The sequence below is a fragment of the Elaeis guineensis genome, chromosome 1 (assembly GCF_000442705.2).
Source record: "Elaeis guineensis isolate ETL-2024a chromosome 1, EG11, whole genome shotgun sequence".
NCBI lineage: Eukaryota > Viridiplantae > Streptophyta > Magnoliopsida > Arecales > Arecaceae > Elaeis > Elaeis guineensis.
In genome coordinates this window covers 32309453-32381541 of record NC_025993.2, presented here as the reverse complement: position 1 = coordinate 32381541, position 72089 = coordinate 32309453, and the positions used below count along the sequence as shown (strand labels likewise).

General features: G+C 37.0%; 2 protein-coding genes across 14 annotated transcripts; one reads left to right on the top strand and one right to left on the bottom strand.

Moving 5' to 3' along the window:
- Nucleotides 1-21087: 21087 nt before the first annotated feature.
- Nucleotides 21088-31238, top strand: LOC105038097 (uncharacterized). 9 transcript variants are annotated; one of them, XR_012138963.1, is made up of 5 exons: nt 21088-21259; nt 24186-25175; nt 29013-30369; nt 30790-30857; nt 30932-31236. XR_012138963.1 is itself a non-coding variant. In XM_073252435.1 (3 exons), exons 1-2 carry the CDS (start codon nt 21251-21253, stop codon nt 25125-25127), a joined length of 951 nt encoding a protein of 316 aa, XP_073108536.1. In that variant the 5' UTR covers nt 21088-21250; the 3' UTR covers nt 25128-25139; nt 30790-31226. The 9 variants fall into 9 exon arrangements, 6 of the variants coding, with proteins under 6 accessions (XP_073108536.1, XP_073108530.1, XP_019703617.1 ...); XR_012138966.1 differs by having other exon boundaries at nt 24186-25139; nt 30790-31238; XR_012138957.1 differs by having other exon boundaries at nt 30790-31237.
- Nucleotides 31239-31425: 187 nt separating this feature from the next.
- On the bottom strand, nt 31426-46483 carry LOC105038096 (ABSCISIC ACID-INSENSITIVE 5-like protein 2). Of its 5 annotated transcripts, none has more exons than XR_012138951.1 (6): nt 46323-46483; nt 44740-45695; nt 44548-44619; nt 35064-35154; nt 31901-32051; nt 31426-31763 (listed from the first exon to the last, which is right to left on the bottom strand). XR_012138951.1 is itself a non-coding variant. In XM_010913781.3 (4 exons), the coding sequence occupies exons 2-4, from the start codon at nt 45550-45552 to the stop codon at nt 31683-31685; spliced, it is 966 nt and encodes a 321-aa protein (XP_010912083.1). In that variant the 5' UTR covers nt 45553-45695; nt 46323-46483; the 3' UTR covers nt 31426-31682. The 5 variants fall into 5 exon arrangements, 1 of the variants encoding a protein (XP_010912083.1); XR_012138950.1 differs by having other exon boundaries at nt 31901-32001; XR_012138953.1 differs by lacking the exon at nt 35064-35154.
- Between the last annotated feature and the right edge of the window lie 25606 nt (nt 46484-72089).

Below are 72089 nucleotides of genomic sequence, written 5' to 3'. Positions count from 1 at the left end.
TAAGCATGAAAAGTTTTTAAATATAAAAATTTAAAATAAATAAATAAAATTATTAGTAGACTTATTAGCTATGTTGACTTTGACAACAAGTCCAACTAGTCGTGCAAATACAGATTCCATAGAATCTCAATGACCGTATCGCAGCTGGCATCTCAGAAGCTTTGAGGTTACGGCTCTAAAGCCTCTGCATGACCTCTTCCATATGTACATCATCCCACATCTGGGTCGTCGAGCTCTGAGAGGAGTATCGAGCTACTAGAGGGTTGAAGTTGTGGCTGAATCCTATGATCTGGCTCCTACTCACCCCTCCAGTGGCCCTGAGCCATCCCTTGAGGTCAAGGAGCAACTGAGAGGATGGATCCTCACTGTGCTGTGATATGAGATACTCCATATAATCTGTCTATACAGTTAAAAATTTATTAGTCCATATATATTAGTATATATAAAAATTTAATAAATAATATTTTAAGATGTTATCATGATCTGTCAAGATCGAGGATCTAAGTAATCACCAGTCTTCCTAGACTGATATGTGGCCTCCCATATTTGCAGCTATCCTGATACACAATCTAGCTACCGTATCTATAATAAATAAATAATAAAATTAAATTAATTAATATATATAATTAATTAATTTAATATAAAATTAATTTAAGTATAGAATTTTTATCAATCTATCGACCATAATATGTGTGCCAACAAAGCTGCTAGTATGCTTGATCGGATGCTGTTAGGTGGATCAATTCTATCGTGCCCTCTGTCGCCTATCAGAGTATTCCTCAATATTCCATTGGTCACAGAGGGCATCCCATATATCCGCCCACATTTAGTGATCTGTGTAAGACTTTCAGTGTGATGGTGACTCAGAACTGAAGTACTCTATGGTAGACTGTTAAGGCTGTGCAGTCCATCTTAGAACCTCTATGTGGCCACCTCCTCAAAGGTCCGACGGCCAGCCTCCTCATCTTGAGAAGTCTCGAATCGATAGTACCTTTATAAGTAGAAGCAATCATATATTAATAAATAAAATACAAACCTACCATGAATTTAAAAATTAAATATTTTTTACTTACCAGGAATATTTTTCAGACTGTATCATAAGCCTCCGATGGCCAATCAGAGAACTTGTTCATCGGCCCCAGCATCAATCGTCAGATGATCCCGGTAACCACATAAGGCACCCCAGACTCTATAAATGTGCTACAAAATTGATTTTAAATAATAAATATTAGTATCTAAAATGGTTAAATTTTTAACATATTCATTAAAAATATAGTACTTATGAGTGGCTCTAAATATAGACAAGCACTCTATCCTTCGATCGAGTCAGAGATGCCGCGAGTTGGGTGGGTCCTGCTGACTCTGAGAGTCGGACGCTGCTCTATGTGAGTGTGGGGTCACTGGTGACCCACATCGTCCGAATTTGAGAGTATCAAGACATCATAAAAAATATTCTATTAGATAATAAAAGATAAAATAATATAAAAGAGAATATCTAAAGTATTAAAGTTTATCGCATGATATGTCTGCCGTAGAACCATGCGAGCTGGCTGTATGAGAGCTCTCTCCTCGACTGTGATTGCTCCGATCTTTGAAAGATATGATCTATAATCTCTAAAAATAAAAATAAATTGATTCACAGATTAATTATATAATTATAGGTGCCAATAACCCAATGATCTGTAACTAAGTTAATTGAAATTAAAAAATTATTGTAATTGATACACCTCAAGTCTAAACTGATGTCGAGGGATATATTTTAATATACTACTTCAATTCTTGAATGGATTATTCTTACATATTTTATTCGATGATATAGAGCTATAGATACCTTCGGACCATCCATCGGATGGTTAAATTTAATTTTTAACCCCTTTGTACCCATCTTTTCCGCCTTAAGTCTAAACCAGCACAGAGGAGTATATTTCGATTTGCTCCTCTAATTCTTAAATGAATTATTCTTACATGTCCCATTTGATGATATGGATGTATCTATACCTTCATCCCATCTATCAAATAAGAAGATTGACTTTTGCCCCCTAGATCTCCTTCCTCTGACTCAAACCTAACTATGTGAAGCTTCTAAATATAAAAACTTAAAACTAAATGAGTGACAATGAGCCCAGCTGCTTGACTTACCTGTTGTGATGGCTATGACAATGAGCTTAGCTAAATGAGCACAAGTAATTAAAATGTTGATCTTTACATACGAACGTCCTCAACATAGGGAGCGCAATATCTTGGAGGTTTGAATCTTTCTTGTTTCTTAACTTGATTCTACATTTCAAGTATGCATCTCAAGTCTAAATACTACAGGTTTCCTTATGATAAGTATGCAAAATAGTTTGAAATTATGGTTAGGAATTAGCTTGCTATAGTTGATGCCCGAATTTTACCACCTCCAAAGGTATGCTACACTTGTATTCATCATGTTTATCTAAAAATAGTTTATCTACAGTAATTTGAAATCACCTCTTTCAAATGCTTCAGCTATCATTACTCTGGAAGGCTCAAGCCTGGCCCGAACCCATTAAAAATTTTTTAAAAGATAAAATAAAAATTTAAAAAAGTACTTAAGTCAGAGACCAACAAAGTAACAAGAAAAAGAGAAAAAAAAGTAGGTTCAGATCCACCATTGAAAAATAAGACATTGCAAGTTTCTCTGCACCTTTGCACATAAGGCGGTTGCAAGCAGTTGTCTATGATATAATAGACCATCCAAGTTTGTCCTGCAACTCCAACAACAAAAATAGAAATGCATCACCTCCATCGATCTCTCTGTAGATTCTTTAGGCGCATCTTGCACAAACAGTCATTATAGCCTCCTCGAGCCCCCGACTGCCTCCTCGAGCCCCCCACCCCTACCCAAGCCTAGACCAAAAATTTTTTTCAAGCTTCGAGGTGGGCTTAGGCCCGATGATTTTAGAAAAAATCAGGCTCGAACCATGTCCTGGCCCAGGCTCACTGGAGAGCTTCCTAGAGTGTTCCATCTCTTGAGAATAATATTAATTTTAATAATATTATTAATATTAATAATATTATTATTAAAATTAATAATATTATTAATAACATTATTCATAATATTATTAATTTAAATTAATTAAATATTATTAATTTAAAACTAATTTAATTAAATATTATTAATTTAATTTAAATATTAAATCTAATTTAACTAAATCTTATAAATATTAATTTAAAAATATTAAAAAATTTAGAACAATAGCATTTGGCAATCACTATGTAGCCATCGTCAATACTCATCAAACCGATGAAGATGGCACTGTGGCATGGAGGCGGCGCTGTGTGGTAAAAGACGGCACTGTGCGGCAGGAGAAGAAGGGGAAAGAGGGAGGAAAGAGGAAAGTGGGGGGAAGAAGGGGGAGGCAGGCTGGGGGCTCAGGGAGGTGGTAAGGGGGAGGCGGGGTAGGGGCTTGGGGAGGCAGACCGAGGGCTCAGGGCTTGGTGAGGTGGTCGACGGCTTTGGAAAGCTAGATCTGGTGGTGGGGGAAAGAGGGGGATCGGAGGCAACTAGGAGGAGGCGGGCCGAGGGCTCAGGGAGGTGACCAGGTGCTTGGGGAGGTATGAGAAGATTGAGAGCTCATGATCGGGGGCTCGAGGTGGAAGGAGGCGGTCGGAGGCTCGAAGAAATGGGATCCAACAGTCGGGGGCTCGAAGAAGCGGGATCTGACGATTGGGGGTTCGAAAAGACAGGATCTGACGGTGGAGGAAAGAGGGAGACTGGAGGTGGGGTAAACAGAGGGGTGGCGGGGGGATCAGAGGTGGGAGAAAGAAGGGAGGGAAGAGCGAAAGTGAAAAGTTAGGAATTAGGTGAGGGATGAAATAGAGATAGTATTAGTGACGATAAAATTATCATCGTTAATATTATTAGTGATGATAAAACGTCATCTCTAATAAAATTTTTCGTCACTACTAAGGTTACAGTCAAATTAAAAAGAATTACTAGTTATTAGTGACAGCATGCACTCCGTTGCTAACACCATCGCTAATAGATTATTAGCAATGCTTTTTCATCACTAATAACCAATTAAGCCATCCTAATAATTTATCGACTTTTAGTGATGGAAAGATTTTTTATCATAATATTCTATTGGTGAATATCACTATTAGTGATGGCTTTTTTGCCATCGCTAATACATGAATTTCTTGTAGTGTGAGTTGACACTTAAAAACCTTAGCCAACCATCTCTAGTCCATTAATCCCACATTGCTTAGCCAAATAAACTTGAAGCCTCCTAGCCTCTAAGGCTTCAACCTAGGGAGATTCATCCAATAAATTCACTCCTCCATATCTTTTTCTCTATGCCCTCTAGATTCTTTTGCCATCTTGTTTCCACTTTCTTTCACCCTTCCAATATAAAAAAAAGAGAGTCAGTCAGGAGAAAGTGAGAGAATCAGAAGGATAGAGAAAGCTATGAGAGGAGATCTTTGTTTAGGTGTTTTTATTCTCATTTTATTTTTCTATTTTGAAATCAACTCTAAGCTTCATTAATGGCTTAGGAGTTGGGATTTTATTGTAGCAATGCAAGTTTATTTCAGAAATAAATTTTTATTATTTTATTTTTATTGATCTCTCTTATGCGGTAGTTTTTAAGATTAAAATTTTTGAAGTTTTAATTTTAGCATTAGGATAGTTTCTTTTCCTTGCAATATTTCTTATGAATTAAAATTTCATAATTACTTTTTAGCACTAGAATTAGTTTATTTTAATATTTTTAATATCTTCCTACACCTCTGTTTAAATCATATCGAACTAAGCAACCCTCTGGGGTTTGCCATGAAGCTAGGATCTTTTTTGGTTTTGATATCTATATGGATGATGTCTATTTCTTAAAGAGATCATCCTTCCCTCGAATCTCAACCTTCCTTCCTCTCTTGATCAATCTTGATGGGTTATCATTGGGTCAAAATTCCTTCATAGCCTATGCTTGAAGCAATGATCAAAGATAGATGGCTGAAGTAGAGATTCATCATCACTCTCCCATATGCAATAAGGGTTCGATAGATCATAGTTAGGTTAAGTTCTTTCATGATCTATGCTTATTCGAGAGCAAGGAAAGGTATGTAATTTAATTAGTGCATGGGACCAAACTAGGTAGGCTACTGTTTCCATTTTATTCACAGCCTATGCTTGGTTGTGTCATGTATTAAGAAGGAAGGTTGAGTACTAAAGAAAAACCAACCAAATAGATACCTAAATCAAAGATCTAGTGGATTTAAAAATCCTAAAATTTTTAAATACCATATTCCTGCATTTCTTTCCTGTTCTGCATCTTTAGTTCTTAATACAAACCATCACCACCTTGTTGTCAAAGCTCACTTGAGCGAAAGTTTAATACAAACACAAAAATATCCAATTCTTTATGGGATCAATCCGTACTAGTCGGAAGTGCTATATTGCACACCATGCACTTGTGGTTACAATTTAAGATACATCACCTGGCATCTTCTTAGATCTATCTTTATAAATCTTTATACTAAGTATATAGGATATTTTACTCAAGTCTTTTATAGAAAACTTCTGTGATAGTCAGTTTTGACAGATTGTAATATTGAGACATTATTCCCAATGAATAGTATATCATCTACATAAAAAATTAAGAAGACAATGGTACTCTTACTTATCTTCTTGTAAATGCATAGTTTATCCATATTTTTGATAAAGTCAAATAATTTGACTATCTTATCAAAATCGATGTTTCACTCCTCGATGACTGCTTTAATCTATAAATAGATTTTTTTAGCTTGCATACTTGATTTGCTCTCCTACTAGAGATAAATCTTTTTAGTTGAGTCATGTAGACTTCCTCCTCCAGATTTTTATTAAGAAAAATAATTTTTACATCCATCTGCCAGATCTCATAATCACGATATGCAACTGTAGTAAGCAGAATCCAAATAAACTTGAGCACGACTATCGGTGAAAAGATTTCTTCATAGTTAACATCTTATCTTTGTTTGAAATCTTTCATCACTAGCCTGACCTTGTAGGTCTCTATTTAGCTATCTGCTCCAATCTTTTTCTTGAAGATCCATTTGCAACCTATTGGAGCCACACCCATAGACGCATAAACCAAAATCTATACTGGGTTGGCATACATGAAGTTTATTTTAGATTTTATGACTTCAAGCCATTTATTAGAGTCACTACTCTTGACTGCTTCCAAATAGGTCATAGGATCATCATTCTCAATGATGTGTGGCTTATTATCATTCTCAATGATAAACTCATACCTTAGAGATGTATTTTGTATTTTTTCTGACCTTCGAAGAGGAAGTGTGTGTAATGGTTATACCACATCAGTAGATATGTTTGGTTGAGAATCAACTTATAGACTATCCATAGGTTGTTTTGAGATAAATTATAGATCTTGAACTTCTTCAAGTTTAACTATTCTCCCACTGCCTCCTTCTTGGATAAAATTTTTTTTCAAAAAAATAGTATACCTACTGACAAATAGTATTCTATACTCTTCTTAGGATAACCTACAAATCTATATTTTTTTGATCTAGTACTTAGCTTATATCCTTCAGTACTCTTGACATAAGTAGGGAGGCCCAAATCTTTAGATGTTTAAGGCTTGACCTCTTACCTTTTCATATCTAATATAAAGTGCTAGTAATAGATTTAGTTAGTACTTTGTTTAACACGTATGCAATGGTCTCGAGAGCATATCCCCAGAAAGAGATCGAAAGATATATGAAGCATATTATTGATAGCACCATATCTAATAAAGTATGATTATTCTTTTCTATAATGCCATTTAATTATGGTGTATAAGGAGGAGTCCATTCAAAAAGAATTCTATTATCTTTAAGATAATTAAAAAAATTTACTAGTTAAGTATTTACCTCCTCAATTAAATCGAAGAGTTTTAATATTCTTATCAGTTTATTTCTCAACTATTCTTTGATACTCCTTAAACTTATCAAAAATTTTAGATTTGTATTTCATTAAATATATATATCCAAACCTTAATAAATTATCAATACAAGTGATGAACTAAGAGCATCCACCTCTAATCTGAGTTGTCATTGGATTGCAAATATTCATATGTACTAGACTCAATAAGTCACTTATCCTTTCTCCATATCCAGTAAATGGAGTCTTGATTATCTTACCTATAAGACAAGATTCATAATTTTTATATGATTCAAAATTATATAGATCAAAAAACTTTTTTTGTATAACTTGTTAATCCTTAACTCATTAATATGATCAAGTCTACGATGCCAGATATATGTGATATTTACATCTTCTTTCTTTCTTTTCTTCATTTGATCAGTATGAAGAATATAATTATTAAATGACAAGTATAAAAGATCATTATCCACAAAAATATTACTATAAAATTCATTAAAATGATAAATAGAGCAACCTTTGTCCTTTCTTTTTTGTTTCAAAATCATATTCTAATAACAAAAATATAGAAATAATATTTTTAATAATTTTTAATATATAGTAATAGTCTTCTAATTTTGAACTTTACTCAAAGACAACTTCAACAAAAAAATTTCTATAGCTCCAGACTGGATGGACTCTCCACTAGCTCCAAATAGTATAAAGTCATCTTCATTCAATTTTTTTATTCCCTGTAGTCTTTGCAATGATTTATATAGATAAGAACTATATGCGGTATCTAATATCCAAGAATCTGAAGTTAAATTACTTAATGATAAATTTGTTCATATCATATACAGACTTTTAGCAATATTTGTTTCCTTTTGCTGCTTCACACTCGTAAGATAATGCTTGCACTTCTAATGCCCATTTTTTTCATAATGTAAATAAGTACCTTTGGTGGAGACACTCTTTGCCATCTTCTTCTTGGAGATGCTATTCTTAGGATTCACTTTTTCTTCTTCTTTGAACCCTTATAGTCTGTCTTCTTCTTGGAGATCTTATCAACAAGTAAAATAGGTGCCTTCTCTCCCTTGAAATGGATTTCAACTATCTTTAACATATTGAGCAGCTTTGGCAGACTTGTATTCAGTTTGTTCATATGATAATTAATGATAAACTGAGAGAAAGATTCAGGGAGTGATTGCAAGATAAAATCCTGACTTAGCTCACTATCTATAGCAAAGCCTAATTGATCTAATGAAGTAATCAGGTCAATCATCTTAAGCACATGGATTTGAATGGATGTACCTTCACTCATCTTAGCATGGAACAACTACTTAGATATCTCATACCTAGTAGTTCTACTTTGTTCACCATATAACCTTTTCAAATTGAGATATATGGAATGAAGATCCATGCTTTTATGTTGCCTTTGCAACTTATTACTTATAAAGACAAACATGATACACTTGATAGTCACACTGCCATCTTGCAACATCTTGTAAATAGCTCTATCCTCCTGAATAGTATCTTCTCTGATTGGATCGGGACTAGAAGTATCGAGAATGTAGAAAACTTTCTCTTGGCTGAGAACAATTCTCAAATTTCTCAACCAATCCATATAGTTCGGTTCAGTCAACTTGATGGCATCAAATAGCTATACAGTAAAAATGAAGATGCTATTATATAGTTTAATATATAAATACAAAAATAAAATTTAAGTGGACTACTCATGATGACATGCACAGCTAGATACGATCTTTTATCTAATTGTATTTCTCACTTATTTAGCAAATTTCATAGCTCTTAAGTATGAAAATAAAAAATTTTATTTTTTATTATGTTTGTTAGTGGGGTTGAGATCTCAATTCCTCATACAGATCTTGTGGATAATACAATAAGCATTAATGAGTTCAAGTGCTGATAGCTTTTACCAGTTGCATCTCATGCAAATTTCAACATTTCTTTTATCTCTAAAATACTTATAATCTTATGGATAGCATAATAAATTATAATGTTCTGGTTAAATTTGATTCTTCATTCCCATATAGTCATATTTGATCAATGCCATCCTTGTGGATCGCACAACAAGATAACACCATCTGAATATGTCATAAGTATTATTATATACATAGTCAACATCATATCAATTTCTATAGCAAGCTTTGTAGATAGCACAATAAACTTACTATAGATTTTGACATAATCTATTAACTTAGTATTAGAGAAGGCATAGATAGTATTCTTAACACTTTTGCCATTATGACTTAATATTATTTTTTATGAGGGATATTTGGTTTCATGCACATCCTAGCATGTATATATACATTACAAGCAATATGTATCTAACTATCATCAAGCAATAATACTTATATTATTCAAATTACAATATCATTCATATGTTGATGTCTAATTTCATAAACCCTAGGATTAGATAGGATGTATTTATGTTTTTGGTCCAACTCTTGAGCCAAATAACATAGGACTATGATTAGGACTCAACTCTTTATCCCATCATATTTGATTAAGTCAACATTAACTCGAATCCTAATCTAGTTGGGATTTTAATTCAAACCCTAATCCAATTAGGTTTGACCAATTTATAATTGAACTATGATCCAAAACATCCTAAATAATTGATTATAGCATCTATCTACCATGAATCATTTTATAGCATCCATAACAATTTCAGAAAATAAAAAATTCTAGCAAATATAAAATTTAGTAACTAAAATTTTAGCCAAGGTATGATCATGAACAAAATAATTTTATTTTTTAAGAATTGATGCATCTAATTAATTAAACACCATGGCATCATATGAATTAGATGTAATCTATATTACAACAATAATATGTTGTTTGATTGAATCTAGCAAGGATGGCTCTCATACCACTATAGGATTTCGGTTATGTAGTGGAATATGATTTTTAATTTTTTTTAACCTACTTTTAACTCTTAAAAATAAGTGAACCAAAACCCAATCCCAGGTAGACCTTATTGATTTCAATCAAATGCAATATAAATAATAACCATGTAAGAAGTATACCTCTAATCTGATAGCCTAATGCTGGTATGATCTCCACTAGACATCCAAGTGGATGTCCTTCAATGGTAGTTCACACAGAAACCGATCACAGACCTTTCCAATCCTTTGCTATGCTGAAAATCCTTCATAAGAATTTAGGGACCCCTCCTCAAGGATGAAGCACACCACAACCTAAGAGCTTTGTACCCTTTACAATGGTCACATTTAAATCTTCTGAAATCTTTTCTCAAAAGATTAACACACCCTCTCTTCTTTTAGATGTCTAACTTTTGGTACATCAATCTCTTAAGAAAGCAGATACTATTCTTTCTATCTATTTTCTTTCCTCTCTAATTTTTTCCTTTCTTGTTCTTACTACTCTAATTTTTTTTCCTTTCTTTTCACTTCAACGCCATTCTCTTTGGAGCACCTCCTATATATAATATATGAAAGGACACGTTAACAATCTTTGGCATATAACCTTCTCACACGGCCAAACTCTTTGGCTTCTGCATGAATTAAAAAGGGAACTGCATGGATGTGCCAACTCTTGGGGCATGGAAGAGGAGTAAGACAAAAAGACTCTTTCTTCTAGGTGCAACTCCCTAGGCATCATTTATTTTGGATGCATGAGATTTAAGAGGAGTAAACTAGAAAGACTCCTCCTTCTGGGTGCTAAGAGAAAAGGGTGGCATGGAGGTACTTCATCCCACATGAAACTCTTTCATGTGAAGAGATTGAGGCACCAAGGAGATGTAGGCATGAGTCCTTTTTGACTTGATCAAAGCCCTAGGTTTTAGATAAGATCAAAAATCTTTAGGCTAGGGCTGATTGAGAATTTGGGTTAATCCATGTGCTAGCGTGTCAATTAAACCTATAGGACTTCTAATAAATCCGATTACTTTAGTCCATGATCAATTTCTTAAGTGTGTAACTCATTAGATTTCACATCTAACTAGTAATAGACTCAGATTTGTGACCAAACTAACTCAATTAGAAATAGGTCAAGCCCAAATATATCAATTAATTAGAACTCCTTCCAATTGATTGCTGAATTAAACTCTTTAATTTATACAAATCTATAAGTCAAGATTGATATCTAGTAACATGTCATGACTATTCAGAAGATATAAAATTTTGATGAAAATATTAAAATATTCTTCAGTGTTAAGTTATCATGCAATTCAATCTTTTAATCATACAACATCCCAAATAAGCTATAGATATAGATTCATGTCAAGCGCAAATACTTATTCATACGAATCTCAATCTGATGATGATGATTTAGTTGATAATGTATTAGAAACTCTTTCTAATTTACATCCTCCTTTGATCAAAGACTTCATGAGTCATCATCCTATGAGATCACTTAAGATGTTCTCTTTCGTTATAAGTAGTAACCGATTTCATATTGACCATTCACAACCTTCATATATACTTCACCATATCCAGAATATCCCACATATGTCTCAGAGAGTCAAGCTAGGAAATAAATCAAAATATAAATTTATATAAATGACATACGATGGGGATCTTAGGTCTAAGGATCACTTGCACTATTTCTATAAGAAAACCATCTACCGACATATTTATAAGGCTCCATTAGATATTCTCTCTATAGGTCAGTTCAGAGAACTCATTCTCTAATAAGTATCCATATTTTTATATTAGTATCAGTACATAAGTGATTATGAGATCAATCATCTTCTTTATGGAGCATACATAATATGTGCCAATCTTACCAGTATTATTGACTCCGAATCAATAATTCTATGATTGAAAATATTTTAGATTAAGGCTATCAAAATTTTATGTCTCACTGGCCTGATCTCATTATGATCCTAAAAACTTTATCCTAGTCTATGGGGTTTATTATAATCTTAATCAAGTAATAATATGTAGCATATGATGAAACAAAATGTCTAATTCTATTAGTAAATAATTAATATCAATACATGAGTAGGAAGATAGAATACAAAAAGCCACATCGCATCACACATGTGATTGGCTTGTAGGGCATTATTCTTTCAGAATCAGATCGAATTATTTTTAATCCAGGCTTATCAGGGCTTCAAAGCTGGGTCAAGCCTGAGCTTAATCTAGATCTAGATCGATCCTTTTAAAATATGGGTTGGGCCGAGCCTGAACTCATTTTAATAAGTAATGTGACAAGCCCTATCCTGGACCCTTAAGGGCCAAGCCAAGCCAGGCCCGGATAAGAATCAGGGCTAGACTAGGTCGAGTCTGGCCAAGTTGATCTGTCTATTTTTATACCTCTAGTAATAAGTGGTTCAATTTGTAGAAAAAAAATTGGCTAGGTGTTAGCATAAAAAATTTTGACAGAAGTAACAACAAATGAAATTGGCCAAAATCACATGGATGACGAAATTCTATTAGTTTTCAATTGCACAAGATTTAATTCAAATAGGAAACACATAGCTATATCTTTTTTCCATATTTCAATAGTAGTTTTGGTAAGTAAATATAAACATAAAAATAGGATATAATTAAGATCGTAGAGAAATATCCTTGTGATAACCCGACCTGTTGGGCCTAAAGCCCATTAAGCCCACCCAAAAAAAAAACAAGGGAAGAAGACTCCCGATCAGAGTCTTTTCCTTCTCCGATTTCGATTGAAAATTAGAGTCCTAGAGCTATTGAAGGATCCTAAGATGAGCCCTATAAGAACCCCCCTCCTCTCCTCTGTGAGAGGACATAGCAATCATCGATGATCGTCGGTGTTTCCTCTCTGATTTCTCCAATTGAAGTCGTGGCCCCTCGATTCGTGCTCACCATACTTTCTTGCTGGTGGGGTCATCAGAGGCTGAGGTAAGCCCTTCTTCCTCTTCCTCTCTCCTCTCTCCTTTTTTTCGTGCCTCTATGCACAACTGCTAGTGGCGACGGGTGTCGCTGGATTTCGTCAGAGAAGGAACCCCTGTTTGGTCTCTTCTTCTCTTTGATTTTTTGATGCTAGCAAACACTACCGACCGCCGACCTTGGCCTCTCCGAACTCGAGAGGGTTGCCCCCCGACCGTCGGTCTTCATCATGCCGGCTGCGGCCCGAACGGTCGGTCAAAGGGAAGGGACCTGTCGGTCCCCTGTTTGGGCCAAAGAAGGCCACGAGAAGAAAATAAAAGAAAAAGGAAGGAAAAAGAAAAAGAAAAGAAAAAGAAAAAGAAAAGAAAAAAAAATAAAGAAAGAAAAATAAAAAAAAGAGAGAATTTTCTCTCTCTCTCCTCTCTCCTCTCTTTACCTTCTCTCTCCAATTTCTCTCTCTAAATTCTCTCTTTATTTTCTCTCTCTAGACCTTTTATCTCTTTTTATGGATTTTATCTCTTTAGGATCATTCTCTCTCTCTGATTACTTTTTAGACCCTAGGATAAATTTGAGATGAAAATATGATGACCTGAGATTGCTTCGAAATTCATGCAGTAGATTGGATCCCGATCCAATCTTTATTCAAAATTGATAACATCGATCATGATTAATCCATATTAAGTCACTCTGATATGACCTCTGATGATCTCAATCATGATTGCTACTTTTGAAGAATACGAAGATTCTCTCTTCATTTTCTCTCTCTACTTTCTCAATCATGATCAATTTTCTCTCTCTAAAAAGGTCTATAAATCCTATACCGAGTCATGTCTTCATCTTTTAGGAATGTATATTGACTCTAATAAGATGATCCGAAGTCGCTTTGATATCCGTACTGTATGTCAACCTCATTTGGCCATATCAAGTATTTTTCAAACCCATTATTAAAGAATTCTATTGATAGATCTTGACCTTAATTTGATCTGTGCTTTATGATTTCTTGATCAAGTCATTTAAATCTGACCCCCAGCTTGGAGACTCTGAATTGTTCTGGTGTCTGGATGGTCTGACACATCCGATCAACAGTCCTCTTTTCTTATGATTTAATTTTATTATATTTATGGAATAGAAATTGATGATGATTTGATATTTTAAATAGGATTAGCTGATTCTTTCAATGAAATCGAAAGATCTAAGATGAATGAGGTAAGTAGATCTTACGCTCTTTATTTATTTTTAAATCTTCATGATTTTCATGCATATGATCTCTTATTGATGAAGTCATATTTTTCGTAAAATAGGGATCAGCATATATGATATGAAAAAGCATATTTTATTATGAGCATTGATTGCATGAATGTATTTTATAAAAAATTGCATGATTATGAAGCATGAGATTTTATTATTCTCCATCTATGTATATGTATGTTTGAAGAAAAAGATATAATGATTTTAAAAAGACTCTCAGATGGCTATGAATGAATTCCTTCGGAAAGATCGACATCCGGAGCTAGCATCCACACGAAATATGGCCCTGCCAGCGGGTATAAAGTTGGCACATGAATTAAGAACTCTGTCGATTAAGAAACATGGCCCTATCACGGATATAATAGTGATATTAACATGAATATCTGAGAGCAATATTTTAAAACATGATACGAATACATGACAAGAATGATTTATGATTCATGATTGTGAAATATACATGATTGATTTATGACTTATTTTATTATATGCTCTATAAAATATTTTATTTTATATTATCTATTATTTTTTAAATATTATATTATCATAAAAAATTTATGCTAGATCCGATAAGAAAGTGCAAGTTCTACTTACTGGACTAGTGTAGTTTATATTCTTTTTATTTTTATTTTTTTTACAGAAAAAAAGTTAGGACTGGTGAAGAAAATTCAGGCTTGAAGATCTGCATAGCAAGCTTGAAAATTTGATAGCAAAAGTTTAGTTTATTTTATGATCACGGATTTGTAGTTATTTATGAATGTTGAGATTCGGGTTGGTACTTGCTTTTGGATTTAGATGCTCTGAACCAATATTGGTTTTATTATTTAATAAATAATGGAATTAAATTATTTTATTTGATAGATTTTAGATGATTATAATGGATTGGCTTCGTGTTATCGTGGGCTCCATCCCTCGATAGCATGGCTGTGTTATGTCCCGAATTTGGGGCCTGACATTTTATAGTATCAGAGCTTAGGTTTAAGATCACTGAGATTATGAAGTGATATCAAAATTTTATGTATGATCAATAGGATGTGACAAAATAGAGTATAATGGATAATATCAGAGCTTAAGATAATGATCATTAAGGATGTGATAGAATGATATAAAGTTTAGGTTATGATCACTAGAGAATATGACTTAAGTGGTATTTGAGCTTAAGGTTATCATTATTCGAGATTGTGACTTTAGTGATATTTGAACTTGAAACTAAGATCATGAGAAACATGATAAATATAAAAGAAAGGATTCAATATTTTGATTTCGAATCAATAGGTATTATGATGAAATTTATGTATAAGTGACATATGATGTCTATAATAGAATTGATAAGTTATATCTTGGATTTTAATTAGCAGGGTTGACCTGAGTACGAGAAGTGTTGACCCTGGAATGAAGTGAGAGGTATTGATATGTTATGTTAGGTATATTCGATGACATTGGAATGCTAAACCTATAGGGATAAAGGACATAATAACTTTGCTGATTTTGATGTTAATTTTTTTTATAAAAAAAAATTTGTTTGAAAGTTGTCTAAATGATTGTAAGGTAAATCGAAGGTTAACTCAAATTAATTCTAGACATATTGGATTCTTGAGGAGTGGTGAAGCTTATGTAATAAGTTCAAACATAGAAGATGGATGAAGATTTAATTTTGATGTGCTATGCCTAAGAGATAGTCATGACAAGGAAACTTTAAATTTTATCCTAAATTTTATATGAAATCTGAAAGTTGGATCTATCTTTGATTGATTTAACATACAAAAATATTTTTATTTTTGATAGACTTAGATAATTTGGTAAGTTGAGATCAGAGTGCGCAGCAAAAGCGTGGTGGTCTGAATTGATTAGAAATATTAATTCTTTAAATCAAAAGATATTATGAAATACGTTAGTTGTAAATAAAGAAGAATTCTTTTGATAATAAAAGGATATTAGAGAGAAAATCTATCTGATCAAGGAAAGACTTAAGACAGCACAGGATAGACAGAAGAGTTGGGCAGATAGAAAAAGAAGAGAATTAAAATTTCAGATCGATGATCATATTTTTTTAAAAGTATTACCTACAAAAAGTGTCATGAGGTTTGAAAAATATGGCAAGCTGAGTCTGCGATATATTGGACTTTTTGAAATTTTAAGCCGAGTAGAAGATGTTGCTTACGAACTCCCCTTACCATCAGAATTATCTAAAGTGCACAATGTCTTTCATGTTTCACCACTGAGAAAATTTATACCTGATCCAAATAATATGGTAAAGTACGAGCCATTGTAAGTTCATGAAGACTTGACTTATGAAGAGTTTTCCCTCTGAATTGTTGATCAAAAAGAGCAAGTGCTAAGATGACGCATCATTCCATATGTGAAGATTCATTGAAGTAATCATGAGGAGAGAGAGGCCACTTGAGAGCTTGAAGATGATATGAAGATGAGATATCCACACTTATTTGAAAATGAAGGTATATTAAATTTTAAGAATAAATTTTTTTTTAAAAGGGGTAGAATGTGATAACCCGGTCTGTTAGGCCTAAAACCCATTAAGCCCATCCAGAAAAAAAAAAATAGGAGAAGAAGACTCCCAATCAGAGTCTTCTCCTTCCCCGGTTCTGATTGAAAATCAAAGTCCTAGGGCTATTGAAGGACCCTAGGATGAGCCCTATAAGAACCCCCCTCCTCTCCTCTGTGAGAGGACATAGCAATCACCGATGATCGTCGGTGTTTCCTCTCCGATTTTCTCGATTGAAGCCGCGGCCCCTCGATTCGTGCTCACCGTAATTTCTCATCGACGGGGTCATCGGAGGCCGAGGTAAGCCCTTCTTCCTCTTCCTCTCTCCTCTCTCCTTTTTTTCATGCTTCTGTGCACAATTGCCGGTGACGGGTGTCATCGAATTTCGTCGGAGAAGGGACCCCCTATTTGGTCTCTTCTTCTCTTTGATTTTCCGACACCGACGATCACTACCGACTACCGACCTCGACCTCTCTGAAGTTGAGAGGGTTGCCCCCTGCCACCAGCCTTCACCATACCAGCTGCGGCCCGGACGATCGGTCAAAGGGAAGGGACCTGTCGGTCCCCTGTTTCGGCCAAAGAAGGCCATGGGAAAAAAATAAAAGAAAAAGGAAGGAAAAAGAAAAAGAAAAGGAAAAGAAAAAGAAAAGAAAAAAAAAAGAAAGAAAGAAAAATAGAAGAAAAAAAAGAGAGAATTTTTTCTCTCTCCTCTCTTTACCTTCTCTCTCTAAATTCTCTCTCTATTTCTTCTCTCTAGACCTTTGATCTCTTTTTATGGATTTTGTCTCTCTAGGATCATTCTCTCTCTCTGATTGCTTTTTAGACCCTAGGATAAACTTGAGATAAAAATATGATGACCTGAGATTGCTTCGAAATTCGTATAGTAGATTGGATCCCGATCTGATCCTTATTTGAAATTGATAACATCAATTATGGTTAATCCATATTAAGTCATCCTGATATGATCTCTAATGATCTCAATCATGATTGCTACTTTTGAAGGATATGAAGATTCTCTTTCCACTTTCTCTCTCTACTTTTTCTCTCATGACTGACTTTCTCTCTCTAAAAAGGTCTATAAATCCTATACCGAGTCTTGCCTTCATCTTTTAGGGGCTTATATTGATTCTAATAAGATGACCCGAAGCCACTTTGATATCCGTGCTATATGTCAACCTCATTTGGCATATCAAGTATTTTTCAAACCCATTATTAAAGAATTCTATTAATAGATCTTGACCTTAATTTGATCTGTGCTTCACGATTTCTTGATCAAGTCATTTAAATCTGACCCCCAGCTTGGAGACTCTGAATTGTTCTGGTGTCTGGATGGTCTGACACATCCGATCAACAGTCCTCTTTTCTTATGATTTAATTTTATTATATTTATGGAATAGAAATTGATGATGATTTGATATTTTAAATAGGATTAGCTGATTCTTTCAATGAAGTCGGAAGATCTAAGATGAATGAGGTAAGTAGATCTTACGCTCTTTATTTATTTTTAAATCTTCATGATTTTCATGCATATGATCTCTTATTGATGAAGTCATATTTTTCGTAAAATAGGGATCAGCATATATGATATGAAAAAGCATATTTTATTATGAGCATTGATTGCATGAATGTATTTTATAAAAAGTTGCATGATTATGAAGCATGAGATTTTATTATTCTCCATCTATGTATATGTATGTTTGAAGAAAAAGATATAATAATTTTAAAAAGACTCTCAGATGGCTATGAATGAATTTCTTCGGAAAGATCGACATCCGAAGCTAGCATCCACACGAAACATGATCCTATCAGCGGGTATAAAGTTGGCACATGAATTAAGAAATCTATCGATTAAAAAATATGGCCCTGTCATGGGTATAATAGTGACCTTAGCATGAATATCTGAGAGCAATATTTTGAAACATGATACGAATACATGACAAGAATGATTTATGATTCATGATTATGAAATATACATGATTTTATGCATACATAATTGGTTTATGACTTGTTTTATTATATGCTCTATGAAATACTTTATTTTATATTATCTATTATTTTTTAAATATTGTATTATCATAAAAAATTTATGATGGATCCGATAAGAAAGTGCAAGTTCTACTTACTGGGCTAGTGTAGCTCATATTCTTTTTATTTTTTTTTTATAGAGAAAAAAGTTAGGACCGGTGAAGAAAATTCAGGCTTGAAGATCTGCATATGAAGCTTGAAAATTTGGTAGCGAAAATTTAGTTTATTTTATGATCACAGATTTGTAGTTATTTATAAATGTTGAGATTTGAGTTGGTACTTGTTGGGTATAAATTACCCGCAGCCAAAATCGACAGCAGAACGGCTCCGCCCGGACTCCTACGGGAGCCGGGCTCCTCCTTCGACAGCAGAACGGCTCCGCCCGGACTCCTACGGGAGCCGGGCTCCTCCTTCGACAGCAGAACGGCTCCGCCCGGACTCCTACGGGAGCCGGGCTCCTCCTTCGACAGCAGAACGGCTCCGCCCGGACTCCTACGGGAGCCGGGCTCCTCCATCGACAGCAGGGTGGCTCCGCCCGGATCCCTTTGGGAGCCAAGCTCCGTCCTCAGTCTCCGACTTCAGTATCAGCTGCTGGAGCCGGACTCCACCCACGACCTCGACCGAAAGGGGGACTCCTCCCGGACTCCTACAAAGGCCGAACTCCGACCACTGCCGAGCCTTGATCAACAGATCTGTGTCCCTTGGCAGATAACAATAACTGCCATGATCCTGTTCCACTTCCTGTAGCGGGTTCCACGCGGCTCCACCTCCCCCTGCGACAGGTGCTGCACGATCCCACTACTCACTGACAGGCTGTGTCAACAGCTATGATGCTGCTCCGCTCCCTGTGGCAGGTGCTGCACGATCCCACTACTCGCTGACAATTAGCAGTAACGGACGCCGCTCCACTACCTGCAACAGGCCCTATGTGGCGGGCTGTGATGATGGCCACGTGTCTGCTCCATTATCTTTCGCAATCAATTCCCCTGACCATGGGCGGCCCACTACCAGGCGGTTACAAACGTCGCCATCAGTCCGTTGCCTCCCCCGCCTATAAAAGGGAGACTCAGATACGTTATTCTTTAAGCTCTTTTTCCTTATCTCAAAACTCCGCTAAACTCTCTGTTCGAGCACTCCATTCTTGTTGAGGCAGAGAACTGACTTGAGCGTCGGAGGGTCTTGCCGGAGCAACCCCACCTCCGGTTTAGACTTCCCTTGCAGGTCCCGGCGGCGACCGCGGCTTCCTCAACTCCAGCTTCTCCGGCGCAGATGGATTTTTGCACCAACAGTACTTGTTTTTGAATTTAGATACTCTGAACCAATATTGGTTCAATTATTTGATGAATAATAGAATTGAATTATTTCATTTAATAGATTTTAGATGATTATGATGGATTGGCTTCGTGTTATGTTCTGAATTTGGGGCCTGATATTTTATGGTATCATTTTATGGGGCGTAACATTTCTTTCTTTTTTTTTTCTTTTCTATTTATTTTCCTTTTCTTTTTTTTTCCCTTCCTTTTTCTTTTATTTTCTTTCCATGGCCTTCTTTGACCGAAACAGGGGACCGACAGGTCCCTTCCCTTTGACCGACCATTCGGGCTGCAGCCGGCATGGTGAAGGCTGGCGGCAGGGGGCAACCCTCTCGAGTTCGGAGAGGCCTAGGTCGGCGGTCGGCAGTGATCGCCGACGTCGGAAAATCAAAGAGAAGAAGAGATCAAACAGGAGGTCCCTTCTCCGACAAAATCCGGCGACACCCATCACTGGCAGTTGTGCACAGAGGCACGAAAAAAAGGAGAGAGGAGAGAGAAAGAGGAAGAAGGGTTTACCTCAGCCTCCGGTGACCCCACCGGTGAGAAATTACGGTGAGTACGAATCGAGGGGCCGCGGCTTCAATCGAAAAAATCGGAGAGGAAACATCGGCAATCATCGGTGATTGCTAGTCCTCTCACAGAGGAGAAGAGGGGGGGTTCTTATAGGACTCATTTTAGGGTCCTTCAATAGCCCTAGGACTTCGATTTTCAATCGAAATTGGAGAAGGAGAAGACTTTGATAAGGAGTCTTCTTCTCCTTTTTTTTTTTTTTTTTTTCTTAATGAACTTAATGGGTTTTAGGCCCAACACGCCGGGTTATTACAATCTTTCTCTGATTCAGTTGAACTTGCATGATGATAAATATAACTAGTTTTATTTTCTTTCATTACTAATAAATTTACAGCTTGCATCGGTTTGTGTTTTATGCATGACCATGGAGAACATAATGCTGCAGCAAGATTTCATGATTTTGAGAATAATTCTATTCATGTGATATGGATGCACCACTCTCACGCTCTATCTAATTTGCATCCACTGTTGGTGTGTTACATCAAATTTAGATGAAAACCAGCTAGAAACCTCAAATTTGATCACAGGTCATCGGATTACGAGGTATGCTGACTAACGTGGTCTCTCTCTGTCTCTTTTCCCGAAGTGTCTCTCCTTTTAACTGTCAAAACAAAAAGAAGACAGCCTACAATCTGAGACAACTAGTTAAGGTACCGGCTACTTCACGTGGGTCCCACGTATGTCGGCACTGAGGGTAAACGGGTGGTGAATAGAAACCTGGTGCCAAAAAAATTTCCCACTCAAAAAACGCCCGCATCACGAGGCCTGCCCCGCGAAGCGAGGCTCATCGCAGTAGATTTCGTATTTCGGAGAGGGCTGGCAGCCGCTCGCAAACCCATCGCCGAGTCCGACGCAAAAAAGAAAACATAGCGGAGTACGCCGGAAAACTATGGAACAGGTAGCATAGCTTTCCTTCTCTTTCATTAGCTGAAATTTTAGGGTTGTTCTTGATAGATCTGATTGTTCCTGTCAGCTGTTCTGGTTTGGAATTTTGGTTTTTTGTCTCGGTTTCGGTATATCTGGCTTTCCTTTGGTTTGTTGTGTGTTTTTCCAATATCCAGCCCTTCCCTTGGATCCTTCGCCTGTTTTTAGCCCTATGTTTCGTAGATAATTATATTTGATCTGCGTTTATTTGTTTGTTTTAATTTGATAGCTTTATGCTTGACTGCGATTCGATGTTCCCTAACTTATTTCTTGTTGTTGAATTATTGAAATCTTTTGAGATTGGTTCCAATTTCGAAATTCTGAGTTTAGAGCTGAGTATTGTTTTGAAGTTTTTTGATGAAAAGTATTGTTTTGAAGTTCACTGAGCTCTTGTATTTCAGCTGTTTTTATGAATCTCAGTTGTGGAACTCCAATGTTTAGCTTTTTCTTCTGTCCTTGGTGGAAATTTGTGAAACATAAATAAGTATTTGCAAATTGTGCCTTTTAAAAGCATTGCTGAAGGGTGGGTTTGGCTGCCGGCTTCTTGGGAAAATTTATACTTGTGCACATTGTTGACCACTGAATGTTAAACATAGTGGAATATTAGTTATGGTGTTGTATTGCTTTTAACAATTAATTTTAACCAGTGCCAACGTTTTTGCAATGTATGAGATTTTGTAATTCATCATTGTGGTACCAATTGAATAACTCTTTGTGAAGTTATTTGTTCTGAGCATGCACAACAAGTCTTGGTTAGATAGCTATGGGTGGCATCAATCAATATTTCTTTTAGTACAATAGAATGTATAGAAATTTATAAGCAAAGGGAATTTGGGAACTTATGGAATGTTAAATTTGAAATTCCTAAGCCTGATGTTGAAAAAATTAACTGAGGCTTTCGGCCATGGGATGGGGGAATGGTGAGGCAGGCCTCCGACAATATTATGTTTTTCACCCCATCATCTTACATATATTTCAATATGAAATAAGGGATTGAACTACTTAATCTTTGCCTGGAACCAAATCTTATGAGTACTACCAATCAGACAGGATTAAGGCAACATTTTCCAGTCTCTATCTCTAATTCCACCACCTAAGGCAAGTGAAGGGACAACATTTCATTCTGGCGACTTCATCCACATCCACATCCCAAACCTCTGATTTTGCATCCATGTAATAAGTCATTATAGATTTATGTTCCGTCCAGTATAAGGACAACATATTATCCATTTTATGTGTGTGTATATTAAATAACATGCAGCCTTTGGAGTTTGAGATTCTTATTATTTCTTGATACAGTTCTGGTTTAGATCTGAGATGTTTTCAATTAGTTGGATGTTGTTCAATTATGTTTTCTGTTTTCTTTTAGTGTTTGGATGTGGGTGAACAGGAAAATGGTACTTTACCCCGAACACATTCACCTTTGACTGTTCTAGTAGGTAGCCACCCTTTCCATTGATGTAAAAGTGAAGAAGTCCCTTGCCTTTAATTGCTCAACTACATTAAATTCCCCTTTCCTTGCTTTCTACTTCTCTCTATATCTTTTTAATTCACTTACAATTTCTTAAAGTTCCTTTTTAACTCTTAATTTGCGTTTAAAGAGCCAAAGATCCAATCACTACTTTTTCTTCTTTTATTTCTCATCATCATCACCACCATGATCAAGTAATGACTGTTTTCATTGTTTGGACAACCATGGATTCAACCATGAAAAAATATTTGGTAAAAATTATCATAAGCCTCCTATCAAATCATTCTTATAGGTCATGCTTAGGATTTCCCCCAGGATAAATGATCCTAAGCATAGACAGTGGAAATGAAACTATAGATTACAACAAATCCTTATTTGAGCATTCTTCTATGGGCTCACCTTGAAAATCATAATGTAGTCAAGATGTATGAGAATAAACTGTAAACAAATAAGCTCACCATGGTTTTTTGAACAACTTGATGACCTTCTGTCTCACGCATGCCAACAGTTTGAACTGCAAGACTTCTTATCCTCTCTTCTGCTTTTGTACAAATTCCTCAGGTGGTGGATGGGGGTTGGGGGGCTTCCACCCCCTTATGAATCCTATCTCCACCAACTTCACTAATAAATTTCTTCTAAAGACATGTTAGGACTCAAACTTCAAATTTGTGTCTCAGCGATCTTTTTGGTATCCATTTGCACCCACCTCTATAAACACTGATATTTTCAAAACAATACTCTGGTTCAGTTCTCCTCCTCTCAAATAGATTGAGACTTGGAAAGTGCAATGGTCAGAAGGTGGGAATCTGTTTATTAAGTTGCATAAGGAGGAAAAGAAAAAAACGAATGATAAACATCAAATTGGATAAAATTCATTGCTATACATGCTTCCCTCAACTGGTTATAGCATATTGAATGCTAGTTTGAAATAACTAAAAGAGTTTTGTCTACTAATTGTACCCAAGTATCAACAGGGCTGCTCAAAGAGTTAAGTCTCTTCTTTCTTTGTTGTGGCTTTGGAGCATCCTTTCTTCCACAGTACAACCTTTGTTTTATTTTTTAACTTTTCCGAACATGCTTACAATTTTCGTCTTACTATTGACTGTTCTGACATCTTTCTTTGTTAACTTATTGTCCAATTTACAATAGCTCTTATTCTTTTATTAGTTGCTTTTGTTGATAGAAATCTTGGTAGAAGATGACTCCTTTTCTATGCAAATCAAGGCCATATACCTAATATTTTGCAGTAAATTTGTGTGCATCAGAAACTCTGTAATCCTTTTAGTGCTTTTAAGGCATTTTAGCACCATAGCTAAGTGCAGGCTACAGAAATGCCTTTGCCCATGTAAATTATTGTCCACGTCCGGTATAAAAGTTGGAAGCTTTTCAATTTATATTTGTAGATATCCTGACTCCATTTTCTCTGTAGCAGAAATCAAGGAACTCCAAGTATCCTGGTGCATATGCAGTACAATGCAGTAAATGTTTCAAATTCAGGCTAATTCCAACAAAAGAAGAATTTGAGACTATTAGACACAACTTCATTGAGGATCCCTGGTTCTGCAACAAAAATCCTAATGTTTCTTGTGATGATCCTGGTGATATAGAGCAAGATGGAACTCAAATATGGGTTGCTGATAAGCCAAATGTACCTAAGGCTCCCCCTAATACTGAAAGAATGCTGACCATGAGGAAGGATTTATCCAAACTGGATTGCCACTATACCATGCCCAATGGGAAGAGAGTCAGGAGCACTGTGGAGGTGGAGAAGTTTTTGGAAGCCTATCCAGAATATAGAGATCAATTTTCTGTATCAAGCTTTAGTTTTACATCCCCAAAGATAATGGAAGAGTTTGTACCTAGAAATTTGGAGGGGAGAGAATCAGCCAAGAGTATGAAACTGAAGACAGAGATCCCAGAGGACAACTTTGGGAGTAATTCTAAAGGGAAAGCATTAGAAAGGATTAAGAAACTCAAGATGGAAGGTTCACAGAACAATTTGGAGAGAAATTCTTCGGTGCAAGCTTTGGCCATAATAGAGAAGCCCAAGACAGAAGGCTTAGAGGACTATTTTGAGGGGAAAGCTTCAGCAATAGTTGAGAAGCCAAAGACACAAAGTTCAGACAACTCTGAAGGTGAATCTTTAGCAATAGTTGTGAAGCAGAAAACAGAAAGTTCAGAAGACAATTCTGAGGAGAAAGTTTTAACAATAACAGAGAAACAACAAACAGGAAGTTCGGAGGACAACTTTGAGGAGAAAGCTTTAGCAATAGTTGAGAAGGCAGATATAGAAAGTTTGAAGGACAATTCTGAGGATTTTCGCATGGAAAGCTACATTAGCTCTTTTTCAGAGGAAGCTTCGGAAGCTTGAGATTGTCAAATGGTACAAATGGGCTTACCCTCACATCTATTTGCTGCGGTATATACTTAGGCACTTAGCCATGTAATATTGTTGATTATTTGTTGCTTTTCTTTTGCAATAGTACATTTTACTGTCAGCAAACTATTTGCATTTTTTGCCAACTTCTGCTAATTCATTCATTGTCTTACAGTAATTCTAGGATTTGACTGATAAATCTTTGCAAGTGAAAATAGTGTGACAAGGAAGAACGAATGTGACCCCCACAAGAGTCTAAAAGTTCGATTATGTTGATATATATGCTTTTATATTTGCTGTATGTACTCATCTCTGTATTTCAAAGATGCAGAACTAAACAAATGTGGTGCATAATTTTAAGAAATGACTGAGCATCTCCAAGACCTGTTTAGAACACTAGATTGGTCAATACCATACAATAGCTCAAATTGTAACATTTATCAAAACTTCATTCCCAGTCCCTCTTTCTATCAATTGATTTATCACCATTTCTCACAATAGCTCAAAGTCTATAATTCAGGTTTTGGGTTTTGAGCAGATTTGAGATTTTTGGGTTAGATGAAGTTTGTATTGTAGGCATAGAAGAGTAAGTAGTTCAATGTAGATGGGAATGCTGGCACTGTGTAGGAATATCAGCATCTTTTTTGCACTTGTTTACTGCCTTTGCCACGCTTGCATGGTTGTAGTAAACAACAGTTGCAGTTTTGAAAATCACTTGCACGAACTTGTGAAAACTGACTCGAAGATGTGGATGAAATAATTTTACAGAAGATTTCTACTAGTTCTGAGCATGGGTTATGCAAATATCTCTACTACTGGACCAAGAGCATGTGGGTATACTGTTGTGGTGGGGTCAAGAGTACTTCCCTCCGACGGTAAAAATAAAAAAAAAGTCATATTCTAGCCAAAAAAAAGAAATGCAAATAGCAAAGCTAACTGCATTTTTTTACTAAAATCTCCATTAACATGGTACTATTGTGAGATCAGAGGATTTCAGTCTTTTGCATGTGGCCCTCTTAGATGTTTAGTTTAGAAGGAACACAATACAAGTTAATTTTATTTTTATATTTTGTTCTCTTTTTTCTCTCCTCTCTCTTATTGAGAGGAAAGGATTCTTATTCTATTAGCAGACCCTATTGAATCTGTTATTCACCATTATATTGGTTACAAGTGCTCATTTCCGATGTCTATATATCTTGGATGAAATTATTAGAGATTTGATAGTGGTTTATCCGATGGTTATATGCTTCTAAAAATGCACATAATGGCCAATAAGAAAAAGAAGATGTTAACTTGTGTCAGAACTGCTTTCGTAACTCAAAATTATCACTTGAAAAAGCATTCAGCTGGTGCTTGAAATGGCATTGCTTATTTTGAATTGGCATCAGTAAAATGTACCTCTTAACAAAGCAAAGCGACGGGTGAAAGCCAGCTAAGTGTGTTTTTTCTTTTGAACGCAATTTGTTGAAAGCGCGCACCCCCCGCCCCCCCTCCTCTGCCTCTCTCTTTCTCCGTCTCTGCTGCCCTCTTCCTCCTTCCCTCCCTCCCTCCCTCCCTCTCTCTCTCTCTCTATCTATCTATCTTCCTCTCTTTTCTTCTTCCTCTCATTCTCTCACCAGTTTCTCAAATTGATGGCCAAAATCATGCTGTTCCGCATTCAATACACCTTGAACCAAGAGGTCCAATGTTCCATGATGTTATATATATCATATGTGATGTGGTCGGTTTCTTGATTTTTCCATATTTGGCATGAGGAGAAATATTTTGTGTACTGGAGGTAGTGTAGAAAATCCAACATGAAATGTACCGCTTTATATGATTGGTCCCCATAGCTATCATTTTCTAATGCATATTTAATGTGTGTAGTGCCATTTTTTTAAAAAAAAATTTTGCATAACGAAAATATTCCTATCTTTTGAAAAAATTATGACATCCTGTGACATATTATGACTTCTTACACATAAGATATCATAATATGGCTTAGAAAATTATGGAATTCTGTGGTATATTATGACATCCTACGTCAAATTATGATTTTCTATATGTAGAATGTCATAATATGGATCAGGATGTTATAATATAGCTCAAGATGTCATAATATAGAAGGTGTATTTTTGTCTAATCATTTTTCAATATGTCATAATATAGTTTCTTTTTCTTGTTTAAAAATTTTAAATGACGAAAATGCCTTTGCTTTTTGAAAAAAGTTATGACATTCTATGGCGTATAATGACATCCTGCGTCAAAATTATAACTTCTTGCATGCAGGATGTCATAATATGGACATAAGATGTCATAATTTTTTACAAAGAGTATGGATATTTTCGTCATTCAAAATTTTTAAATTAAAAAAGGAAACTACAAGCATTAAATATGCGTTGGAAAGCGATGGCTATGTAAATCAATCACATAAAATGGTACGCTCCACATTGAATTTTCTACACCACCTGTGGTACATAAAGAATTTCGCTTGGCATGAGATCAGGTGTGATGTGGTCGATATAGCCCACTTTGATCCCTAGTGGCTATCCACCTAATACTTATCTTTAGAAAGGAGAAATTCTTTGTGCACCGCAGGCGGTGTAGAAAATCTAACATGGAGCGCACCGTCTTGTCCGGTTGGTCAATGTAGTTACTGCTTTTCAACATGCATTTAATGTATGTAGTTTTACTTTTTCGTTCAATATTTTGAATGACAAAAATATCTCTATTGTTTGAAAAAATTATGACATCCTATGTCTATATTATAACATCCTGCCTTAAAAAAGTCACAATTTTTTTCCACAGGATGTCATAATATGCACAGGATGTCATAATTTTTCTAAAAAAATAGAGATATTTTTGTCATTTAAAATTTTCAAATGAAAAAGTAAAACTGCAGGCATTAAATACGCATTGAAAAGTAGTTGGACAAAAATATCCCTTTCATATTATGATATCCTGAGCCATATTATGATATCTTGGACCATATTATGACATCTAACATGTAGAAAGTCATAATTTGATAAAGAATATCATAATATGTATAGGATGTCATAATTTTCTGGGTTATACTATAACATCCTGCGTATAGAAAGTTATAATATACTACAGGATGTCATAATTTTTTTCAAAGAATAGAGATATTTTTATTGTACAAAATTTTTAAACGAAAAAGCAGAACTGCAAATATTAAATATGCATTGCAAAGCGATGACTACGTAGACCAATCACATAAAGCAATGTTCTATACGTCGGATTTTCTACACCACCTGTGGTGCATAAAGAATTTTTCCTTTAGAAAGTCCTAATTGACCAAAAATTGGTTACCTAGTTTTCAAGATCTTGTTTTCTAGTTGGAGAAAGTCTTTGTGCACCACATGCGATGTAATAAAATTAGTATAGAGCATACCATCCAATTATATTAGAGCACATCGCCATCACTTTCCAATGTGCATCTAATACCTGCAATTCTATTTTTTCGTTTGAAATCTTGAATGACAAAACTCTCTCTTGTTCCGAAAAAATTATGACATCTTGTAATCATATTATGATATTTTGCGATCAAATTATGACTTTCTGCATACATAATGTCATAATTTTTTTTCTAGAAGTCATAAAGAGAACATTTTCATCGTTGAAAATTTATAAAATTTTTAAATAATAAAAATACCTCTCTTCTTTATAGCATCTTGTGTCTAAATTATGAGCAAGAAGTCATAATTTGACTACAGCATGTCATAACATGATCATATGATGTCATAATTTTTTTAAAAAAATGAGGAGTATTTTTATCATTCAAAATTTCAAACGAAAAAGCAGAACTGCAAGTACTAAATGCATATTGGAAAGTGATGGCTACATGGCCCAATCAAATAAAGCGATATATTTTTTCTACAGGTGTGGCGTACAAAGAATTACTCTTCCTAGTTGTTGTGGAACTTGTTGCACCGAAACATGAGTCTAGTGATCTAGAGACAAGGAAGGCATTGGTTGATCTACTACAGTGGAAAATGAAGCGTTGATCTACATACAAAAACAAGAGCAAAGAAGTTGATTGTAGCTGATCCAGCAAGAGCCCTCCAATGCTCAACTTAAACAAAATTTTGGGGAATATGATATGCAGAAAGACCAAGGAGAAGAGGAAGTAGACAGCTTGCAACTTCATCCTTGAACTCTTTTTATGGATAAAGAGTCTGTGTCGCACTGAGGTTGGGCTCTAGATTTCAGAGTCCGATGAGCAGCTGATCCCTGATTTTCCCCATGTGGATTGGTCCAAAAATATGGGTTCAATTGAAACTCGTAAAGTCCGATGAGAAGCTGATTCCTGATTTTCCTTATCTGGATTGGTCCCAAAATATCAGTTCAACTGAAACTGATTCCCTACTTTGCCACATCCGGTTGGCTGGTTTGATTTTGGCTACATCAAAAACTATCTATTGCAGCAGCAACATTTTGAGCTCTTATCAAATTAGGATTAGTTCCTAATCTAGATTCTGAGTGTATATTGGATTCTAGTCCTGGAAGCATCAATTTCCTTGCCTTGTCTAAGTCGATCTCTAGTTTCCTAATATGATGCTGCTCACCACTTGTCTCAATCAGTTAGGGATAGCTAGTAAATATGGCACCTGAAACACTCATAAAGGCACTCCAAATCTGATCTAAAAAATAGAGGCTTACACAAATTATTTAGTGCAATTAAAATTGGTATATCTTATCAGAATCCAAGTTGGACTGCGACTTGCTTTGAACCCATGATCCTATCAGGTTGGACCCTTTGAGTCACTTAACGAAGCATGTCTCTAGGTTTATTAGGGGTGTGTAAACATACCATGAGGTCAAGTCTGATCAGCCAACTTAATGCCATAAATACGACCTAGTGTTCAGCTTGGTAGACAATAACTTCTGCGACAGTTTTTAGTTGCATGGTTTCTTTCAAGATCTGAAAATTTTTTTGGGGATATTAATCTCTGTTATTAGTCTACATCAAGTTGGATTTGAATCATGAGAGGAAGGAATGTGATTTTAGTCAGGATTGATCCACTGCACATGGCATAATATTGTATCAGTGATTAATATGTTCATATGATTTCATAAAAGGAAGGGTTCACTTCATTACAATATGATTTTAGAATGGCAAGCCGAAGGTAAGGAGATAGCACAAAGTGCAACAGGAGAAGACACTCTTTTCCCACAAGAAATTTAGCAAGAGGATAGGAGCAAAAAAATAGCAAGGAGAACTCTTCCAAATCCAAAGGTGAAATTTTCTTTCAAAATATCAACATCATGGTTATATTCTTATGTATGACTAGTTAAACAATCCTTGGATGGAGCAAGCCTCTAACTCTATGCATTTCAAATTTTCCCTGGGTATATATACAAGTAACAAGAATTCAATTATTAACCATCATAATGAGTGTAACAAATAAGCATGCCACTTAATTAAACTACTATTTAAACTAATAAATACCAAATACTTGAGAATTCAAAAGGAGATTCTTGATGCAATGTGCAAAAAGAGACTTCAACTACTAGGCTTCTCCAGAAGTTCTCTTGCTCAATACCATATTGATTTGCAGAAATGAGGATCTCACAATGTTCTTATGCACACGATTCGGTGCCAAGGACCTCCTTTTCCATTCACAGCTTATTCCAGGAATGTTTGTCTCTTTTGCAGATACACTGCAGCTTTAGTTCAAGTTTACAGAGACAGAGAAGACCTGCAGCTCGTGTGACAGTTAAAAGGTTCATGTTTCAGAACATCTGTAAAGTTGTTCAAGCTATTGCCTATTTCCAGTAAGTAGGATTATATCTTGCAGGAATATTTCTTTGATGGACAAGCAATTCAAGATAAAATTGTCCCACCATCAGATCTCCTAAAGGCTCGAATAAAAGAGGCTCTTTGGGATTTTTTTTGACGAAGTTATGATTGAACAAATCCACCTCCTTTAAAGAATTGAATCAGTCAGAAACTTATGAACTGATGCTCCTTCCTTTTTGTGGGAGGAAGTTGACCAATGCCATTTTTTCAGATTTGACTTATATTTTCGATGTATCAGATCCATCATGTATGAGAGGATGTGCAGGTTGTTCCCCTAGAAACTTTTTTTTTATATAAAAAATTTAAGAGAGCACTTTTTTATAGGATCTATTTCTCAAATAGGTAATGATTTTCTGAGCTTCTGACTCATGTCAATTGTAGTTAACATGAAAGACTGAGATTACACTGTTGGTAACCACATCATTTCATGTTAAATTAAAATATGACAGCAACAACCTCCAAAGGCCACAGAAGTAAACATAAAAATATATATAGAGAGAGAGAGGTCATGTCGAACTTTGTCATTCAAATAAGTGGCCCACAAATCTACAATCAAGCACCACTCCAAACAGAAAAGCAGCAGCAGCAGCAGTGGCTGCTGCAGCAGCAACAGAAGCACTAGACAAGGCTCCCACAACCTTACTCAGAATTATCAAGTTGGAGAGCTCAAATAACAGACTACTGAATGTTCTAATACAAAATTAAGTCAAAGGAACCACACCATGCAAATCTACAAAATATAGACATGATCAGAAAGGGGCCGAACTTGTTCGGCGAAGCTGATACTTTTGCTCTACTTGAAGTACATAGTGTATTACAGATTCTGACTCCTGCAGGAATAAATCAAATGTGAGTCAGCATGTACAGCAATGCACAGCTTCTCTCAACAAGCAAAGTCCAACACTCAAAGGAAGAAAGGTATATTCACTAATATTAAGAATCTACAACTCGAATATTAGCCATTGACCTTTATTTCTGAAACACATCAGTAAGCATGTAGCAGTGACATGGGAGAAAGAATGCATCCTTTGCAAAACAATCGCTTGGCCTATCTTCTCATCAGAATATCTTGCGCAAAAGGTTCAGGAAGAGCAACAGCCTTATTTTACTTATTTTTCCTTTACAAGTTAGATAAATAGATTGTTAACTATTAAGCATTAATGAAATAAAAAATTGCGGGGAGCGCAATCGATAATGAGTCACAGACAGGCAACCATAGCAGTAATAGAGCAGAAAAAACATTTGTTAAGGTGAAGACATCAAATAGATTGCAACTATTCATTTGGTATTTATGTAGGTCTATCACACCCAAATAGACTCATATCGGCTCCACATTGGAAAAAACCAGGGGCCAGCAATTGTACAAGAATTTTCTATTTTATATCACATATAGTTTGCAAAATTTGTTTGTGTCTGGTTTGGGTTTTCAAATCAGCTTATATTCTAATAAACTGGCCTTGCCCAGCTCATAAATAAATAAATAAATAAAATATAATTAGAAACATATGATAACAAAGAGAAGAAGAGGAAGCAGTGCTGATATATGGCATCAAGATAAGTTTTAAGCTTAGTGTTCTCAATGTGGTGAATTGTGTTGGTCATGTTTCTTTACCTTTTTTGCCAAAAGAATGTGATCGTACCTTTTTTTAAAATGACTATCTATTGAGATCAATGTCTATCATACCGATCCATACTGACTGTACAGTACCATAATAGTAAGTAACCAGTATGGGATTGAGTTCCAGTTTGATAAATGAATGGAACCAATCCGTACCAATCTGAACCAAGTGAAACCACCCCCCACCATCCTCGGCTGCCTACTAGAGCATATTAATCCATACCGCCGGGTTTTGTGTGGCATCGTGAGAAGAAAGGGGTCGAGAGCTGTCTTAGCATGGGGTGCATATTGTACCACACCGAATCAGTAACATACCAATATCTGATACCAAAATTGCAAACCTTAACCACAGTTGATTAAATTCAATTAATCAGAGATTCTAAGTATTCCCAATTAAGGAGAGGTATAACATGATGCTTTTGGGCTGTGTTTGAATCTTCAAAGTATGCAGCAGAAAAGGGGAAAAAAATTATAGCTCAATTCAAGTGAAATCAGGTTAATTTGAAGATTTCAAATTACACATGTACAAGTTCAAAAGTTCACCTAATACCCGGTTGAACAATTTCCCTTACTACCTGCTGGGTGCACTAATGAATTTGTTTCTTATCACCAGCATGCAGAAAATGTTGGTGGATGTCTAAATTGGCCGCTTAGCCACTGGTATGGTGAAAGTTATAAGAAGGTTTATAATCAGAATGACGGGAAATGATTTGGGAAAATGCACAAATGAAAAGCATATGATTATATGGATGACCAAAACAAGGTAAAAGCACACATTAAATAAATACATTAATTAGGCTAGAAAGCTATCTTAAGAGTATAAGATGACAAATATCAGAATGAGATTGCTTGGTGTCATCTGTAATGAAGGCTAAAGAAAATTCAGTTGAACAAGAAGCTTTAGTTTCTTCCCAAGGATCTCAAGAAAAAGAAAAAAATGGGACCATGCACACCTAGATGGAAGTAGTTGATAAGAGTTTTAATTTTTAAATGACTCACTGTTGCAGACAAGCATGGCTTGCAGATAGGATCAGATAAGTAGTACATTGCCTAAAGCTGATCCAATATCTATTGGCAATAGTCATGGTTACACAATGTCACAACCACTAGCTCAAAGTTAGGAAACACAGGGTGTCATCATTCTGGGACAAACTGCGGCTCTCTCTCACTCTCTCTTCACACCCCCCACCAACCCCCCCCTCCCCCCGCCCGCTTTCCACTTTCACACACTTACTCTCACTCACGTATGCATGAACATACATCATTGCCTACAGACTCTGTTCAACCTACTTGATCTAGAAAGATCACCAAACTCGATATGGATCATTTTTGCCTCTATAGATATTCAGGAGGAATATCTGACTCAATGTGGATAATTTTGGCTACTACGAGTATTCAGGAAGATTACAAACTTGACATGAACTGCTTTAGATACTAAGTTAGGACTGAATAGGATCCAAGAGTGAAATCTGCCACATCGAAGAGATGAATCGTGCATCAAACTCTCAGAGGCCATAACTAAGTCATACATCACTCAATTGAGATGATTTTTTTTTCCCTCAAATCAGACAACTTTTCGAGATCTACAACTTAGCATCAACCCCATAGGCCTGAAATAGGCCAATCAAACCGAAAGTTTCCTTTTCAAAAAATACTCTAATCAAGCATATCCCCCAATTTAAGAAGAATTAGACAGAGCATCAGAAGGCAAAACTGATGTAGAGGCCAAAATCTACCCCCTGTAAAATTTTAGTTTTCTCTAATTTATTTCAACTAGTTATGTCTATTTTAGAAAAGTAATTCCTATTAGAAGTATGAGAGGAATCCAACCTGGATCGTATAAAGGTCGATTGCATCATTATAAATAAAGGCTATATACCTCAGTTTTGATCCATCAATTGAATCATCAATTGATGCATGAAAGAATGGTGAGCCAAAACCCTAATTTCACTGGTTCTACTTTTTTCAAAATTTGTTTTGAGTGATTCGAGTTTTGAGGGTTAAGGAAAGTCTTTTTTCTCCCAAATTGGATCACTCTTATATGTTCAGTAGTTTTATTTAAACTACTTAAAGTTATTTCTATCTCATCCTCCAATGGCTTCAGATATAATCAATAATGTTGTCTTTTATCTTTTATTCAACTCATACAACAAGGCATGTCTCTAAATATTCTGTGCTTTAGCTATCTCCTGACAATTGCTCTACAAGATGTGAAGGGGAAAGAAGGTCAAAAATAGATTCTTAGGTCTGCATAGGAGCCATTTAACAAAGCAAACATAAGCTCATATGAGAACAAAATGTTCTACACCAAGCCTTATCCCATCTATTTGAGTGTGGTTGTTAGGATCAAATTGTTCCTTTTTTAAAACCTAGTCCATTATAATATAGTATTTTAATCACTTTTAACTTAATTCAGCTCTTCTTTGCTATCAAGCCTATTCTGCTACATTACAGGGATAGCAGCCAATCTACTCTCCATTGTAAGATGGCGAGCACATGATCCTCCACTTACCTGTTCTAGAGTTTGCATGCAAAGTAGCCTGCTAGATCTTAAGCATCAGATTCTTGACTCCAGTCAATACCGAGCAGCACTGTAAGTGTTCCTTGATAAAAACCAAAGGCAGCAACTTTGAGATGCTATGCAATAGTCAATCATCAATTTTAATAAAATGCGTGCAATGAAAGGATCATGGAGAGGATATTAGTCAGAGTGTCTTGAAATCAACTTTTATTCTTTGCTCGCTGGCCTATGATAACAAAAGGAAACAGAACTAGCAGATCCAACCTCAGAGGTAAGATGTTGAATAAGATTTTCCCTTTAATGATTCATTTCTTTAAGAAAAAGGCCAACACTTTAGTGTCAATATCTAAGCCAGGCCTAGGGAAATCTGCACCTTATGTAGGAAGAAAATAACAACAAAATAATCAAGAATTTTCTAACAATTACAACTACTAGCATGGGAAGCTAACATGTATCTATACATAGTAAAGATGAAATCAGCAGATCCTCAACAACAACATTTACAAAGAAAAAGTAATTAACTATACCAAGCAGGCCTGCTGAAATGAGAATAGCAACATAATAACCAAACATGAAGTATCTTATGGACAAGCTAACCATTCAAAAATTCTCCAAAAATGATGCTTATGTTCTTGGGCACAATTTCAAAGAAACTGAGATTCCGATGCTTTCTTAAAATTCCCATTATATGTTGAAAAAAATACCGACATTATGTTGCTTGAACAAAAGCCAGGCTTCCTAGTATCAATGATGCGGCATCCTAATTGGACCAAGTAAAACAAATGAGATCACATATTCTTGGTGAAGGATGCCTAGAAAGATTACACTATGAAAGAAAAAGAATATTTCCAATCATCTTCCTGCAGAACTTGGTGGTACCATTTATTCCCAAAAAGAACTGAGGTCATTAGAAGACTACCTAAAGTAACAAGCAAGAGTAACCTAGGCTCAAACACATATGGTCACCAATTAGAGAATATAGAAAGACATCATCACAATGTAACCTTTATCCTCCAGTTATCAACATGTTCTGACCATCCCCCACCCTCTGTCACCAGTGAAGCCCTAATATAAATATTCTAATCAAGGTTGGCTGTATCAGCACCAGGACTCCTACCAGTTGGCAGGTAGTATATTATAACATAGTACCATGCGTGCCATTCTGCTGCATACCAACAGAGAAAAACCAGTGAGGGAGGGGCAGAGGGAGAAAGAGAGAGGAAAAGAGAGAGATGGAGGGAGGGAGAGGGAGAGGGCAGGGTGGGGGAGGGATGGAAGCCCTCGACTGCGATGAAAGAAAAGAGGGAGATGGAGGAGGTATGGAAGCCCTCATTTGCGATGGGTTTCCCCTTTTTCAAATGAAACAGGGGACACTTCTTTTATTTTGCCGATTCAAACTGAAGCCATGGATGAGGTCTTCTAGCCCTTAGTTTAAATCAAAGGAGCCCCTTTTTCATTCGAAACAATAGAACCCCATCATGAATGAGGGCTTCTAGCCCTCCTCTCCCCCCCTCCCTTCCTCTCCCTCTCTCTTCCTCTCTCTCCCTCTCTCTTCCCCCCTCCATTGCTAGATTCCTCAAACTGAGTTGCTGAACCTTGCCAGTCCATTCTGATACAGTTTGATATGCCTCGAACTAGACAGTTCAAAACAGTACTGCCTTCCTTGATTCTAATAGCTTTTAAAGAATTAAAGCATGCATCTATATTCCCAATTTTCCTAAACATAAGGGGGGAAATCAAACCTTCACATCTTATCAACTAGGAAGAATCCATAAACGGTGCTACCTAGAATAATGAAAAATATATAATGGAAATTGCACTTAATTGGGGTCAAACCACACAAAACATCTTCCCTTAATATAACTTAATAACTAGCCTAATATTTTACCTCCACTTTCAAAACTTTAAAGAATGCACATTTGTTAAATTAGAGAAAGTGTACTTCTTAAAAGAATCAGCTCTGATAAGCATCTATTCCCATAATCTCTTTTGCTTATCAAATTTCTCAGAAGATTTTTCATTCACCTCCCCTACCTGACAAAGCTGCATCTGCAGAGGCACAACATTCTTGTCTCTCAATCTTCTTCCATCTTACCGCTACAAAGGCTTGCCAAAATAATTTATTTATATCCTTATGATGTCCTTTTCCCAACTTTTCATACAAAGGCTTGCCAAAATAATTTATTTATATCCTTATGATGTCCTTTTCCCAACTTTTCATATAATAGAGACCCCTCTAAGTCCTTTGCAATTTCTTGGTCCTGCCCATGAGGATAGAATTGGGGAAGTGAAAAGAAAAAAATACTGGCAACAGAAAACCATTAAAATACCGTGATCAAGATTCTGCATTAAATAGGTCTCTCAATATTTCTTATACTTTTCCTAACGTCATGTTCAAAAATCATATATTTCATGGATTTGTAATATCTCCCACCTTAAAGCAAAATAAAGTTACCTTCTCTAGATCGATATTAACCATCTCCCAACAACAAAGATAGAGATTGCAAATCAAGCCAATTGGTATAAAAGGGATCACATATAAAGCTTAAGGAGTTGAAAAACGAAGATGAGCCCAAGCATGATCCTAGAAGCCCTAGTCTGCCAATTTTGAAGATTCCTCCAGAGAGGCAGGATGCCATGCCCCCATATTTCTATCTTATCAGAACAGTCCTTATTCCAGACTCCAGAATAGTTGGCTAATATATTTCAGAAATGCATTTTATAAGAGACCAGCCAAATTAGACAAATTCAAAAAATGTAAATCTATTTCAGCACCTATATCAAACCTAATTAATATTCTTGAACCCACAACACCGCTCCCCAACCCCGACACACCGCGCTGCCCACCGCCCCCCCCCCCGGCGTGCACAATCCTCTTAACGTGAGTCACCATTTTGAGCATTCATTCCCCAATAGTTATCTTGCTAATCAAATTTCTTATAAGGATTACATGCCTACATGACATTTGCCAAAGTTATCTCCCATAAGCATGAGGTTCTTCTTTCCTAATCTACTCCCCTCTTGTCACTTTAAACCATACAAATGAGGAACTTCCAAAATTTATGGAACTTCTGGGCACACCTATCAAGATCATCAACATGACAAGGGAAGTAGGAAGTTTAAACAAGTTATCTACTGACTATGTTTTTGAAAAGAAAATATGATGCTAACAAAGTAGCCAGTCATTTAAAACTCCACAACCAGTTTCCTACATTTATTCTCTCTCATGATAATATAATTTATTTTTCTATCTTTATGTTAAAAATCTGATGTTCTTGTAGCCTACAAAATTTCTACCAAACATTGAATGCATAGGTTTCTACTCCTTCAAATCACTTTCAGGAGCCTTCAAGCAATAGAGGTGTGCACATCTAATCAATCCAAGTGGTAGAATACTACAATAGAGATTCCTATAAATATATCAAAGAATGAAAACATAAGAAAAATCTTTATCCATCTCCATGTTCGACATGCAAATAAGCAAATACCATGATCTCCAAACTCTACTTTTAGTATCTCTCACAAACATACCGTGCCCAAAAAGATATTAACAAAAACAACACTCGACTTCTAGCAAACCCTATTTTTTCAAGTAACTTGCTGAAGCATAAACATCAAGGACTTACATTTTGCCTCATACATATTAGCATCTTTGCCTCCTACTCAATGTTAGATGTGTCTCCATAGCCCTTTGGATCTCATACCATACTCTTACCTTTTGCCTCCAATAGAAACACTCACTTAGTAACACCAGTCAATAGCAATGGCAGAATTGTTTGCTAAAATACACTCAATTATGGAATGCACAACACAACATGTTTCAGAAAGTGTGATTCTGTCAATAACTCCTACTTGAACCTACACTTTAAGTTGAAACCCCTCCCCACCCCACTCCCACCCCATCAAAAGATGGGGGAAAAAGAGAGGGAGGGAGGGGGGAAGAGAGAGAGAGAGGGTTCTCCACTAAAAACTCGAAAATAGAGAACAAATAGAAATTAAGTCTCCTGACTACACCAATAAATCCCAACCCCATTAGGATACCACTCCTTGCCTGCTGGACCTTATCGTCAAAGAATCTTCTATACAACCATCAGATTCACCACTCTTAATCTCCTTACATAAAGACCACCTTCTTTCTACCCATACAGACTCTTTTCCATGAGGATTGACATACTGCAAGTTCAGCACCCTACCATCAGTAATGTACTGTTCCAATAGGAAAATAAGATCAGTTCAGGTGTGGACATGTATGTTTGCTCGCAGATGAACCAACACATACTATCCATACTGGTCCATACTGACAATTCATACATACTAGGAGTTGGTATGTACTATCATTGTATTGTTGCAGCTTTTGGTATGGGACTCAGTACCAATATTTTAAACCTTGCTTTCCCACCTAATTGGTGGATTCATCTATCTTCCCCCATTTCTTATCCTACAGATTAATAAAATAGCAGATTTACTTATGTCCTTTACAAAATCTTGACCACACCAGCTAGGATCTTAAACATACATTGGATGGTTTAGACAAAAGAACTCAAGTCTCCTTCTCAAAAATGAACACCTAAGCAAAGCATACAAGATCTACTCTAACATTCCCATCAATAAGCTCATCTTTTTCACATGCCACTAAGAAGCAAGCAAAAGTAAAGCTTCCTCAAGATGAAACACTTTGATTGGGAGATATCAACTACAATAGCAAATTTTTAACTGCTTTGCAATGTCCCTTGCAGTAATCTGCTATACACCATTTCGCAAGCTTTATAGCCTATAGTTTAGAGCTTCTGGAAATAAGATAACCAAGGATTAAGAAGATCTAATGGCACTAAGACCCTCACCAAGAAAAGCTTTAACAAACCTAGTAGCTTCCCTTTAACCATACCTCCCATGGGTGCTTGAAAAAAATTATAAGAGCTAGCCTACTGCCATCCATCCTTGAAAATCTTAATTTGATCAAAATTGACTTTCATATCTAATAATTACCCTCCCAAGGCTCCTTAAAGTCCTGTAATGACTTAGGACCACACATAAAAGACTAGTCAGAAGGTATTATTTTAGTCTATTGGTCCTATATAAATATGTAAGACTACCCAATGTATAACTAATGTGGGACTAAACATATGCCCGCTATTCCTCATATAATCACCCCATTTAAGCCTTAGTTTCCTTGCTAGCTTGAAGATCCAAATCCATTAAAATCTAATCATAAGTACCACAAATCCTATTATCAATACTATAATCAGCACATAATCAACCCAGATTGACTACTGGTGCCATGTCCCATGGTACACATAGACCATGGGCTAGATCTGGTCTAATGCCATTTCTCACAACGCAAGGTCTCACCCAAAAAGACTAGCCAAAAAATATTATTTTGGTTCTTTGATCTTGTATAAATATCCAAGTCTACCTATTGCATAGCTAACGTGAGGCTAAACACACGCCCATATGGATCCCTCACAAACCCACATGCACGCACATGCGCATGTATACATACATACATACATACATACATACATATATATATATATATATATATATATATATATATATATATATATATATTGCATATTCCATAGGGATTACTCAATGGAATGTGCAGCCGTATCATGTGTCTACCCTGGTGATGGGTTTAAGGCATGATAAGTCCAAAGTATCAATATTTGGTATTCATCTCCTCAGCTATGAAAAAACCTTAAAAATTGATTGAAATTTTTGGGAGCCACTATCTCTCCACCCAAAAAACAGAATAAAAAACATCTATACTTAAAATAGTTCATGACCACTAGCCAATAATTGGATGATAGAGGCAGTGTGGTCCCTTAAACCAGAAATCCACATATCCATAGTCTGTTGAACCATCCCAAACCTCTTGTACGTAGGCATAATATATCATATTGGTGAGGAATCAAGACAATTTCTTGGTCCGGTTCAAAATAGAAGCTGAATTGGTCTATATCAATCCGAATAGGGGAATTGCCCCGTATCCCCAGTTTCAAGTGATACCATGGCTAAGAATGGGAAAAAAATGTTAGGAACTTGTACTTGCATGAATGTACATGGTACCTGGCCATATTTTACCGAACAGGTAATATATTAATATAGTTTTTTCATTATTGGTTTTGCAAACCTGGCTTGTACCTCTCTCATATCAATTTCTTCTCTTCAATAAGTTTTAGAAATTTCTTTCTTCCAAAGTCAACTCTCTCTTTCTCTAATCCTTCCCCACATTTATTCTCCTTTCAACCACTCCCTAGAGTTTTTAACAAGGTTCACCATGCTGGAACCAAACCCTACATCAGTTGGCCAGTGGTATGATTCAGTGTGCCCCGTACCAGTCCTTACCGGATCTAAACCAACATGACAAAGTAAGCGGAGGAGAGGGAGAACCGGAGAGAGATAAAGAGAGAGGGGAAGAGAGAGGAATGCAAGGAGGGTGAGCAGGTAGGGAGGCCAACAATAGCCATCGGAGGGCCGTGGAGGCCCCTAAAGGGCAGGATCTTCCTCCCCATCCTCCGTCATATCGCAACAGAGGCGACCACCCTTGTTTCGATCATGATTCTATATTTTTTTTTTTTTATCATGATCCATAGTGAAGCCGGCAACCCGCCCACTCTCGCTCCTTCCATTCCTCTGTCTCCCTCCCTCTCTCTGTCTCTCTCTATCTTCCTCTCTATGAAGGAGGGTAGAGCTCCGGAGGCCTTAATGGCCATCCAGTAGTCTCAGCGGGTCTCAAACAGTCATGGCAGGCCTTCAACAACCTCTAGCAGCCTCTCTGGCATTTTCTCTCCTTCCTCCCCCCTCCTCTCTCTCTTTTCCTCTCTTTTGTTCTCCCTTCTCACCGGTGTACCATTGTTGATGTTGGAACCATGCCGATCAGCCGTCAATATAGTTCAGCATGTCCTGAACCAGCTGGCTTGGGATGGTTCGACGAACACTGGTTTTTAAGCACAATTTTTTCCTCTTCCAATCTAAACAAGCAATGGCTCTTTAACATCAGCATTTTAGCTCCTAAATTTTGTGAATACACCCCACCACTTCACCATAATATTTTCTCATCCAAACTTCCAACATCATATTTATATGCCTTAGGATCACTATAAGACTATGGCGAAAAATAGTTTTGCATGAAATTCAATAAAAATTCTTTTATAATATAAAATCAATCTTCACCATATATTATGGTGAAGTGGTTTGTTCTCCTACTACTACCTCTTGGATCAAATAAATATTGTAATATGATGTGGAGTAAGCCGCAGCAATATAGACAAGCAAATCGATTCATAAAGCTTCTCCTGCCCTTAGTCTACATTAATATAAAATGATCCAATAAAACATGATTTTTTTGACATACAAAAAGTAAGTCATATTCAATCTACCCAAAACAAGTACCCTAGTCTACAAACAAGAAGGAGAAGAAGAAAGAAGTATCCTAGATTTGAGTAAGTTTTATAACACCATGCACAGAGTTTTAGGATCTTTTACAAACTCCATCATATCAATTATATGTTTTTCTTGCATGTCTATTCAATGATTAGCATGTCGACATGCCAAATTAGGAATAAGTGCTTCATGAATATACAGTTTAAACAAAATAACTAAAGAAATGGATGAACGAAGATCCCTGTTGAACTGATATACATATATTATCACAATATCCATTATATCCTTTCAATCTCCATGTCTGTTAGAAGAACTTTAACTCATTGTGAAAAATCATTTTCAATCAACAGGATGACCAGATTACCCATCATCATAAGGTCCTACTCAATAGAATCTGCTCTATCGCATGGTCCTATGCCACGAAAAATCTAGGCGAATCATAAAATTGTCAAGGCTGACACCAATGTGGAAACATATAATGTCCAGATTATTGACCATCGTAAGGTCCTAATCCATCAGCATCATTTTTGTTGCATAGTCCTATGCCATGGATGTAGGAGAATAATAAAATTATGATGGTTGATGCCATTTTGGAAATATATAACTTCACCTCAAGCAAAACTATGAACCAACATCAGGTAGTTTACTATGATTCTTAATAATTAATAGATGATATTGGCTAGAAAGATGTGAAGCATTAAACTACATCATGAAGGAAGCATGCTTATTCATGCTGCAGCTGCATAGCATCCTGTTCGTATCAACATACAAGTATCTATATGATCCAAGATTCGTTGCCCCGATACCAGGCTCCGTACCACTACCAACCTGTTACTGTGTCGGTACAGAGTTGGTTTGGCATATTGAGTGTCGATACATCCCCTGTACTGCAAACCGGTACTGAATATGCCCCATACCTCCCAATTCAGTATAATACGTCAAACCTTGATATGACCTATTTCATAGTCTCATCGGACCATTTGTATAATTAGCTTGTAAAATTAATATGACCTTTTCCTCTACAACAAAAAGACATAAAAAAAAAAAACTTCACCTTAAGTTAAATCAACAAAAAATCAAGAAGGAAATATCTAGAAATGATATGCAGGGACCTTTGCTTGTAGGCATTTAACTTTCAGGTATGCTTGCGCTCTTTTCATTTTCAAGAATAATTTGATTTTTTTTTCCTTCTTTGCCGTAGGGAGTAGGGGCATGTTGCATTAAAAGTGGCCAAATAACTTAGCCCCCTCACCAGCACTTCCAGGTAAGTCATCTTGGTCCTTGCCATTATATTCCTTGAAATCTTCTTTCTCCGTGATGTGCCCTATTATAGTGATTTCTGTTTTCTGTAGTTTATGTCAGAATAGCTTCAGGTTGTTGTTACATGGATTCTAGGCTGGAAGAGGTTCAAACGAATGACCAATCTCTGATCGGTGGATGAAATCCTCATTATTGTAGCAATATAGCCGAGTTTCTTAAGCTGTTATGTTGGAACTGAGAGTCAATATGGGCCAAAACCCTGGAATAAAGTGCCCCTCCTTGCCCTGATTTCTAGGAAGGTTTATTAGTCATAAGGATGGACGTTCACCCCTATTTTCAAATATCTTTTTTCATTATTATGTTTTCCACTTTTTTTAAGCACACTGAGATTTGTGTTTCATCTTTGTACGCATTAGACAAGGATCTAATCATGGGCTTCCCTTTACTTTGGCCATAGTTCTATCAACCGGACCTAAAATTTCAGACCACATGCCTCTGTGGACTTATTACATGAATTATTGTGAAAATTCTTTTGATGATCGAAGTTCTAGTCAAGTCTTATTACTAGCATTAACAAGTTCATTTGAACAAGTTCAAATATGTTATCGGTCATTTTAAATCCCAGACCACACTGCAACACCATATGGTGCATACATATTCCTGCCAGAGACAACAGAAGTTTCCACATGATGTATGAGAAGATTGCATTGTTTAATAATCAATTCGAAAAGAGACAAGAAGAAAATAAACATCCAGAAGTAAATTTTTTCAAGCAATCTGGAATACTGGTTGTGAGGAAGGGGGAAAAGGAGGAAAAAGATAAAACTACCTTCTGCTTCTTCAACATCTCATTTTCTTCTTCCAGGCGGGAAATCTTGTTCTCCAGCTCATTAGTGTAAGCCTGTTCTCGAAAAAGGGAAAGAGATACCTTTCTCAGATCAGAGCATCCTAAAATAAGGACAAGAGACAACCAGAACCTATCTGAGATATGGAAATGGATAGAGGACAGATATAGCCCCACCTGCTTCCTAGCTCGTGAACGAGCAGCTGACTCCCGATTCTTGATCATCCTCTTCTGCCTCCTCTCTACTATCTTTTCTGTCACCTCCTCAGCAGCCCCTCTCTTCCGCCCTGGTGTCTGTGGATCAGGCATCGCCCCTGCCAGTGACCTCCCTTGTCCCTCATAATACACCGCATCCAATATGGCGCCAGTTCCAGCCCCTAGTGGGTGCGGGACTGGCCGACCCACATAAGCTCCCATCAATCCCTGCTGTGCCTGTTGCTGCTGCTGATACTGATGCAACCAATGCACCGGCGGTGGCGGCTGATGCTGCAAACCCTGCATTCCTGCCATGGAATCACCACTCGCAACAGAAGCTACATTTCCAACATGCGCCTCCGCCCTCCTATCAGCTCCCTCAGCGACCACCCCGGCCTTCACCAGGAAATCCTCGAGGGTCATCTCCCCTAGTGTCGGCTGCCTCCCATGGCTCAAGCCCAGCTCCCCGTTGGCCTTCTTCTGCTGGATGTCCCTCCACACTTCATCCACTGTCTTCTTGCTCAGTGCCCTCGGTACACTGATGCTCCCCTGACACTGAAGGCCCAACCCCAAACCACAATGGCCGCTGCCAAGGTCCATCGCCAATGGCTGGTTCAACTCGCCGGGAAACACATTCCTGAGGAGCTCATCCAAGTTCATGCTGTGCAAGGGCTCACCCAGGTGGCTCTGAACCTCATTGAGGGTGAGTCTACAGAGAGACCCCTGCCTTGCCAAGCTCTGCATCTCAGAGTGCTGCCTGCCACCGCCCCGAGATGTCATTGTCCGAGTCCCCATTAACCAGTTTATTTACTCAAAGTACAGGAATCTCAGAACTCAGCATGCAAAGATTCTTGGATGCCCACAAAGGGATCTTTTTTTCTTATTTTATTTAAATCAGACCAATCAAAACTCCCACATCTAACATTCCGCACCCCAATCTGCAAACCCAAAGAACAAAATTAAGAGGCAGCATACAAGAGAAGAAACAAACCAAGTGATCATGGAACCCTCTAGAAAGAACCCTGTCTTTGCTGCACAAAAGAACACAGCAAACCCCTGGAAGAGATTCCAGGAAGCAAAAGGCTGAAAAGAGCTGAAAGGTTCACCAGTTCCAACACAGAAAACCAACTCAAACAAAAAGCCATAGCAGAGAACTTAAATCACAAGATCTTAAAAAAGAATGATAGCTCCATAACCCATTTAGTGTAAAACCATAAGTAGCTCATAATCAAAAAGTAGCACAAAACTGACCCAAAATCCAGAATGCAAACCACTTAATCGAAATATAAAGTAGTGATTCCATCCGATATGACAGAGGTCCAACCATGCCAAACAAAATCCAACAGCCAAACAAAATCCAACAGCCAGAATTGGATTTGAAGAGCTTGTCGCCCTTTTTTCTAAAAAAAAAAAAAAAAAAAAAAAGACTATAGAAGAATATAACGCTGTGTACCGGCTATTTCTTAGTAGCTTATTTTCCAAATTCTCCTAAACCGAAGAAAATCTGCAGGGAATCCTAATCCAAGATTTTGACTATAAATAAAGGAATCCCAGTTGCAAACTACCTGCTGAACCGGACCAGATCAGAATCTTTAAGCAGCACCACCAACCTCTCCATCTCCATGGTTCTTTTATCAGGGATCTACACACTTGGCACTGGGGCAAGTGAGGGGGAGGGAGCCCCAAAACCAAGGTCCCATTCAAGGAAGCACAGGTTTTCTACCAGGTTTGTACTTATACATGGTGATATGACTGGCTGACCCCTTCAGCTGGACCCACCAAGGTGGACCTTATAACTGTTTTCTTTCCAAGCAGAGTATCCCAATATGCACCCCCTTGGCCTAGGAATGTTGAAAGCTGGTGTGGGTGTGTGGTCTGTTTTGACGTAATGCTCCTGTTACGGTGTTTGGTGCGAAAGGGAAATGGCTCTGCCCATATATTTTATTTGCCTAGGTGTTAAAGGCTATGAAATATTAGGGTTCTTCTTACCCACATTGGGTTGAGTTTTTACGGATAGTTTGAGATATCTTCCTTGATTTGGTTCGCCATCAAAGCCCCTTTAGTAACAAGTGATCATTAAGCATTAAGTCTTGTCTCACCTATTGGGGCTGAGATTGGAACTTATCCCTTTCTATTATGGACAATATCAATGCATGCCACTTTCATAAATTACAAACTTTTTGCAGGTGAGCGAGTAATTCAATTCCCTCCTAGTTTAAAAATCCTTCCGTAGCAAGGCAACTTGATTGGCTTGTAAGCGCATGAGTGAACCTTGACATTTGAGTTACTTGAGGTCCTTTTTACCCATTACAACCATCTTTTTTTCACCTTTCCAAATGGAACTAGACTATACTTATGGGTGCAGGTGTAGGAGGCTGCTCTCAAGATCCATCACCCTGCTTGTATGCGCACCGGTGAACATGCATGATAAGAGAGAATCCATGATGGAGCCACAATTTCAGGGTCAGATATAACTAAAGTCATACACATGATAACCCTATACGGTTGCATTTCCTAGGTTCGATACTTACGATGAGGTTCGATCTCATGAACTCCTTCCATGGCAAATGCTCGGCAGATAACTCTCATCTCCCATCAATGAAAGCTCTGCTAATCAGAAACCAATCTACCTATACTCTATATCAACTTAGAGAAATCTTGGTCTGTTTCTTGAAAAGGAATTGGATTTTTTAGATACTCCGCTAGGCGATATCTTCAAGTCATGACAAGGCAATGAAGCTTTATGCCTATGAAAGAAACTATGTCGCTAATGAATGGCGTTTTAATATTCCTTGTGTCTAAGATAAGGCAAATTAAATTAAGCTTCAAAGCACCATGTACGTCTTCTATTGGTGAGCAAGATGGGGTGGTAGAGGCCCATTCTCATGCCAACTTGTAGATGTATGACAGGACTTATAATGGAAAGGGTAGTGCATGTTAGAATTGTAGAAATTTCTTCCAGGACATGATTACATGTTGTTTAAACAATCCAGATGGCAATGCAGCCGTGAGCAAAAGTGATCTGTCAATTGGCAAAATGGGGTTTCTTACGCCATCCCTTGAGGTCATGTCACACAATTCAGCAACTAAGTCTTTGCCTTCGACAGTGACATTGATGGACCCCACAAGTCACTTCCAAATATGAATATGTACTATCAAAACTTCCAAGCCCAGGAAAACATACGGCCAAACTTCGAGCCTTGTTTTGTATTAATACATTAATAATCAGATCAGCAAAAAGACCAAGTATAGCAGCACAATAGAATCTATTACAAATTTATTCAAATAATTATCTAATTATCTCTCTCATCCACTGTTGGGATATCTTTATTTAGAGGAAGTTGGACTACAAGAATAGTAATAAAAATAAGTAACTCCCGTTCCATCCATTTGGTTGGGAGAAATCTCATTTTTATTTCAATTTTGAAAAAAAAATAAAAATATTTTAATTCTTTCAAATATAATTCTTAATTTTTTTTCTAATATTCAAATTTCATTTCAATTTAAATTTTGATCACGAAGTAAATACATCGAAAAATATGACCATTCTAATTTTCATTCTAGTCTATTCTGTCCACGAACTAAACACCTTCTTAAATTATTGATCCACTTTATGTTTGTAAGATTAATCTATCTTTTATTTATGAGGCATACTAAAATCAGATTTTTTTTTTTCGAACAAAAATGTTAATATCGGCATCGAGTTTGTTGATGCCCTACAAATCTTGTTTCAAAGCATTTCGCAAGATCAAAAAGCTTTATTATTGTTTGGATTGTGCGAGTGCTGATGCTCAGGAAGTTCTCAACCAATTGTATTAACATGTCCATAAATTAAAGTCTATAAAGCATATTTTGAAACCATAGATATGTTATTAATCAACTTATTTTAATTTGTTTAGCACTAGTATGATGTAATGGAGTCTAGATTTTTATGTTGGAGCTGGGATAAATGACTATATTTGTCTTGACTCATTCTTGCGGATTGCTCATATATGAACCACACATCTACTAGGACTAGGCATAAATATGCTCCAACATTTCAAAATAAACAATAAAACAAAAGTACTTCAATTATACAAAAAATAAAAATGGACTTATTGTTTTCGTAAGATCCTTTCTCCTTTTTATGTCATATGTATGGATGTGTGTGTGTATGTATGCATGTATAACATATGCCAAGATTTGTTCGGTGCACCCAAGGAACAAAATATAGAATAGGAGTTCTTTTTCATCAACAACCTTAAGAGCTTGTTTCGGAAATCCAACAAGATTATGTTGGATTAGACTGGATATCTTATTAGATTCATGAAGCGGGAAATTTATTTGAATCAGGCCTATGCAAATACCAATCCCTCTCAGACCAAATCCTGTAGAAGGGGAAAAAAAAAAAAAGACTTCCATCGATCCCCCTTTTTTTTTTCTTGTTGCAATCCGATAGACCTATGGATGGGATGTAGGCTAAGATTAAGACAGTTATTTATAAAAATATGGGCTAGAAAGCTCAGTAGGCTCTATTTCTGCAGAAAATCCATTACAATCCTCTTGATTTTTTAAACAAAACCTAAAAAGAAAGGAGCATGGAATTACTATCCTAGGGACCGATGGATGAAAAAGGGACAGATCAATTAACACCCCATTAACCCAATCATTTATTGGTGCAACCAACTCTCAAAGGATACCTGTATGTTAGATGCGCAATACACACTGACATGTATGCCTTAAATGTGCATTCATATTGAACTAATCCTCTGGAGTTTAATTTTCTTAATGAATGAGAGTGAATTATGGGTCTTTCCGTCTTTCGCAATGAAAAGAAAGAGGGAATAAGGAGGAGGAAAAGAAAAAGCCTTGGAGAACAATGCTGCGGCAGCCAACCTTTTGGCCAATATGCCTCAATAATATTCCCTTTGAAAAAAGCGTGCCTGGTTATCCCACCTGTCGGGAATGTCATATTTCTAACCAAATAAGGAAAGATGCTAAGTTTTAAGACAAATTATTGCTCATCGTAGCATCATTCTACGCCTTTTGTTTGGGAAATTGATATATGCTCTTTCTTCTTTTTCTTTTCTTTTTTTTTTCTATTGATTTGGCTGATTTACAAAGCTCTTAAAAGATATAACCAGCTGCATCAGTCATCACATGACTATAAATGCAGCCGATAATGATTGCCGTTTCTGCTGAACCCCATTCATCAAGCATGCATCTCCATGCATTATCACATAAATCAGTGATTGTGATTGGATGCATGCACGGTTATACTGCTGCATGCAATGTAGATAATAATTTCTAATCTCAAACCTCAGATTTATTATGATGGATCATATTAGAAGCCATCAAGTCAGCCATCCTATTAGCCTTCATGCTCGACTTCATACGGTCCATAAATATTCATTATCAATGGATGAATCGGCCTATGATGATGAGCTTCTGCAGTAATTGATTCAGGAGATAACTATTCTGAAATCCCCTCCATATAATGATATATGCCTTTTGGATTAGATACTCTTTCATGGCTAATATCAATCATGCGTCCAAGTATTTATTGCTTCGTGAATAGAAGACCTTGGTATTTATGTAGACATTGTTCATCATAGTAGGGTTTCGAAGAACAGCTTTTCCCATACAAGTGCCTTAGGCTTCCAGCCAAGTGGGTACGGCATCTTATTTAAAACCAAACTTCTTTCTTGTCTCTTCAAATTCGATGCCTTGATGTCTCCTAATACTCAATTACGGTGCACATGGCTTTCTTCCACTCCAAGGGACCGTCACAAGAGTCCACCAAGGATGTTGTTCCCTGTAGAGATCGATGCCTTGCCTAAACTGTGTTAAGGATGACATGGCGTGGCCATGTGGGGAGCGTCCTAGAAACCAAAAAAAAAAAATCTCTTAGATTATTAATAATTTAGACATTTGTCTTATCAATTATTTTCAGTAAATTCCAAGGATGATGTGATCATGCCATGTGGTGGACCATGGATGAGGTGGTAATGGCATGTGCCTGATCCCAGCAGGCTCAATTTCAGCACTATTAAAGCTAGGAAAAATGGGCATCTTTGGCTACATGCATCATAATCAACACAACAAGGATGCGAAGGTTCTTATCTTTCCTTCTAAATAACTATTTGATCTCTTTTATTCAACGAAAGTGACACAATCAAACGTCCCTCGACCATCAATTTTTGCATCCCTTTTCTTATGTATTGGATGATAATGGAGACAAGGCTGAGACAGAATTGCCAATTTTTTTAACGAATATGCGGGGAGAGAGGGGAGGTGGATAGCAAGGAAGCGCGATCAAGATGATTCTAGTAAATTTTTTCGTAAAGTTGCAAGGTGTTAATGGCCGTTTGTAAGGTAAACGTTAACGGGTAAAGCTAAGAACAGGAGTTGCAACGGCAATACGGCTGTTGTCAAAACATTGCATATAACATTTTTAGAAGAATTGGTTAGTTTGAGCTAAGCATCACTACTAGTTCATCTGAAATTTCTACTTTCACGTGAGCGGCTTAAACAAAATATTTTCAAAATCAATTACCTTCTAGTTAAATAGAATTGGAGACATGTTTGGTTGGGGGAGTTGGATTCTGAAATGAAAATTGAAATAAGTGACTCCCATTCCAACTGTTTGATTGGAAGGATTCTTATTTTTATTCTGATTTTGAGGAGAATAAAAATATCTTAATCTCCAAAAATTCAATCCTAATTCTCTTTTAGTATTCAAATCCCACTTTGATTCCAATTTCGGTCATCAACCAAATGTATTAGAGAATATGGTTATTCTGATTCTCAGTTTAATCTATTCTGATACACCCAAAGATGATCCATCCACCATAATGCTAATAATCCAACAACAGCCTGATACATATTATTGTCATCAGAGAATCGATTTGACTCAAATCAGTGAGCTGGAGTCGAAAGAGGGGGTGAGCTGGAGTCGAGACTCGAGAGAGAGAGACGATCACAAGACAGTTGGTCCAGACCTCCAGGTGGGATGCTAGCCCCGAATCCATGGTCGATCATCTGAATCAGATTCTATAACACCACCAAAGATAGAAAAGTCCTCATACTGGGGGGTTCTCCAACGATGGATCCTCCGATGCCTAAGTCAGTCTCCCATGGAAGTAAACATAAGATGCTGAGCATTTCTTAGAAAATTTTATGGTTATATTGAGTATAAGGGAATAGATTCTACGGTGAGAGAGTAAATAGTGGTAGTTTAAAGGAGGCTGTGTGAAAGATGGAGTTCGAAAGTGGAGTCAGAATTGCTCAAAGTCTTGCAGAGGAGCTAGATTCTAGTTTGTATGAGATCTATCTCAAGGAGAAGGCAAATAAAGAGAGTGTTCACTTATTTTCTTTCTTACTTAGAGGGTCCCGAGGAGTTACCTTTTATAGACAAAGGTGGGTACCTATCGTCTGAGGGAATGCACATCATTTTTTCCTTTAGAGCCACTGAGACGTGATGTATCCTGGTTGTTGGAAGATAATGACTTTACACATTCAAAGTTTGTTGAGATTACAGATCTCACTAAATGGATAGAGAAAGTGGAGTAGTGAGATGGCTTGTCATTTGTCTAGTGAATAGAAGACTTTGAAACTTCTTGGCATGATCGTAAAAGAGTAGGTGGTAGAGGCTGGGCAATCACCTCCTCATCTCCTCTTAAAGACATGCATTGGGCTATTGTTGGGTTGACAGCACCATGATGGATAGGTCATCTTTGTTGGATTTCGATCACGTAGTGGAATGTGATTTTCAAATTTTTTTTTTACTTTAAAATAAGTTTTAACATTTAAAACAAAATAACTGGACATAAACCCTAGGATCAGCTTGTTGATAATAATCAAATATTTCAAACATGCATATAAGATAAAATTTATACCTTCTCGAAAATAATGAAACGGCATGAGGATGGTCTCCACAAGACATCAAAGTAGATGTCCTCCAATGGTGATCCACACAGGATTGATCAGAATCCTTCTCAATTTGATGTAGTGTTGCAGTCATCTTCACAAGTCCACTGTCGATTTTTTTCTCAAAGAATGGATTGTATCACCACTTGATTGCCTGCAATCCTCCACAAAAGCCACACTCAAATTTTTTTCTCAAAAGATCTCACCACCTCAAACTGATTTAGAAATCCAACTCTTGGAGATTCTAAATCCTAGGATTAGTAACCCTCGCCTTTCCCTTTCTCTCTTGTTTTTCTTTCTATTTTTCCTCTCCTTTTTCTTTGTCTTTTTTTTTTTTCAAATTTTTTGCTGTCTTTTTCCTCCCAATCTCACGCCAAATATCAGCCAAAATGGGATGCCTAGACCTAATGTAGCAGCCCCCCCCCCCTTTAAATAGGAAAGAAAGGGGCGCCACAATCTCCCATGGGATGTCTAACTCTTGGCGTCTCATTACCTCATGCGATGCATTTATTCACAGATAAAAATTAGTTAACATGGAAGAGCCCTCATGAAAAAGGACTCCTCTTCTATGCCTAAAAAACAAAACTGCCATAAGAAGGCATGCATAAATGCAATGCCCGGAAGCAAGTGGTTGAGGAAAATTCCTTTGGTGCTACACTTCCATACATGGTTCCTAGCTTCTACAAGAATTAATACTCCGAATGCTAGATGTGTGGAGGAGATCAAGGGAAGAAGGACTCTTCCTTCTTATTTTCCCTTAAATTTTGCCGTGTAAAAGTTAAGAGGTGGCAAGAGAAAATAGTGTGGAAATTTAAGAGTCTTCATTAAGAAGGACTCTTCCTTCTCAACGCAAATAAATGGGGCATTGGAATTAATATGGTGTGGTTTGGTGTGGAAGAAACCAGATAACATGAAACTCTTTCATGTTTAAATAAGTTAAGCCATCTAATGTCTTAAGGTTTGAACCTAATCCAATTAAGTTCAAGGTAACAAGATAGGGTTTGTCAAACAACTTTGAACTTAAATCCAATTAGGAACTTGGATTAATTCATGTGCTAGCAATTTAATTAATCTATAGAATTTATAAAAATCTTTATTAGATTAGATCAAGATCAAATCTTTAATGTGTATGACCCATTGGGTTCCATATCTAGCTAGCAGTGGACTCAGGCTCATAACTTAAATCAATCTGATTAGATTAGATCAGTCCAAATACATCAATTAATTAGAATATTTTTAATTAATTTTTAAATTAAACTTTTTTAATTTTTATGAGTCCATAAGTTAAGATTGATGTTTAGCAATATATCATGACTATCCAGAAGACATGAAATTTGATAAAAATATCAAAAATATCTTTTCATGGTGAGTTATCATGTAATTTAATCCTTCAATCATACAATATTCTAGACAGACCATGGATATGAAATCATGTCGAGCCTAAATATCTATCCATATGTATCTCGATTTGATGATAATGATTTGATTGATGAACCAATAGAAACTCTTTCTAATGTTCATCCCTATTTTGATCAAAGGCTCTCTAAGTCATCATTCTATGAGACCGCATAGAATGTTCTCTCCTTTTATAAAAAGTGATCGATTCTTTGTTGACCACTCATAACCTCCATGCATACTTCACCAAATCCAGAATATTCCACACGTCTCGAAGAATCATGTTAGGATATGAACCAAAGTATGGATCCACATATGCAAGGTACCATGATGATCTCAATCTAAGGATCATTTGCATCACTTCCACAGGAGAATCATCTTTTGACATGTTGATAAGGCTCCATCAGATGTTCTCCCTGCGGATTAGTTTAGTAAACTCATTCTTCAATAAGCACCTACATCCTTGTATTACTGTCACCATACAAGTGATTATGAGATCAATCATCCACTCCATCGAGCATACATAGGATGTACCAGTCTTACCAGTATCATCAATCTCCGACTTGATAAGTCTATGATTGAAAATATTTTAGACTGGGGCTATCAAGATTTTAGGTCTTACTTGTATGATCTAATCATGGTTTTAAAATTATTATCATAATCTATAAGATTTGTCATAATCATAAATAAAATATGATACAGTAAATAATAAAACACAATACCTCATATATAAAATAATCAATATCATGCACATGAGTAAGAAGATAATACAGAATAGTCCCATCACATCATCCATGCGATTGAATTGTAAGACACTATTCTTTCAATATTTAGATATATCAGTTGCCTCCTATTGATTTTATGATTGATTTTACTGATTTCAAAATTTTGAGTGATAAAAAAATTTCCTTAAAAGAAGCTAAATTAAAAAAAAAAACAATAGATCTAAATATCAAAATAAAATGCAAATGAGAAGTTTTTGAAAGCCTACATGCTGTTAAAGATCATAAAAATTAAGATGAAAGAAGTTCTCAAAAGTTGAAGTCAAAAAGCCACTTATACAAAAAAGTATTCAAATTTTTTTAGTTGGTTGTCATTCGAGTCGACTCAAATTCATCCAAGTCAACTCAAGTTGAAAAATAGAAGAAAAGAAGGTTCTGGTATGTTGAAGGTTCTGGTATGCCAAAATTTCAGCCGGCATACTCTTGACTCGATGTGAGTGTCATCCGAGTCAACTCAAAGAAAAAAAGATAGAAAATAATTTTTTAAAATCAAAAAATTTGAGAAGACTCATATAAATTTGAGTGGCAGCTCGAGTCGACTCAAATATCCAAGTTGAACTTTTCAGAAAAAATATAAAGGTTCGAGTGGACTTGTAGACTGCTCGAGTTGATTTGAATCCTATTCGAATCGACTCGAAGCCCAACAATAGTTCTATAGATTTTTCAAAATTATACAGATTTATTTCTAATGACTAGTTTTTATCTCTAATGGCTATTTCAGCTCTTCTAATAGTCAAAATTTATTCTCCAATAACTTCCAAGCCTATTAAATGCTAAAGAATCATTTGAAAAGCAAGATTTGAGGAATTAAAGAGGGAAACACTTCATTTATTGAGGAAATATTGAATATCATTAAAAAATAAGAAAAGAGAGGAATTTGTGCACAGATTTTCAAGGACTTTCAAGAGATCATCTCTATCAACTTCTACATCCTCTCAAGCATCAAAGAAGAGAAGTAAAGCATCAAAAAAAATAATTTATCAACCTTTTCTCCGTGCTTTAAAGAGTTTTTTTTAGTTTTTTATTTTGCATTGAAATTCTTCTACTTTTATCTTTATTTTCTTTACAAGTTTCTTTGGAGAAATAAAACTTGAGGATTGGGCCGATCCAATCTCGGATTGGATATTGTAGATTTTGGTTGGTAAGCCTATAAACCAACTGGATTGATTGTGAATCCAAAAAATAATCAATGTATGATTTTGGTTGGTGAGCCTGTAAAAGCAATTAGATTGATTGTGAGCCCAAAAAACAATGGTGTATAGGTTGCGGTTAGTGATCTCAAAAATCAACTAGATTGTTTCTGAGCTCAGATAAAATAAATATATTGTAATCAGAAAGATTATTATAAAATTTTGAAGAAAAACTTAGAGAGTGGATGTAGGTGTAGAATTGCATCGAACCACTATAAATTTTTTTATCTTTATAATATGCTTATTTTATTTACTTTGCATCATTTTAATTCTTGCATTGTCTCATATATATCTTAATTCCGCTGCAACACATTGTATATTAATTCTGCCACAATACGTTGTATATACCTCACATTCACTCAAGTTAGCATAATTTGAAGTACTTAATTATTTAGATTGTTGATTTAGTTGAAATTTTTAAAGAACCAATTCAGCGCCCCCCCTTCTCTTGGGTTCCTACCTTTTTTAGCAATACCTCCCACTTTAGAGGTCGAGGTGTCCTTTGCCTAGGATGAAGGAAGTAGAAAGTTCTTCTATATTTGTTGTGGCGTTGGTGGTTAGGACAAACATTGAAGCTTCGAGTGGACTTTCTAGCGTCGATGCTGGCAGAGGCCTTCTTTATTAGCTTCAACTAGTGCAAAAAGAAGATAAGGGCATGATTTCTAAAAATCAATTTGAGCTTTGTGTCAGCATTGGCTTCATCCTCCTCCAGCAATGATTCAACTGATGCAGAGGGAGATAAAAATACAGAGGATGATGCTAAGTCACACTCTCCATAATTTTTTTTTTCTTTTGTAATTTAGTTGATAGAACTTTGTAATTCAAGAGAAGCCATTGAAAATGAATGGATCCCTTTAAAGTGTCAAATTTCTCTTTTTTCTTCCTTATGTTTGTCCTTATTTTATGATTCCTTGACTAGAGCAGAGATGGAAATTTATCGTAGAGGAGTTATTGGCTGGCTTGCAAAAGAGAAGAAGAGGAAGACTAGTCTCACTAGACTGAGCTAAGGATAGGGTTTAGCTGTCCCTATTGTTCTTGATGAGGTTCCTCCAATCGGACCTTCTTCAGGTGCAACTGGAGGTACGCAAGTCAGAGTGGGGATCAGTACTTAACCTTTCGGGGTGGTGAAACCAAGCCATACAAAGACTGCTTTAGGTATAGAGCTGGACCAAAGAATGGAAGGATAGGATTTAGCTATTCTCGAAGTTCATGGTGAGGCTCTCCCGATCGAGCTTTCTTTGGGCTTGGTCAAAGATGTGCTAGAAGTTGGGGCAGAGACTGGTGACCAACCTGTTGAGGCTATCGAACCAAGTCTACTGAAGAACATGCGAGAACCATCTAATAAAGAGCTACTTCTAGATGCATCAGAAGTTCAATCTATTAGTGTTGGAGTTCGAGTTGAGGCTTCATAATTGCCTACCGAGCTAGGGCCTAATGTATCTCATCTTGAAGCTACTCCCTAAGATGCGATGAAGATCACTAGCCAAGGTGCCATCATAGAGTCCTTGCCTGTTGCCATCATCAAAGTCTCAAATGTGGTGATAGGATGTCCTGGATTGTTGGCGAAGGGACTGAAGGTCAACCTATACAAATGACTCTAGTAGCTGTTGTTAGATTTGTGGTCTAGAAGCCAATTATTGGCTGACACATTATATAATTTCAGGACTTAAATTTATACTTGTAATCTTTTTATTATCAATAAAGAATTTTTTCATTCCAATCATCTTTATGTGTCCACGATTTGTCCTAGAAATTAACAAAGATGATTTTTGTATATTCTTAAAGTATTAAGAATTTGAGACATACATTAATTAGTAGTTAATTTTTAAATACTCTCGATCAAAGAAGCATCACAGAGGATAGTGATCAATCCATTTGAGATAGATGTATGGTTCACCTTCCTTGTGGGCAGATGAGTCTCAGATCTATAGTGTAGGGACACTGGGATGAGGATGTGGGTGGTTGTTAAAGAACAACTTACATTGAGTGTGACCAACATGAGAACTACATGGATGTCTACTTACTCATCAGTGATCTTCTCGATACTGCAGTAATGTGAGTGGCCCTTTGATTTGCGGTGTCATTGACTATTCGCAGTGAGGCTACTGGATTTGACTGTACATTTTCTTGATCCCTAGCTATTTGGGTCCTTGCTGTATATGTTGGCTTCAGTAGATTCAGGTTCGCTGTTTGGAGTAGGATGCACCTAGAAGAAATTTATCGATCTTGATAGAAAAGGAGCAGTCCTATACGATTTGCAAGGTTGAGTTCAGAAAGTCTTTGGCCAAAGCAAGTGTGAATACTGAAAATTTTTTTTATGAAATTCACAAATAAACTCGAGTCGAGCCAATCTTACATATGACTGACAATGAGATCTGACGAGTTCTCCATGACCTCTGTTAAGTCGGAACTCATGATAGAAAGATGAAATCATACGATAACTACATCTAGGGGTTCATACTTTCATTCTACTGGATTGTCACTATATACTGCTAGGTGTCACTGGTGGATTGTGAGACTCATCGGACGTCATCTTGATGATCGATGACCTTCAAAGGATAGAATTGAAAATATTCCAATCCATCAAAAAGAGTTTCGATGATATTGTGATGGAGATTACAATATATCTCACTACCAGATAGAATGAAATCTATGGGGTCATATATTAAGGGATTTAATCTCAAATTTGCCATTTGAGCTTATGAAGTTCTAATTGGATTATAATTTATTGAAATCTTATTGGATTTAATTAAACCATGCTAGCACATGGTTAAACCTAATTCTTCTCAAGATTTTAATTTGATCAAGTCCGTAGCCTTGAACCTAGCCTAAATCCATTTGAATTTAATTAGACTCTTAATTGTGAGTCCAAGAAGATTTGATTAAGTCAATTAGTTTGCATAATTATCCTAACATTATCTCTACATTATCTTCTAATTATCTCTAAGTGGTGTGTGGAATAAATGAGAAGAAGAGTTGGCACCTTCATTTTTGGTAGGACCTGGGGTGCCAAATCTCATGGATATTGCATGAGGGGTCCACTCCCTTATGTGGCATGGCATGGAGGAGAGAGAGAGAGAGTGGCCACACCACCTCTCATGGACCAAGAAACCCTAAGGGGTGCCAAGTGTTGGCGCCCCATCTACCTGCTATTCATGACATGAGGCATCCAATTAGATTGGGGTGCCCCATATACTTGCCTAAAAGGGGTGATAATATGTCAATTATATCTGATTTTATTGAAAAAAAATTGGATTAAAAAGATAGTGTATTTTTATGAGATAAGGATATACCTTTTAAGATAATTGGATTCTTCTTTTGAGTCAAGGTAGAGTCTATTTAAGAGAAGATCTCTAGGATTTCTAAGAAGAAGAATTTTGTCAAATGAAAATCTCTCTCTCTCTCTCTCTCTTCTCCATGCCTCCTCTCCTTCCTCTTCTCCTTCACACACCCAAGGGGTTGGGTGTTCCATCTTTCACACACCAACAGTAAAGGTGCTGTTAATCTACAATAAGGAAGTAGAGAAAAAGCTACAGAACAAGGAGTTGATCTCACAGTCCAGATCAAGGAGTTGATCGAGATTCTCAAGACTGAGATTCTACTTGAAGAAAAAGAATCTACTACGAAAAGATCTATTCGAGATTGATCTCGATGGATATCTATAGAGGCCGGATACATGTGCGGCTCGAGCATCTACGAATCCATGATCATTGATCGTGGTGAATATCTACTTGCGCTAAGGTATTGAGGTTCGATCTCATACTTGTTTTAAATTTTAGATTATATATTTATTTTCTTCTGAGCTTTGGGTAGGATTAGATTTGATCTTATGCATGTGGGGTTAAAGGGTTTAATCCATTTATTTTTCACTGCAATCAAAAAGTATTTTTGAAATATATATATGCTGCCTACCTGATTTTCTAACAGTAATATCAGAGCCACAGATTTTTGAAAATATATATAATCTATTTTTTTTATTAAATCTGAAAGTTTTAATGATTTAAAATCGAGCTTGTGCTGATATAAAGTTGTCTCGGTATATGGTTTACCCCCTATATTGTAAAGATTGTCCTAGCACAATATTGATCATTTTTTAAAACTATTTTCAAAGTAATTAAATCAAATTTTTTAGATCTAAAAATTAGCATATGTGATATATTTAATTTTAAGTTTAAATCTAAAATTAGAATGATTAAAAGTTCATATCAAACTGATATAAGGTTATCCTGATATAGGGTTTACCTCCTATATTGTAAAGATTGTCCTAGTTTGATATGAATCAATTTTTAAAAAAATATTTTTAAAATATTTTAATCATTATTTTAGTTCTAATTATATATATATTGATATGTGTAAATTTAGTTTTAGATCTGAAATTCGATGTATATGTGATGTATATTTAATTTAGATCTGAAACTACATATATATGATATATGACATTAGGTTTAGATCTAAAATAGTTTCAAGATCATTAGCCACTAATTGCATGTAATAAAATATAATCTAAAAATTATTTTTAGATCTAAAATTATATTGTTGCATGTGGATATGAGTTGAACAAATTAGATCTAGTGATCAAACTACAATTAGGATCTAATTGATTAGATCAGGCTAGAATTTTTTTTTTTATTTTGAGCAGTTGATTAAACCTAATCGATGGTTGATTAGGATTAGATCAAAGGGGTTCAAAGTTGAGTTTAGTTGTAGCTGGTCGCATCGATTCATATTTTTATGTGAGTTGATTGACTCAAGATCGAATTTGACTTAGTGGTTCGGGTCTGTTTCAATAGATTAACCTGATTGATTCTAATCGACCAATTTGATGTCTAAGGCAAATATTTAGATGGTGGTTATTTAATTAGTTCCATTGTCTAATGTGATCAATTTTGATTGGTGTCTAAAGAAAGCAATGAGGGGACCTCCACACATCTTAACTTATCTGGCCATCTTGAGAGATTCAGTTTCATATTAGGTTACTTGTTGACTCGAGTTCACCCATGCAGACTAGGCTGGTTAAATATATTGATATGCTGATCTAATATAATCATTTAGATATTAGATCTGTTGATTTAGAAGAGATTTAAACCTAAATCTTCTCACTAAATATTAAGTCTAGAGGTCTTCCATCGTTGTAGAGATGCGGGTGCCTTCTTGACGTTGATCGTTCTTGACTGGTTACAGTAGTTCGGTTGCATCGAAAAGGTACAATCACTCTATTGATATTTAATATCCCAGGATAGAGATGGGGTTGGGCCTAATAACTATTAGGTGAGGGTTCTAATGACGGCTTTGTGCTCACCGATGAACGATGGGTCTGACTTAACTAAGAAATGTGCCAATAACTGTTAGGTGAGGCCACAGGACTTAGAGAACAAGCCCACTGCATCTTGTTTAGTAAAGTAATGGATAAAGTATTATCCACTCATTGATCTGTACTTATCAATAATTATTAAGTGAGGTGTGTATAGATTAATGGGATCACAGTACCCACTTGAAATTGATCGCGTATAGGTTTTCATTTCTCCATCCAAAGAGTGTGGGAGATTCGAGGAAATAGTGAAAGCCTTTGTTTATTTTTAAAGTCTTTAAAATAAACAATCTTATAAGTACAAATATCTAACTAGAAACTATTCTCTTTACAGATAACCATGTCGAGTTCCGACCCTTTAGCCCATATCCTAGACACCAATAGATTGACCGGTATCAATTACAAAGACTGACTCCAGAATCTGAGAATCATTCTCAGCTCTGAGAAACTCACCCATGTCCTTGATCAGGAAGCATCTGTGTTACCTGTTCGTCCATTCCCTGATCAACGAGCTGCACTTGAAAAATGGATGGATGAAGATAACAAGGCAAAGTACTACATATTAGTGTCTATGTCCAATGATCTTCAGTGACAGCATGAAGACATAAAGACTGTCAGAGAGATGCTGACTTATCTATAAGAGTTATATGGTGAGCAGAGTCACACAGCTCATTTTGAGGTCTCTCGGAGACTTTTCAAAGTGAAGATGCATGATGAACAATCCATTAATGATCATTATTTGACAATGATCAAGGACATAGAGGAGCTTTAGAAGCTCGGGATGAACATGAAAAAAGAATTGCAGGTGGATCTGATCCTACAGTCTCTTTCTGATTCGTATAGATAGTTCATTATGAATTACCATATGAATAAAATTTATAGCACTTTGTCTGAGTTATTGAATATGCTGGTAACAGCAGAGGGTACCTTAAAGAGTTCAAGGGGTACAGTTCTGGCTATAAAGGGTGCTTCCTTTAAAAGAAAGTCTTCTTTTAAGAAGAAGAAAAAGCCTACAAAGAAATAGAAGAACGAGGCCAAGCCCAAGAAGCAGATTCCTAAGAAGGCTGACAATAAAGGAAAGTGTTTCCATTGCAACGTCGATGGCCACTGGAGAAGGAATTGTCCGATCTACTTGGTGACTGTCAAGAGCAGGAAGAAGAATGGGCCTTTTGAAGGTACATCTGAATTAGTCGTTATTGAAACTAATCTAACGGTTTCCTCTTCTTTTAGTTGGGTTCTTGATTTTGGTTCAAGTACTTATTTGTGCACTTCTATGCAGGATCTTGAAGAAGTAAAGGGGCTGAGGGAAGGCGAGATCACTCTCCAGATCGATAATGGAGCAAGAGTTGTTACTATGGCCGTCGGGACCTACCATCTGCAACTACTGTTAGGACTTAGTTTATTTTTAAAAGACTATTATTATGTACCTATAGCCAGTAAAAATTTAATTTTTATCTCTGTACTGGTATAGGATAACTATAATTTTCATTTCAATAAAGACATGTGTTCAATTTATTTCAAAAATAAAACTGTTGCCTGTGCTTTCTTGATTGACGGTCTTTACCATTTGCATATGGATGCAAGTGTAAATATTAACGAGCAAGTTGTGAATGCTATAGGGTCTAAGAGACTTAGAGATAGGATTAGTCAAAAGTATATGGGACATGTTAGGCCAGGCCATATTGAAGAAGACAGACCCAATAAAATAGAGAAAGATGATCTTCTCGGATTATTGACTTCCAAGTTTTATCTAGTTTGTGAATTGTGTCTTCAAGAAAAAATGATCAAGTTACCCTTTGTGGGATAAGAAAAAAAGGCCACTGAGATATTAGCCCTGCTACACACTGACATGTGTGGTCCATTTAATGTACAAGCCAGGGTCTACTTCATAATCTTTACCAATGATTATTCACGGTATGGGTTTATGTATCTGATGTACCGAAAGTCTGAAGCATTTGAACATGAAGTAGAAAAATAGATCAAAAAATTCATAAAGGTTCTTCGATCAGATCGAGGAGGAAAATATCTTAGTGAAGAATTTTGGGCCTATCTCAAGGATAATGGCATAGTCTCATAATGGACACCTCCAGAGACATCTCAGCTCAATGGGGTATCCGAAAGGAGGAATTGGATCCTATTAAATATGGTCGGTCCATGATAAACTTCACAGACTTTTCTATTTTTCTCTAGGGATATGCTGTACTTTATGCGATTTATTTTTTGAATTGGATTCTCTCTAAATCTGTTTCTATCACACTATATGAGTTATGACATGGTAAGAAGTCAACTTTTGGGTATCTTAAGATTTGGGGATGTCTGGCTCATGTCAAGCGACAGCAAGCGGACAAGTTAGAGACTAGGTCCTTTAGGACTCGCTTCATAGGGTATCCTAAAAAAATTATGGGATATTACTTCTATCTTCTTGAGGATCATAATGTGATTATGAGCCGTTATACTGTCTTCTTAGAAAAAGAGTTTATCCAAGATGGAGATAGTGGGAGGAAGATTGAGCTCAAAGAGAAAGTCTCTGAAGAGCATTGAGTCTAAGAGCCTGAACCTAATAATGAGCCAGTAGATATAATACCTCCTCTACCTCATAGATCAAGTAGGGTCTCCCATCCTCCTGAAAGGTACTTAGGTATTCTTACAGAGGATTTAGAGGAAGCATTTCTTGTGGGAGATAGAAATATTAGGAATGATCCCAAAACCTATGATGAGGCAATGTTAGATATAGACTCCAAAAAATGGATGGAAGAGATGAAGTCAGAAATTGACTCCATACATTCCAACCAGATTTGATCCTTAGTAGATCTGTCTGAAGGTATTATACCTATTGGGTGTAAATAGATTTATAAAAAAAAATTAAGTCAGAGGATAAGGTAGAGACCTATAAGGCAAGGCTAATTGTAAAAGGTTATAGTCAATGTGAGGGCATTGACCATCATGAAATCTTTTCGCCCGTGGCCATACTAAAATCCATCCATACTCTGCTTGCGATAGCAGCTTTTCATGATTATGAAATTTGACAAATGAATGTAAAAACTACCTTCTTAAATGGATATCTTGAGGAAGATATCTATATGGAGTAGTCTTTGAGTTTCACATCCAGTGATAGTGATCACAAGGTCTGCAAGCTGCAAAGGTCCATATATAGACTCAAGCAAGCATCTCGGAGTTGGCATACTTATTTCAATGATGTAATCAAAATATTTGATTTCATCAAAAATGAGGAAGAGCCATATGTGTACAAAAAGGTCAGTGGGAACATTGTCACATTCCTCGTATTGTATGTGGATGACATCCTCCTGATTGAAAATGATATTTCTATGCTGACATCGGTCAAAGTATAGTTGTTGAAAGAGTTTGCCATGAAAAACCTAGGAGAAGCTTCCTATATTCTTGGTATAAAAATCTATAGAGATAGATCTAAGAGAATGATAGGACTCTCACAATGAATATACATTGAGGAGGTGCTGAAGAGGTTCAGCATGGAAAACTCTAAAAGAGAACTTTTGCCCCTTAGACATGGTATTCATCTCTCCAAAAAGATATGCCCTGACACATCTGAGGAGATCCAACACATGAAAAAGATCCTTTATGCTTCAGCAATAGGGAGCCTCATGTACGCCATATTATGTACACGTCCTGATATAGCACTTGTCGTGAGTGTCATGAGTAGATATCAGGTGAATCAAGGTGATGAACACTGGATTGCTATTAAAATATCCTTAAGTACTTGAGAAGGACTAAAGATTTGATGTTGGTCTTTGATAGAGGATCGGAGCTAAAAGTTGAGGGATACATCAATTCAAACTTTATGGCTGATGTCGATGATAGAAAGTCTACATTGAGATGTATCTTCTTATATAATGGTGGTACAGTTAGCTGGAAGAGTTTCAAACAGCCGATCATCACAGATTCAACAATGGAAGTCGAGTATATCATCGCCTCTGAAGCTGCTAAGGAAGCCTTTTGGTTTAAGAAGTTCATTGTGGAGCTGGGTGTGATGCCATCAGATGCTATTGTACTACACTACGATAACAACAGCACCATAACCCTCGCTAAAGAGTCCAGATCTCACCAAAAGTTCAAGCACATAGAGTGATGGTTTCACATCATACGCGAATACCTCGAGAAGAAATTCATCAAAGTGTAGAGAGTTGACTCTGTGCTGAACGTGACGGACTCGCTGACCATGCCTCTCAGCTAGGAGAAGACCGAAGCTCACCTTAAGAAGATGGGTCTTAGGCATATGGCCAATTGACTTTAGATCAAGTGGGAGTTTGTTAGATTTGTGTCCTATAAGCCAATTGTTGGCTGACACATTATGTAATTTCAGGACTTAAACTTGTACTTATAACCTTTTTATTATCAATAAAGGGTTTTTTCATTCCAATCATGTTTATGTGTCCATGATTTATTCTAAAAATTAACAAAGATAATTTTTATATATTCTTAAATTATTAAGAATTTGAGATATACATTAATTAGTGGTTAATTTCTAAATGCTCCTGATCAAAAGATCATCACGATGAACAGTGATCAATCCTTTAGAGATCGATGTACGGTTCACCTTTCTTATGAGCAGATGAGTCTCGGATCTGCAGTGTAGGGACACTGGGGTGAGGATATGGGTGGTTGTTAGAGAACAACTTGTACTGAGTGTGACTAACACAAGAACCACATGGATGTTTACTCGTCGGTGGTCTTTTCGATGCTGTAGTGGTGTGAGTGGTCTTTTGACCTGTGGTGTCATTGGCTATTCACAACGAGGCTACTGGGTTTGACTGCATGTTCTCTTGATCTCTAGCCATTCGGATCTTTACTGTGTATATTGACTTCAGTAGATTTCAATTTGCTGTTTGGAGTAGGATGTACCTAGAAAGAATCTATCGATCTTGATAGAAAAGGAGCATTCCTATGCAATTTGCGAGGCTGAGTTTAAAAAGTCTTTGACCAAAGTAAGTGTGAATACTAAAAAAATATTTTCATGGAATTTACAGATAAACTCGAGTCGAGTCAATCTAGCATATGACTGACAATGGAGTCTGACGAGTTCTCCATGACCTCCGTCAAGTCTGAACTCATGATAGAAAGATAAATCATACGATAACTACACCTAGGAGTTTATTCTTTTATTCTACTGAGTTGCCACTATATACTACTAGGTGTCACTGATGGATTATAGGACTCATCGGGCATCATCTTGATAATAGATGATCTTGAAAGGATAGAATTAAAAATATTTCAATCCATTAAAAAGAATTTCGATGATATTGTGATAGAGATCACAATATATCTTATTACCAGATAGAATGAAACCTATGAGGTCACACATTAAGAGATTTAATCTTGAATGTACCAATTGGACTTATGAAGTTCTAATTGGATTAGGTTTTATTGAAATCCTATTGGGTTTAATTAAACTATGCTAGCACATGGTTAAACCTAATTCTTCTTCGGACTTCGATTTGATCAAGTCCATAAACTTGAACCTAGCCTAAATCAATTTGGATTTAATTGGACTCTTAATTGTGAGCCGAAAAAGATTTGATTAAGTCAATTAGTTGGCATAATTATCTTAACATTATCTCTATATTATCTCCTAATTATCTCTAAATGGTGTGTGGAATAAATGGGAAGAAGAGTTGGCGCCTTCATTTTTGGTAGGACCTGGGGCACCAAATCTCATGGATATTGCATGAGGGGTCTACTCCCTTATGTGGCATGGCATGGAGGGGTGAGAGAGAGAGTAGCCATGCCACCTCTCATGGACCAAGAAACCCTAAGGGGCGCCAAGTGTTGGCACCCCATCTACTTGCTATTCATGACATAAGGCGCCTAATCAGATTGGGGTGCCCCATGTACTTGCCCAAAAGAGGGGATAATATGCCAATTATATCTGGTTTTATTGAGAAAAAATCAGATTAAAAAGGTAGTGTATTCTTATGAGATAAGGATATACCTTTTAAGATAATTGGATTCCTCTTTTGAGTCAAGTTAGAGTCTATTTAAGAAAAGGTCTCTAAGATTTCTAAGAAGAAGAATTTTGTCAAACCATAAAGTCTCTCTCTCCCTTCTCCACACCTTCTCTCCTTTTTCTTCTCCTTCACATGCCCAAGGGGTTGGGCGTCACATCTTCCACATGCTTAGAGTAGATGTGCTGTCAATCTACAGTAAGGAATGTAGAGAAAAGGCTGCAGATCAAGGAGTTGATCTCACAGTCCAGATCAAAGAGTTGATCGAGGTTCTTAAGGCTGAGATTCTACTTGAAGAAAAAAAATCTACTTCGAAAAGATTAGTTTGAGATTGATCCTGATAGATATCCATAGAGGTCGGATACGTATGCGGCTCAAGCATCTACGAATCCGTGATCATCGGTAGCGGTGAATATCGACCTACGCTAAGATATTGAGATTTGATCTCATACTTATTTTAAATTTCAGATTATATATTTATTGTCTCCTGAGCTTTGGGTAGGATTAGATTTGATATTATGCATGTAGGGTTAAAGGGTTTAATCCATTTATTTTCTGCTGCAATCAAAAAGAGTTTTGAAATATACACATACTGCCTACCTGATGTTCTAATAGCTGCAGCAGGCTTGACTGAAGCTGAGGAGGTCGATGATGGAGCAGGTCGTTGTAGCAGCTAGGATTGTGGAAGTGACCATGGGACTCTCCTGGGATGTGATTTAGGTGCCACCTTCCTAGCCCCATGCTGAGCTCTCTTTTCCCCCTCCTCCTAAGTGGCCATTCCCTCCCTCAGCTCCTAGACAGTTGAGTAGGGAGGAGAAGATAGTAATCTTCAAGTACTATCATTCCTAGAAGATAATTAAAGGATTGATTCCTTCCTAAGATGAAGAGTACCTTTCTGGTACAATTGATAAAGAGATGCTCATGAGTATGTATCATAGCACCATGATGGTAAGCTTTCTATCCTTTGCTTGATGCTTGTCCTTGTGCCTTAAGTTGACTAATTGACCAACCACGCAAGCGGCCTTCGACATTCGAGTGTTGGAGGCTTGGCTAGTGGCATCACATGATCATACGAAGGCAGTCCAAGAATAGATGTCTTAGGTCAAGCACTGTGAATGGGTCATCGAGCATGATCGAGCTTTGACAGAGCTAGGGTGGAGTGTCTCTGAAGAAGCCTGAGAGAATCTCCAGAGGTAGCTCCATAATTCTTTTATCAAAAATGAGAAGTTGAAAAACTCCTTGGAGGCTTCTCAGGGGGAGCTGAAGAGTTGAAGAAGAGGAGTCCTTAATAGTTTGAGGTTCCTCATCTCGCATCCTATGGGTGGGGGATCTAGGTTAGCATGCACAAGGAAGGTGATCATCTCTAACGAGCTACTTGTAGGGAGGTCAACCTTTGATGCAAGATTGCAAGACTTGGGGATGAGCTTTGGATTGCGAGGGGTGAAGCTTCTTCTACCCAAGCCAACAAAGCTTGCACTCTTCGGCAAGTCATCGACATGAAGATAGAGTTAGCTGGGGCCAAAAGGAAGATCGATCAACTAGAGGCTAAGATGGCTAATCTCTGAAGAGGCTCTCAAGTCGGTCTAATCAGGCAGGTTCTATGGATCAAGCTTGTCACTGAAGTAATACCAAACTTGTTACTATTGAGTGGCAGCCTTCCAGATGTAAGGCTGAAGCTATGCTAGGTTTTGGGATAGTCGCTATGAGTAGATTTCTTAAATTAATGAGAAAAGTAGATTCATGTGATTCCTTTGACTAAGGCTTTCAAAGCTATTGCTAGATTCTTTGTAGCTATCTCCAGGTATTGCAACATGCACTAGACTCCCTTATCCCTCAGTTGGTCTTCCTTAGAGAACCTACAGAGGTTTGAGAGAAAAGAAAAAAGATAATCCAAGATGTGTTTGTGAGTCTTTTACCTTGATTGATGTAATATATATTTTTTTAAAATAGAAGAAAACATTGTTTTACTACTTGCCTTTCTTCTGTGTGTATGTGCTTCATGTCTTGATTCTCCGACATCATAGGACAAACGTCTGCTCAGCACTCGCTCTATGTGAGTTTGGAATTCATGCTGAGGCACTTTGCCCCATCTGGTCATGTGGGACATCGTGCTTTGCACCAGCTCCCATTGTCCACTTCACCTCTTGTGAGTTTGGTGTAGATGTTATCTGAGGATCCTGTGGAACATTCAATGCTCTACCAATTGGCAAGTCTTTCTCTCTAGAATATTGCATGATTTTGTAATGTTGTGGTCTCTAAAATAGTATTTCACCGAAAGGGGTGCCTTTCCCTAGAAAGCATGATCTTCTGGGGCTGTAGGGGTTGCACCACTTGGCACTTGATCTGAGAGACAAAGAATCTCTTTTCGCTCAAATCTCTCTATAAATAGGAAGAAGCTCTGACCTATGGTGAAATCGACTCCCATTTTTAGATGGAGATTATAGAGTTCCGTTGATAGGGCTACCGCTACTAGTGTTTGCTGCTCTATGGAGGGGTTCTCTCCCACCCTCCAACCATCTGTGGAGCCTCCAAAACTAGGTGAGGGAGGTACTGATAAGTATCGCCACTCCACTCGCAAAGCCATAACCAGGGCTGGCTGCTAAAGTTCCAATCATTCTAGTATGGGGCTACTGAGGTTCCAACCATTCCAACCAAAGCTAGTAGCTGATCTTCCATGTCATTAAAATTCCATTGCCTTGAAGTGGATTTGGTTAGGAATCCAGTAGTTTGTGTTTGCTGCTAGTTCCGATGAGGAGTGAGCAGCAACTTAGGGGACCTTCTCAGTATCAAATCCTCCTAGAAGGCCATGGACCTTTTAGTCGGGCCTCAACTTCCCCCTAAGTTCACTTTCTAGGTCATCCCATTAAGAAATAGTCGAGAGATGGATGGGTTCTGTAGGTGCATCGATTCGACGGAGGTTATGCCATCCTTAATATCCCTCGGCTTGGATGGGCAAAGAAGTCTCTTCAAGGTCAAACAGGGGAGGTTCTACCCTTTAGCACCCTTATGCTTGAAATTCACATGTCCTGTAGTTGAGTCATCGAGTCGAAGTCTAGTATTCTTGAATCATAAATGAATAACGAAAGATTTTTTGTTTAATCTCTCTATCTTGTTGTGGATGACTATTATGGATGTGTTATAATCTGAGGCTTTGCCTCTCCCTGAATCTCTGTTTTGCTACTTTGGCGAGTTTCTTCTGAGGCCTTGCCCCTCAAGGTTGGCGAGGAGCTATAGAGGTGACAACCTGCCTCCTTTGAGTCCATAGATTTAAAGGAGGGAGCATTCCCAAGGCTCAATTGTTTGAGGCTTAATAGTCAAGGCTCTGCCTTCATTAGAGTTTTGTGGACTCGAGGGAAGGGGTCTTTGGAGGCTTGAATGTCGAGGCTTCATCTACCTTCGAGTTTTGTAGACTCAAAGGGGTCTTCAGATGCCTGGTCACCCGAGGCTGAGAATCTTTCTCACTAGGACCTTGAGCGATACTCGTGTTAGAGTTGAAGTATATCATGGCCTCCGATATGTAAACATGATAGATATGTTGGCTTGGCCTAGGGCGTACAGCTCGTCTAGGGCTTTTTTGGAGTTTTCAGCCAATGTGGGCCTACTCTTGCCTCCAAGATCAGAGTCTTCTATCATCGAAAGGCGTATAGGACACCTGAGGCTTTCAGGTATAGTGACATGGCCTGAGGCACGTAGCTCATCTAGGGCTTTTCAATAGGTGCGGTGGCCAAGCTCGGGGCGCATAACTCTCCCAAGATTTTCTTGAAGTTTTCAGTCAATGTGAGCCTACTCTTGCCTTGAAGCTTGGAGTCTTCCACCATGGGAGGCGTACAGGACAGTCAAGTTTTTTGGACATGGTGATCTGACCTAATGTACATAGCTCATTCAAGACTTTCGGTAGGTGTGGTGGCCTAGCCTGGGGCACATAGCACTCCAGGACTTTCTTAGAGTTTTCAACTGGCATGGGTCTACTCTTATCTCAAGGCTTGAAGTCTTCCACCATCAGAGGCATATGGGACAGCCGAGACTTTCGAACATGGTGATTCGACCTGGGATGCATAGCTCGCCCAGGGCTTCTTGATAGGTGCAGTGGTTTAAGAAGTTTGCTTCTCCAGACTACATTTTTGATAATATTTTCTTTTGCATAGAAAAATTAGAGTTTCATTGCAGAATCAACTTTATATGGAGCATCTTACTGGTAGTAAGGCTAGAGACTAGCGGATTCTAGGTATTAGGGAGAGGCATCCTATCCAACTACTCCAGATAGTAGGCTTCAAAGCATACTATCTCAATGATGCAGTACGGTCCTTCCCTATTGGGTGAGAGTTTCTCTCATTTAGTAGGTTGACTGACTTCAGCCTTTCAAAGCATCAGGTCTCCAAGTTGGAAGTGCCTCTTCCTCACCTTGGAGTTATAGTAACACATGACAGTAGAGGCTTTTAGGCATGGTGACCCAACCAGGGATGCATAGCCCATCTAGGACTTCTCGATAAGTGCAGTGGTCTAGCCTGGGGCATGTAGCTTTTCCTAGGCTTTCTTGGAGTTTTCAACTAATGTGGGCCTACTCTTGCCCAAAGGCTGGGAGTCTTCCACCATCGGAGGCATACTGGAGGCTATAGACATGGTGACCTGACCTGAGGTATGTAGCTCGTCTAGGGCTTCTCGATAAGCATGGTGGCCTGGCCTGAGGCATGTAGCTCTTCCAAGACTTTCCTAAAGTTTTCAACCGACATGGGCCTACTCTTATCTCGAGGCCTTTTTCTATTGTCGGAGG

Coding starts and splice junctions, on each gene's coding strand:
- LOC105038096 (XM_010913781.3), bottom strand. CDS start 45,552: ATGGGGACTCGGACAATGACATCTCGGGGCGGTGGCAGGCAGCACTCT. Junction 44,620..44,739: donor GTTCACGAGCTAGGAAGCAG/GTGGGGCTATAT, acceptor TTTCGAGAACAG/GCTTACACTAATGAGCTGGA. Junction 31,764..44,547: donor AGATGTTGAAGAAGCAGAAG/GTAGTTTTATCT, acceptor TTATTCCTGCAG/GAGTCAGAATCTGTAATACA.